Below are 72,089 nucleotides of genomic sequence, written 5' to 3' on the forward strand. Positions count from 1 at the left end.
CCTGAGACCAAAGATGAAAACCTCCTAGAATGCATATGGATCAACATAAAAGAAAAAAAGAATGACATTGCCATAGGTGTATATTATAGTCCAGTGGTGGCGAACCTATGACACGGGTGCCAGAGGTGGCACTCAGAGCCCTCTCTGTGGGCACGCACACCCTTGCCCCAGTCCTAGGCCTTCAGCTGGGTTTTATCAAACCTTTTCATTTTAGGCCTCCGCCGCTGTGTGCAAAAAAAAAAAAAGGTTCAATCAGTCAATTTCAACTTCTTGCGGGAAAAAAAAAGATCTTGCAAAGTTGGAATTGATTGATTGAATTTTTTAGGCCCACCCAGTCTGCTGTTACCACCACTGCCACACCCACCCAATGGGCCACACCCACCCGGCACTTGACGATGCATAAGTGGGTTATGGGTTGCAGTTTGGGCACTCGGTCTCTAAAAGGTTCGCCATCACTGTTATAGGCCATTCAACCAGGCAGAAAAAAATAGATGTACTTTTTGCTAACCAATTAACAAATATATGTAGGAAACACACTACAATAGTAATGGGGGACTTCAATTACCCTGACATCAGCTGGAAGACTAACTCTGCACCAAGGGAGAAATCGAACAGATTCCTGATCAACCTAGCTGACAACTCTGTTGTCCAAAAGGTAGAAGAGGGAATTAGAGGAAAAGCCATACTGTGATGGAGTTGAAACTGCAGGAACCTGTGGAGAAACGTAAGGTCTTAGACTTAGACAAGAAAAACCAAAAGTACACATATAGATTGGGTGAAACCAGGCCAACAGTGTGCAGCGGCAGCTAAAAAAGCCAATGCAATCCTAAGTTGCATCAACAGAAGGATTCAATCAAGATCACCTGAGGTACTAATACCACTCAATAAAGCCTTAGTAAAATTACACCTAGAATGCAGCAACCAGTTTTGGTGTCAACACTATAAAAAGATGTTGAAACTCTGGAAAAGTGCAGAGGAGAGCAACAAAAATGATTAGGGGACTGGAGGCTAAAGCATATGAAGAACGGTTATAGGAACTGGGCATGGCCAGTCTAGTGAAGAGAAGGATCAGGGAGTCATGATAGCAGTCTTCCAATATTTGAGGGGCTGTCACAGAGAGAAGGGGAGACAACCTATTTTCCAAAGCACCTGAAGGCCAGACAAGGAATAATGGATGGAAACTGATGAAGGAGGGATTCAATCTAGAAATAAGGAGAAATTTTCTGACAGTGAGAAATCAGCCAGTGGAACAGACTGCCTTCAGAAGTTGTGGGAGCTTCATCGCTGGAAGCTTTCAAGAAGACACTGGCCTGCCATCTCTCAGAAGTGATATAGGGTATCCTGCTTGGGCGGGGGATTGGACTAGATGACCTACAAGGTACCTTCCAACTCTGTAATTCTAATTCTAATACCACCAATTTCCTTTGACCATTAGTAGTTCAGATTCTTCTAGAGAGTGATACCATGCAATAAGCCTGCATTCATTTGAACCGCCTTGATTCCTGATTCCCTGCGCTTCATAGTTTTGATGCCATGTCTCATCACATCACTGGAGTCTGTTGGTCACCGATCTCTGATGCCCAATCTCCTTTGGCTTTTTTTTTAGCAGCCTTTGAAAAAAATAAATGGTTGGCCAAGACCAAGGGGGGGGAGAGAAGAAGAAGAACCATAAGAAGAACCAGAACCAGAAGAATAACCAGAACCAGAAGAAGAAGAACCAGAAGAACCAGAAGAAGAAGAAGAACCCCAACAACAGTCTTTGTGATCAGTTTAGTTTGACTTCAGCTATGCTCTCAGAGAGCAAATGGATTGTCATTAACTAACAATCGCTCATTAGCTTTGGAGCCAGCTGCTGCTTTGCTCTCATTGCAGCATATGCAAATCATAGGACTACGTTTGGGTGTTTCATTGGCTCCTTGTAGGGTAGCAATATCCCCATTGGTCAGTTTTACCCCTTTGGGTAAAAGTTCCCACTTACAAGTAAAGTGGATTCAGCTGACTGCTGATCAAGAGGAATACAGGAAGTCCTTGACTTGCAAGAGTTCCTTTAGTGACAGTTCGAAGTTACAACAGTGCTGAAAATAATGACTTACGACCATTTTTCACACTTATGACCATTTCAGTATCCCCAGGGTGTCACATGATCAAGATAAGAGATTCTTGGCAACTGACTCATATTTACAATACTTGCAGCATCCCAGAGTCAAGTGATCCCCTTTTTCGAACTTCTGACAAGCAAAGTCAACTTGGGAAGCCAGAGTCACTTAACCACCCCTGCTACAAACTTAACAGCTGCAGCAATTCACTTAACAGCTATGGCAAGTAAGATTGTACAGCGGGACACAGCTCACTTAAGAACTGTCTCGCTCAGCAATGGAAATTTTGGGCTCACTTGTGGTCATAAGTCAAGGACTACCTATATAGCTACCTACAGATAGTCCTCGACGTACAACCATTTGTTTAGCAACCCTTTGAAGTTACAGTGACACTGCAAAAAGTTACTTAGCACTGGTCCTTTCACTTATGACCCTTCCCATGGTCATCTGATCAAAATTTGGGTTTGGGGGGCAGCTGCCATGTATTTATAATGGTTGCAGCATCCTGGTGTGTGTGTGTGTATGTGCGCACGCTCAATGCAATTGCCATTTGCAACCTCCCCAGCCACTTGTAACAAGCAAAGTCAACAGAGGAAGCCATTTGTTTTAACGGCCATGTGATTCACCTAACAGCTTCAGTGTTTCGTTTAACAACTGTGACACAAAAGGTTGCAAAACTGGGTTTAAACTCACTGACAACAGTGGAAATTCTCGTCCCAGTTGGGATCATCCTGCATAGAGTTCTGTTGCACGGAGAATTGTGTTCTTTAGCAAACTAAGTATTGGGTGTAATGACATTTATGGAGCCCTGATGAAATCTATTATAAAAATAATTTAGGATGTCCATAAACTTTTTTTTCATATTTGATTTAATGTCCTTTAAGAGGCTTTTATGACTCGTGGACTTCAATTCCCAGAATTTCTGAGTCAGCTGGCTCAGGAATTCTGGGAGTTGAAGTCCATGAGTCATAAAAGAGCCAAGATTGCCTACCCCTGGGCTAGGAGACACCTGGTTACTTCTGCTGCAACATATGAAGAAACTTTTCACGGCAGCAACCTTGGGGGAATCCAGCCATTGCTGTAGCACCATTAAAGTACTGTTGGCATCATTATGCATTGCCCTGACTCCTTTCATTCTGTGTTTTGCAGTGTGGAAAACAGCAGGATAAGGCCATGTAATTCAGGGCCTGGAACGAGACAAGGATAGCTTCATGGTGATAGGGTATGAAATCTAGGTTGTTAGGCTGTTCTGGTAAATCAGTGAGGAAGAAAGGCTTTAATTGGTTTCTCTTACTGTTTGATACATTTTATGGTAACTTAGAAATCCTCCATACATAAAAAAGATAATTATGAGTTGGAAAGAGACTCTGTAATCAGCCATATCATATAGTAGTGATGGCGAACCTTTTAGAGACCTAGTGCCCCAAAAACTGCCTCCCACCCCCATCCCTGCTCTGCCCTGCCCACTGGGCCACCCATCACCTCCATGGCCCGCCACAGATCACCCAGGCAGCCCAGCAGTGCCATGGCAGCCACGCCCTCCGCCCATGCCTTGCAGCATCATCTGCGCATGACAGGGCGCAAGGGCAGAGTTTGTCCCTGTTGCTCAGCTACCATGTCCTTGGTTGTGCTGCTTTGCATGGGCTGTGACTGGGGGTGACTCTCCTCTGGGGGGGCTGCTGGTAAAGAGGGAGCCATGGGAGAAGGTGGGGCTGGGGCAATGGTGTATGTGCCCATAGAGAGGGCTCCGAGTGCCACCTCTGGCACGCGTGCCACAGGTTCGCCACCACTGAGTCAACCTTGAGCTCATCAAGATTGAATTCCTGGCAGTGGGCAGAGTTAGCCTGCAATGCTGCATTCTAACCACTGTACCACCAGTGGACTCCTGAGAATGTTTGCAGGGCACACAACACAAAGTGGCTTCAGAGAAACCAGGACTAGGTCAAGAAACCAGTGAAATCAGATTTCACTGATTAAGGCTAAAGCCTTGTGTCTTGCTCTCATGTATTGCCTGACATCCTGTCTCACTGGAGCAAAGCTGAAGAGAATTTGTTTTAGAATGTGCCTCACAGGGAGAAGAAACTAGAATTGGAGGAGAGGAAGAAAAAGGCAAGGGACATTTGCAAGGTGGGTGAGTTGATAGATGGATAGGTTTAAGCCAGGGGTCTTCAAACTTGGCCCTTTTATGACTTTTGCCTGGCTGAGGAATTCTGGGAGTTGAAGTCATAAAAGGGTCAAGTTGGAAGACCCCTGGTTTAAAACAAGTCCAAATGGCAGCCATGATTCCATGATTAAAATGTCACTCCTTTACACACGATGTAAAGAGTGGAGCTTCAATTAGACAATTGTGGTCATCTTCATTTTTTTTAACACTCCTTCCCCCAGCAAAGCCCCTAAAAGGACATAGTTATGTGACCACTGTCCTCAAAAAGTGGCAAAGGATGGATAGGAGGAATTGACAGCAAAATTCCTTTCAGAACAGTGTTTTTAAAAGAGCTGTGTTTTTAAATATCATATTTTAATTTTTGTAATTCTTTTGCTTTAAGGAAGTTATCTTCAAGTTTTGTCTGTTTGTTTTGTTTCAAGCCCCACATATGTTTCCTTCAGGAGGTAGGATGCTAATAAACAATCATGTAAGATTTATAATAAAGGAATAAAAGAAAATCTAAAATTAATAAATAACAAATAAGCAGAGTGAGAAAGGTCTGGATTGTCAGATCAGAACCTAAAGAGATAACAAAATCATGCTTTAAAATAAGAAATACTTGATACCTTCCTCCATACCATGCCACCACTACACAACGTTTACCCGCAACCACAACATCCTCTCTGAAAAAGCGGAATGTAGCCCAACCCTGCGTTTCCTGCCTGCTCATCTGAACAAAAGTCTGTTTGTTCAAGAAGCGTTCGTTGGAGAGTGTGCCTGAAGGAAGACAGACAATAATTTCCTACTCTCCCATTTGTGGAAAGCCAGTCTACATGGGTAAGTCTTGTGATCTTACGACTGTTTTAAAATTTAGATCACATCTGTTCAGAAATACTGAACAGAAATACTGGATGTTGTGAATGAGCCATAATGGTGCAGTGGTTAGAATGTAGTAATGAAGACTGACTCTGCATTCCCACAGCCAGGAGTTCGATCCTGACCTGCTCAAAGTTGACTCAGCCAGCCATCCTTCCGAGGTCGGCAAAATGAGGGCCCAGATTCCTGGGGGCCATACGCTGACTCTAATAAGCTGCTTAAAGAGGCCTGTAAAACACTATGAAGCATTATATAAGTCTAGGTGCTGTTGCTATGCTCTAGCCATGATGAATAGCCTGATGATCCCATTTTTAAAACTTTACTCACAGAAGAAACTGTCAATAAAGAAGGACATCTTTAAGTCTGGGCTGAAATGTGGGCTCTTGGGTGCTCTCTGAGCTTGTTTTTTTCTTTCTTTCTTGCAGACATTTCATAATCCAAACTAGGTAACATCATCACTGAAGCTAAGAAGTGGAGTTTTCTCTCACTTTATGTAGAAAAAAACTATTTTATTTGAACAGCCAAGAAAGTATAAATGGATTTCACATGTGTTGGTTTGGGAAGTCAACTGCATAGGCCTGAAATGTACTATGAAAGGATCATTAGTTCTACCACAATGTTCTTATAAAGAGAGGGATTCAGGAATATTTAAGATGCCTTCTTCTAATTCAGGAAATACGTTCATCTTTTTAATTCTGAGCCCTGCCTCTCCACGGCCAAAGCCACACTGCCAGTTCTGTTTCTAGAGCTTGAAATTAGACATGTTGCATGAGGGAGGTCCAAATTAGGAAATAGCTCCATGTGACTGTCCCTCAAGTTAATTATACACAGTTTCATCCTAATTATTTGCCTCTTATGTTCCTTTGACATATGGTCTTTTATTCAGCTTTATCATCATTGGGTCTTCCCATTTTACCGTATGTTTGAAAACAGTTTCTTTAAAACTGTTCCCTAGAATTGTCCCTGTAGGCCAAAAGGAACTTGAACCTTTTTTATACCTTTTATACCTTCAAATAATTAAATGCAAGTTAGCTATTATTTAAAGTAATATTATTAGTATTATTAGTATTATTTAAAGTCTTCCCCAACCTAGTATCTTTCAGATGAACTGTGGCTCCCATTATTCACCCATTATAGCAAACAAAATGAAGGTGTCTTCTCTTGGACTCTCCATGCCCAAAGAGAAACCTCCAGCAATTTCTTTGTAATGGAACCAACTAAAGAATTTGTGCTGCACTATACTTTCCTATAGCAACATTTGCAGATGTTTCAGCAAGGCTGGAAGAGAGCTCAGGGGAGACAGAGAAGAAACATGGACAAAAAAATTTTCTCTCTTTCAACGGAAAGGCTTTTGAGAAGCTGCTTGAGAGCAGAAATTTGAGCCAATCCCTCCCTTCCATTTTTTCATACTGTGTCCTATGTTAAACTGATTTTTCCATTTTTTTGTGGGGTTTTTTTGATCTATCGAAGCATCCTAGCACTGAAACCTAAAATAATGAAATAACCCTTGGAAATACGTTTAAGTGGTTTTATTTTTCTGCCTGATATGAAAAATCCTGAGCCATTTGAAGGTTTGAAATCCTGAAACGTACCTTGGGTAGATTTTATTCCATGTTTGGGGTTTGGATCAATTGTCTCTTTCACTCTCATTTTAAACAGGTCCTGTTTTATACAAATACTCTTCTTCCTTTTCCAATGTATAGATTTCCTCAACTTCAGTGCTTGTAGCAAACTACTGCTATAGGGTTTCCTGCCTGCAGGGGGTTGGACTAGATGACCTCCAAGGTCACTTCCAACTCTATTATTATTATTGATCATCGCACAGTCAGCCAGATGTTCACACTGGATTTGGCATTTTTGTTTACCTATCGAGTCCTTACCAAGGACCTGGGAGAGGCAGATGTGGATGTTTGATGGTATTACAAATATCGTCGCAGGATGGAAGCAGTTCCTAGTAAGGCTGCCTTTTGCAATTGACTAATGGCGAATTTGTCAATACCAATGGTGTTCATAGGGGACTGGAGGCTAAAACATATAAGGAACAGTTGCTAGAATTGGGTCTGTCTAGTTTAACGAAGAGAAGGACAAGGGGGGACATGATAGCTGTATTCCAATATCTCAGGGGCTGCCATAAAGAAGAGGGAATTAAGCTATTTTCCAAAGCACCTGAAGGCAGGACAAGAAGCAACGGATGAAAACTGATCAAGGAGAGAAGCAACCTAGAACTAAGGAGAAACTTCCTGACAGTGAAAACAATTAATCAGTGCAACAGCCTGCCTCCAGAAGCAGTAAATGCTCCAACACTGGAAGTTTTTAAGAAGAGACTGGACAGCCATTTGTCCGAAATGGTGTAGGGTTTCCTGCCAGAACAGAGGGTTGGACTAGATGACCTCCAAGGTCCCTTCCAACTTTACTACTATTACTATTACTAAGTGGTGTTCCACTTGTTTTTTATTATCATTATTATTATTGTTCTTGTTATTATTACTATTATTATTACTATTACTATCATCTCTAATCTTTCTAAGGAAAGAACTACAGGTAGTTCTTGAATTACAGCACTTCATTTAGTGACCATTCAAAGTTACAATGGCTCTGGAAAAAAGTGAGTTATGACAGTTTTTTCACACTTATGGCCATGCAGCATCACGGTCACATGATCAGAATTCAGATGCTTGGCAACTGACTCATATTTGTGACCGTTGCTACGTCTTGGGATCATGTGATTCCCTTTTGCCGCCTTCTGAAGAGCAAAGTCAATGGGGAAGCCAGATTCACTAAACAACCGTGTTACTAACTTAACAACTACAGTGATTCACTTAGCAACTGTGGCAAGAAAGGTTGTAAAATGGAGCAAACTTCACGTAACAAATGTTTCACTTAGCAACAGAAACGTCAGGCTCAACTGTGGTTGTAAGTCAAGGACTACCTGTACTCATTAGGGTAGGTGGACCTTCCAAATCTGACTTTGTATGTCTTAAGACAGTGGTCCCCGACCTTTGTGGCTTGGCAACCCAGCTGGGGGGTGCCCAGCTCAATTTCTGCAAGTTGAGCTGCATGCCTGGGTGCACACCAGCCTGCCGCTCGCATGGCCCCCCTGTTCCAAATGGGTGACGCAACTTGGAGTTGGGGACCCCTGTTTTAAGGCACATATTTGAGAGACTTGATCTAATCTCTCAAAGCTAGGCAGCTTGAGGTTAATCTAAACGAGAGATCGGACATTCTGTGCTCCATTGTAGAACCTGTGGTAGTTCTATTTCATGCTGTATTCTTTACCATAGGGGTCTCCAACCCCTGGGGCCATGGCATGCCAGCAACCAGGCCATATAAACAAGCAAAGCCCCATTCGTGAGATGCAGACAGCACACAACCCCGCTCCCCAGTCCACGGGAAAACCTCTCTCTATAGAACCGGTCCCCGGTGCTCAAAAGGTTGGGGACCTCTGCTTTACCATATTCTTCCATTCCCCCCCTACCTGAATGGTGTATATTCATTTTGACAGAGAAAATAGTCACCACCTCTCATTTTTCTCCTGTTTATGGTAGCAGAAGAGATATCCCCACATCAATCTGGATCTATTTCCAATAAATCTGGGAAAAGTCCGTCCGTGTGCTTCACAGACTCCAGATAATCACTTTTGGCTTCGTGGACGCCCAGCTGCCATTGTTGCAGAGGTTCCAAATTTATAGGGAAACTAAACACATTTCCTCCCCAAAAAAGGGCAACTGTGTCTTTTCTGTATTGGGAAGAGATGTGCATCCCCTCCGTTCTTCTCCCTGTCTCGTGATACTCTTTTTTTTTCATTATTATCATCTATTTATGAGCATGACAGCTGCAAAAGCCACGAAGACAGTGCAGTCCTTCCCTGAAAGCAAAACAATAAAGCCACAACAGCAGAAAACAGGGTTGAAATATTAACGTCATGAAAAAAGCACCCTAAAAGTAACTTTAAAGGTCATTGTAAAGCCAGTCTACCCCTCCCCCCCCCCTTAAAAATTGCACGGATGTTTCTTTCAAAAGAAAGCCTTTACAATACCTTGAATTTTTTGCTTCAAGCCGGGTTTTGAAGGTATCACATTTATTCTATTTGAAGCTGCAGTTATTTTGTCGCTGGGGAAATCATTGTGTTAGTATTGGACAGCCACTACAGAACAGCCTTCTCTTATCTAGTGCCTTCCATAAGTGTTGGTCTTCGTGTCCCATTTCTCCAAACAGCACAGCAGAAAGTGGGCACATTGTCCACTAGTTGCCTAGAGTTGTTTGCTTAGAATAGGCAGCCATACACGTAGTCCCTGACTTACAACCATTTGTTTAGTGACAGCACTGAAAAAAGTGACTTACAACCAGTTTTCACACTTACGACCATTGCAGCATCCCCATGGTCACGTGATCAAAATTTGGATGGATGGCAAAAAGGCATGTATTGATGACAGCTGCACTGTCCTGGGGTCATGTGATCACTCTTTGCAACCTTCCCAGCTGGCTTTCGACAAGTAAAGTCAATGGAAGAAGCCCGATTTGCTTAATGTCCAAATAAATCACTTAACAATGGCAGTGATTCGCTTTACAATGGTGGCAAGAAAGGTCGTAAAAAGGGGCCAAAACCCACTTAACAACTGTTTTACTTAGCAACAGAAATTTGGGGTTCAATTGTGGTCATAAGTCAAGGACTACCTGTCTAAATTGGCAAGTAAATAAATAAATGAAACGGCATAAAAGGAAAGGTGTTGCGGAGGGAAGATGAGAAGAAGCATTGGGACCATCGTACCCTATCTTGCCAGGGAGTGGGATGGGCTAGTCTCCCTGTTGCCATGATACAATTTTTGAAAGTCTGGCATGCAGTTTCTCAGGAGCAATTGGATTTCTGGTTGATGGATGGAGCAAGAGATGGCTGTCCTTCAACTCACCACTCTCAAAATAACAATTGCCTGAAGTTCTCTCTGGCATGCGAGGGCAAAGGGAATTCTGCATTACAATTTTCCACCTGCTGGTTGCCTAGAGTAAGAAGCCATGCATTCCTTAACAACCACTCTACAACCATGATCCCACTGAATCAACATTGTTCTCCTAGAACAGGGGTCTTCAAACATGGCCCTTTTATGACTTGTGGACTTCAACTCCCAGAATTCCTCAGCCAGCGTGCCTCACTAGTTCTAGAAACTAGGATTCTGAGCTGCTTCTTTTTCTGAGGTGCTTAACCCCACCCTCCAAAAAACAATGAACATTCATCTCAGAGTTTTTAAACCACACGGAGAAACTTTTCCGCTCTCATCTTCATTTCCCTCAAATGTAGTGGTTGGGGCCTCAGATAGAACCATCATCATTCTCCTTCCTGATCATGCGTGCTTTTGTTTTTTCCCCCCAATACTTCTCAAACATCTGGTCTTCTTTCGAGAAGGTGATCACTCTTCAGTTCTTAGCTTTTTTTCTTGCACAGGACTTCTGAGATTGGTTCAAGGGCTATGGGGAAGTGAGTTGTGTGGAATCATTTTTCTCTGTTCAGATGATTGTCCTAAAACTTGCTGGATTCTGTGAGGCTCTTGACAAGGAACGTGACTAGGCGATGTGGTTTGCAAATTACATGTGCAAGGAAGGTGGAACCAGTTTGTGTCATAGAGAAGGGAGTGTGATAATAAACGTATGCACGAGCTTTGCTGAATCTTGCAAAAACTTTAAAGGGCCCCATAGAATTATTGCACTGAATTGGTGAAGCGTTGGGGACTTTGCCATGATTCAGTCTCTTGCTACGGTATATGAGATTAGTTTAGACCAGTAATGGTGAACCTTTTAGAGACCGAGTGCCCAAACTGCAACCCCAAACCCACTTATGCATCGTTGGGTGTCGGGTGGGTGTGGCCCATTGGGTGGGTGTGGCCCATTGGGTGGGTGTGGCTGCGGTGGTAACAGAAGACTGGGTGGGACTAAAAAGTTCAGTCAATGAATTCCAACTTTGCAACATCTTTTTTTTCCCCGTGAGAAGTTGAAATTGACTGATTGAACCTTTTTTTTTTTTTTTGCACACAGCGGCAGAGGCCTAAAGCAAAAAGGTTTTATAAAACCCAGCTGAAGGCCTAGGACTGGGGCGACAGCACACGTGCCCACAGAGAGGGGTCTGAGTGCCGCCTCTGGCACCTGTGCCATAGGTTCGCCACCACTGGTTTAGACATTAAAATTTAGTTATTTGCAATTATCTTGTAAGAAAGAAAACAGCTATTTCTATTTGACCTGTTTGATATCTACAATCCTTTACCTTCATGTTGACCTAGCTTGATCTGACTCTAAGGTTAAGATGACGTCGCTGGAGAAACCATAGAGGCTCAGTTTCTTTGGAACTGCTGCTTCCCAGAAAAAAATGCCAATATTATATGGGTCAGTCTGCTAGGTTCTGATTTAGTTTCAGCCAGCAAGTAAAGATATTTATCTAGAGATTAGATTTAAGTTTACTGAGTCGTAAGTACTGAATTTGGAACACAGTGGGTAACCTGGTAGATACTTCTTAGAAATTTTGTTTGAATCCTTTCTAAGTGATCATACTGGTGTTTTTTTTTCTTTTTCTTTTCTTTTTATGATCTTGTTGAAGGAAAAATCTTCATCAGGGTCCAGTCCAAGTCAGGAAAAAACAACATGGAGACTCCTTTAGAAAGAAGGTTGTAGTCTATTGAAAAGGAGAGCCAGACAGAAAGATGGCTCTGAAAAAAAAAGTGATCACATGTAGTAGGGAGTGGGTTTTTATACCTTCTTGGGCTTTTGTTTGGAATTGTTCCTGTGGCATGAACTTTCACCTGAGTCTGAGTGTGCCTTTCTGGTATTCTGATGGTGGTGGGTTAATCCTATTATGTCCCAAAGGTCATATCCTGCTACCCTGGGGCTGTGGCTGATGACTGTTGGATTTTTGGTGTGAGGGATTGTTGATTCTAGGGATCTTTCTTCCTAATCCCAGTTTCCTGACTCCAATATTTCTGACAAGATTATCACATCTGCATTTCTGCAGACCTGGTTTCTGTTTGGGACAGAGAAACTTGGGGGAGGGGGGTGGTTTCAGCCTTTAAAATCCTTTGGAGAGATATATTCTACCTTTTTAATATTCTCAAAAATATTTCTTTCTCTGTGAGGGGGGCTTACTTCCCACAATCTGTAATCCCTTAAGGTGATCATACTGCTATATGGTCTTAATTGAGCCTCATATAGCAATTGTGCTTGGGCTTTAACTGCAAACAACTTTCAGCAGGGGAGGGGGGGGTGTTAAAGGCAATCAAACCATTGGGATTTAAGCAGTGAAGAAGCCACAGTGGTTTAAAAGATAAAAAAAAATGCAACATAAACAGGAAGTAAAGGTCCAAAAAGAAAATTACCAGCCTACAAACTTGAGTAGTTCAAGAAGCAAACATGCTAGAAAATGTGAGCAACAAGACACCAGACTAAAAGATAAAGGAGAAATGGATTTGTAGATGACAAGCTTGCCATTGCTTTTTCATTATGTTATCATTTGGGGCAGATTTTCCTAACAGAGAATCATTCAGAGCCTTACCCTTCCCTATTTATCTACCTGCAAGAAGATTAATGAAGTCAGTAGCACATATCCCCGTTCCTAAAAAAACTGGTTTGCATCCATGTTAACCAGCTTTAATTTTTAATGCGTAGTTAGTTTAATGAAAAGAAGGACTGGGGTGACATGATAGCAGTATTCCAATAAGAGGTTGTCACAAAGAAGAGGGAGTCAACCTATTCTCCAAAGCACCTGTAGGCATGACAAGAAGCAATGGATGGAAACTAACCAAAGAGAGAAGCAACTTAGAACTAACAAGAAATTTCCAATTTATCAGTGGAATGGCTTGCCTCCAGAAGTTGTGGGTGCTCCAACCCTGGACACTTTTAAGAAGAGATTAGACAACCAGTATCTGAAATGGTATAGGGTTTCCTGCCTGAGCAGGAGGTTGGACTAGAAGACCTCCAAGTTTCCTTCCAACTCTGTTATTCCATTATTCTGTTATTAGACCTGTCTCAGATTCAGGGCAAGCACATCTGAACTGTTGAACTTTCCATTCAGAGTAATGTGATGCCATAAAGATATTCTGTTTAGAGCAGTTTAAAAAACAAACAAACCTGGCATTTTGTGTATTCTAATTCTGTTTCAAATTCTTTCCAGAGTATGGATATGTAATAAGCTTTCCAATGCTTGCTTGTATTCTTCCTTTTCTCCCCCTTCCCTTCTTCCTTCTGCTGTGCTTGGTGAAATCAATTGCAATTATTGCACAAGCTGGAATTTTCACAGGCAACACCTATATTGTTTAGTATAATATCTGTGTAGAGTGAAGAATATCTTCTCAGGCAGTAAAACAGAAAATGGTTAAGGAGAATTATGAGACTGATCTCCAGTTAAAAATTCTGAATGGCCCTTCATCTTCTAATTATTCCCAGGTTTCATGTTCATTTAAAGAAAGTGGTTAAAAAAAATAGAACTTGGACAGATACATCAATATTTATGGGACCATCTCTTGCTGCTGATATGTAATCTGAAGAGGAGATATGTTGAGTGCGGTCCAGAGAAGAGCAGTAGAGAAAAAAAAGTAGAGAAAAGCAAACCCTCAACATGTGGCGCATAACAGTCAAAAGAAACGGGGAAACAATTTGAAATGCTGCAAGCTTAAAATAGCTGGTTCAAGCGATTTGTGCTAGGTGTGTGTGTGTGTGTGCACGTGTGAAAAAAAGACTTGATTCAAACAGAACACAAAACAGGTTGATCTGTTTGAAAGAAATCATGGTTGTTTCAATAGAAGGGTTTTGAAAGGTCCGCTAGAAGTTTTATTTTTTCTTGCAATTGGAGTGTTACACTGAGTTGAGTTTTCCTGCCTAAGGAACTGGGCTTGTACGGCAGAATGGCTATGTCTGAATTTCTATTGACTTAAGCCTGAAAGGGGCAGAGCTTTAGAGCAAATCAGGCAGGCTGGAACAATAAGGAACCAATCAATTCATACAGGTCAGGTTTTTTGTTCTTATTAAGGTACCAGGCTAGAAACCGAGTCGCTGTGAGTTCTAGTCCCTCTTAGTCACAAAGCCAGCTGGGTGACCTTGGGCCAGTCATTCCTTCTCAGTCCTGGGTAAGACTCAAGGACAAATAGCTACTGAAAATCTTGTCCAGAAAACTGCAAGGATTAATCCAGGCAGTCACCAGGAGTCAAAAATGATCTCAAATGAGCTTAAAAAGAAGAAGAAGAAGTATATGGGCAGGCTTTGAGTTATGACTTCAAATGGGACCAGAATTTCTATTGCTTAATCAAGGTGGTTGTTAAATGAGTTACCCCCAATTTTACAACTTTTTTGCCACTGTTGCTGGGTGAATCACTGCTATTTTTAAGTGAATCACACGGTCATTAACAACATCCAGCTTCCCTCCCTGATTTTACTTATTGGAAGCCAGCTAGGAAGTTTCCAAATGGTGATCACATGACCCCGGGACCATGCAATCATCTAGATACATGTCTGCTATCAAGTGCCCAAACTTTAATCACGTGACTGTTGGGATGCTGTGATGGTCCTAGGTGCAAGGACCAGTGGTAAGTCACTTTTTTTTCGGTGCGGTTGTAACTGTAAACAGGTGCTAAGTGGATGGTTGTAAATTGAGGACTATCTGTACACATAGCCTTCGGAACTGAAATAGATGGTGTGTGAATGTAAAATTGGCTTTCACATAAAATTGGATGCATGCCCCAGAGCTCCTGATGTGTTTGAGATTCGAGATGGCTTCGCAAATGCAACGAATCTACATTTTCAAAGATACTTTGAAATCACCACAATCAGGAGAACAAGAGATGTGCACACGAATACTATAGCAAGCCAGCAATGTAACATTTCTGTTTGTTTGCTTGCTTGATGAGTCAGCTGCTTTTAAACATTGATTCTTTTGGAGTTCTACATTTTGGGTGTGTTTGGAAAAACAGACAGAGCAACTCTGTTTGGTTGGGTAAGAGTTGCTGGGTTTTGTTCATCGTTGCACTGTGCATTCCCTTGTGCTTTTTTTTTTTAATTGGGGAACCTTCAGAGTGCAAAAGAGTCTGTGCTAGATGGCCTGCTAAGTAAAAAGATTATACACTCTTGCATATTATTGATATGGGGCCTTTTGCTGCAAGGGAACGTTCAGATTTTGTTGATTTGCCCTGTTTGCATCTCAACCATTAAACCTTTTTTTTTAAAGAGTTGTTTTGCTGAGTGAGAGTTTGTGTGTGGCCCATGATTACTTTTGTGTTTCGCCTGCTGATGAGGAGGAAAATGTAATTTACATTTAAGATATAAGAACTGATAGGGAGTGTTGAGTCCGTCGCGAAATGGTAAGACATGAGAAGCAGTTGTAGTTCTCAGGAAACCTTTATTCTTCAGTTCAGCTTACATTGGAATATGGCGGCAAATGCCCAAAACCCGCGGCCTCCTTTTATAGGACTTTCCCGGGTCAATGTGTTACTTTTCGCGCGCCAGTACTTGCGCATGCGCACAAACACTGGCGACAGCCTGTCTGGTCCCGGGCAGCTTGCACCTGCCCGGGACCACCTGCAATGCCCCGAGCCTGCTTGCAAGGCTCAGGACATAACACCCCTTTCCCCTGGGCTAAAACTACGACCAATGCCATAATAATAAACAACCCATTTTCTTAATGCAGTGCTCTACTCCCCATTGTTCCTACTCTTCTACTGACTCTGTTTAGCCAGTTATGTAGTCCTCTAAGTACTTAGGAGATTTCCTTGCTCTCTGTGACCTCCTAAGCTCTGGGTGTCTGGCAGGTGCCCCCTGACTGAGGGGTGGCATGTGCCTGTTTCCCTTATCATGCCTTGGTGCCTCCCAAGGACTTTGCCCCAATGCCTGGCCTGCTTGCTTGCCCACCGGGCTCGTCAGGCCAGGGCTTTTTCCAGTGTATGACCTGGTTGTCCCGCCTAGCTGTAGGCTCTCTGGCCCTTCTAAGTGACTGTCACTGTTGGGCATTTCTGTAGAACCTCCTAGGTCCGTCCAAGACCTGTCAGGAGGCTGTCTATCCCCTGAATCCCGTTCTGTGTCCGGGCTTGTGTGGGTTTCAGTACTTTCCCAAAACTCAGTTGTCCCCTGAGTGTGGTCAGAGGTGTTGTAGTCGGGATTTGGTTCCTCGACCACCTCCCTGTATGTTTGCCCCCGTGTGGGACTAGGGGTAAGGTCAGGCCAACTCTGGGAATTATGTGCCAGCTCTCTTGCGGGGTATGGTTTATTGGGATGCTCCCGGGTATTCTCCCTGACTGGAGTACTGAGTGGTGCGGGTGAATAGTGATTGTGCCCCCGGGGTGACTCCCTGGCTGGAGTAGGCGTGAATGCCTGATGATTGGATGAGCTCCTAGAATTCCTGTTTGGAGCACTCGCGGAATCTTGGCATGGGCCGTTTGAGGCTCCTTCACTGTTGATGGGCAGCAGCCCGTGCCCTTCCCTTTGCCCAAAGGGATCCCCCTCTCCCCCTGGAAAAGACCCAGGAGTCTCAGCGGGAAGGTCCCGTCTAGGGCGAAGTTGGTCAATGTGCCGACGCAGAACATGACCATTGTCCAGGGATACTTCGTAGGATAGAGGACCTGTGACCCTGGATATAGATGCGGGGACCCATGTATGACCAGGCCCGTAATTACGAGTCCAAACCGGGGCACCCACAAGTAGTTGCCTAGGTGCCCTGGGGTGTGAGACAGAAGGAGGCAGTCTGTCCGGATGCAACCGGTCAAGCTTTGTAGTCAGTTTGCGCCCCCAACGAAGTTCAGCTGGGCTTCTCCCTGTAGAAGTAGACGGTGTGGTGCGATAAGAAAGGAGGAAGTCAGCCAACCTGTGATGCCAGTCCCCGTAGGTGAGTTTCTTCAAGGCGTCCTTGGTGATGCGAACCATGTGTTCAGCCATACCATTGGTGGATGGGTGGAAAGGTGCAGAAGTGGCATGGCGAATCATGTTAGCCTGCAAGAAAGCTTGGAATTCGGAGGAAGTGAATTGAGGGCCGTTGTCAGACACAATGACATCTGGGAGCCCGTGTGCAGCAAAAATCCCCCTCAGTACCTGAATAGTCTTTGCAGTGGTGGTGGAAGAGACAGGTACAACCTCAAGCCATTTTGAATGGCTGTCAACGAGGACCAAGAAGAATTGACCCTGAAAGGGCCCAGCGTAGTCAATGTGCACCCTAGACCATGGAGACTGTGTTTCCTCCCATCTATGCACAGGAGCTTGGGGCATTTCAGGGCGTGAGCGTTGACAAAGGTGGCAAGCATGCACCTTAGCTTCTATGTCTTTGTCTACACCTGGCCACCACAAGTGGCTGCGTGCAAGAGCCTTCATTCGTACAATGCCAGGATGACCCTCGTGGAGGGAATCTAAGACCCTAGTCCTCATTGAGGTGGGGATGACAACTCTGCTTCCCCAAAGCAGACAACCCTGAGAGGTGGACAACTCGTTCCTTTTAGACCAGAAACTCTGAAACTCAGGACTAGGACAGTGCTCAGGCCATCCAGACAAAACCCAAGAAAGGACACGTGAAAGTGTGTGATTTGTGCCTGATTCAGCGGCTACATCCCTGGCATTCAGAGGGGACTCGGGCAAGGCTTGAATAAAGAGAATATTGATGGCTGGCATGGGGTCAGCCTCTATTACCGGCAGGGGTAATCTACTGAGGCCATCAGCATGGCCCATTTCCTTCCCAGGCTTGTGAAGTAGGGAAAAATCATATGCAGACAAAAAGATAGATCACCTGAGCATCCTGGGGGAGATGATTTGGGGAGTTTGTTTACGTGTGGTAAACAGTCCCAGCAAAGGCTTATGGTCAGTGAAGACCGTGAAATGCCTACCATATAAAAAATCAGGGAATTTTTTAGTTCCTGCAACAACAGCTAAGGCCTCCCTGTCTATTTGAGCATAGTTGCGCTCAGCTGAAGACAATGTTCTGGAGTAATATGCAACAGGAACCTGAGTTCCATCAGACCTGAGGTGGCTCAGAACAGCACCTACCCCATAAGGGGAAGCATCACAAGCGATGCACACAGGAAGGGACTCATTAAAGTGAGCAAGTACACTGTTAGAAGTGAGCAAGGCCTTGACCTCATTGAAACTTGCCTCATGTGTCTGTGACCACTGCCACGCTGTCTGTTTATCTAATAGCCTGTGAAGAGGCTCAGCTACACTAGCCTTATGTGGAAGAAAGGAATTGTAGAAATTCAGAAGGCCCAGAAAAGCCTGTAGTTCGGCCTTAGACTTTGGCCTAGGGGCTTGCATAATGGCTTTTAGTTTGGATTCAGCAGGATGAATCCCAGCAGCATCAATTTTGAACCCCAGAAACTCAGTAGAAGGCACCCCAATTTTACACTTGTCCTTCTTGAGTTTGAGTCCTGTTTTCCTGAACCGTAATAGGACAGCCCTTAGCCTTTCAGCTAGAATGTGTGTGGAGTCTCCTGCAATTAAGACATCATCAAAATAGGGGCAAACCCCTGGTATACCCCGTACTGTGTTTTCCATTACGCTTTGGAAAATCCCAGGAGCGACATTTACTCCAAATTGAAGTCTCTTTACCTTGAAAGCCCCTCTGTGGGTCACAATAGTCTGAGCTATAGCAGCATCATCATCAACAGGCAGCTGTTGATATGCTTGAGCTAGGTCAAGCTCTGCAAAAACGCGCCCCCCCTTGAGGGAGGCCAGGATATGACTGACCACAGGAACAGGGTAGGCATGTTGCTGCAATGCCTTATTTAGAGTGCATTTGTAATCAGCACAGATGCGAATGTCCCCATTTGCCTTAAGAGGCATGACAATGGGGGTCTCCCATGGACTGGAGTCAACTGGTTCTAGAATTCCTTGTTGGATCAGTTTATCCAATTCAGTGTCAATTTTACTCTTTAAAGCAAAAGGGACCTTTCTTGCTTTAATTCTAATGGGAGTGATAGTGAGGTCTAGCTTTAAGGACACAGGAGGTCCTTTGAACGTGCCCAGCTGGGGGCTGAAAACATCTGCAAATTCCTTGCAGACTTCCTGTAGGTCGAGTGTTTGTAGGCTGTTGAGCCCTGTGACGTGTATTCCCAAGGCCTCAAACCAATCGAGTCCTATGAGACTCGTTCGTTCACCCCCTACTACTAATATGTCTAGTGGACCTTCAAAATCCTTATACTGTACGTTAAGGGTGGCCTCCCCCTTAACACACACTCTGGAGTTTTGAAAGTCTGTTAACACAATATCAGAAGGCCTCAGCTTGGCCTGAGTTCCACTACCAGAACAAATCTTCCTAAATGTGTGCATAGAAATGATCGAAAGTGCAGACCCCGTGTCCAGTTCCATAGTTAATGGAACCCCTTGTAGCTTCACCTTAAGTGACAGCTTTTTCTTAATGGGCTTGTGTGTGCCTGTCCTGTAGATGCTTCTTCGCGAAGCGCAAAACCCCACCCTATTCTGGCTGGGGACCCTGGTACCTTTCAGGCGCAATTCTTCCTGAGGTTGTACCTTCTGGCGGCCCAGGCACACAGCTGCAATGTGTCCTTGTTTTCCGCATGCCCGGCAGATAGCGGAGCGGAACTTGCAGTCGGCTCTCTTGTGGCGACCTCCACAACCGATGCACTTGGGGAGAGCTGAAGAGCTTCCTCTTGGTTTTCCTTCCTTTGTGGGGTGGAGACGGTCCACTTCCTCTTCCGGATCCTCCTCGGAGTTCCTTTGGACTTCTTCCTGGTGCACGGATGCAGCATCTGGGCTGTTTCTGATCGGCCGCATGTTCTTGATGGCGCCACCCGCTGCTTCTTCTGCGGTGACCTCTCTCAAGGCATCTTGGAAGGACAAGTCCTTGGCGAAAAGTCTCTGTTGCAACTCTCGATGCCTTAGCCTGCATACGAACCGGTCCCTCAATCATTCTTCGAGGTCTTTGAACTCGCAATGTTTGGCGGCTTTCCTCAGTGCGGCGATGTACTCCTTGGCCGATTCTCCAGGTCGTTGATCCCTCTGCTCGAAGGTGTGGCGCCATGTGATGACGGACATCTTAGGTTGGAAGTGCTCCTTCAGTAACTTCTTTAGATCTGCGTAGCTGACAGACTCTAAAGGAACAGGTGCTGCGAGGTTCTCCACGATTTTGAATGCGTCTTGACCGCAAACGCACAGCAGGGTGGCAGCCTTCAAGCTCTCTTCCCTCACCTGGTTCACTTTGAGGTAGTTTTCCACCCTGGCTGGGTAGGACTCCCACCTCTCTGGATGTGAGACGTCGAATTCCGAAAGCCTTCCAATTTTCGCCATTTCGTATCAGGAAGGGTCTATCAGCCAGCCTATCCCCGAATGCACGCTGGATTGGCGGGTAGCTGCCGAGTCAACGCCGTCCCTGCCGCTCCGGACTCACTCGGGTAAGCTTACACCTTCTCTTTTCCGATGTAAGGCAATCCCATCCTCATCGCCAGTGTTGAGTCCATCGCAAAATGGTAAGACACGAGAAGCAGTTGTAGTTCTCAGGAAACCTTTATTCTTCAGTTCAGCTTACATTGGAATATGGCGGCAAATGCCCAAAACTCGCGGCCTCCTTTTATAGGACTTTCCCGGGTCAATGTGTTACTTTTCGCGCGCCAGTACTTGCACATGCGCACAAACACTGGCGACAGCCTGTCTGGTCCCGGGCAGCTTGCACCTGCCCGGGACCGCCTGCAATGCCCCGAGCCTGCTTGCAAGGCTCAGGACATAACAGGGAGGGTTATTTTAATTTATTTCTGTTTCCTGGAAGGGAGCCTCTTTCCTGGGTAGACACTTTCTTTTTCTACCAGGCAGAAATTGCATTAATTTTTGCCAACCAGCATGTACCAAATTGCCCAAAAGGGGAGAACTAAATTTGCAGGTGCATTTTTAAATATATCATGATCCTGCTATGTGTAAAAATAGAAGTGGGCTCATCCATTTTATGTTAAGAAGAGGCTTACTCTGTTTCCATTATGGCTTGGCACCTGGGTATTTACAGGATCACCTGTGTTGTGTCCTGGGCCTGATGAGAAAACTCAGCAGGCCCAGAAATGTTGCAAATGGTCCCAGGCAACCAAAAAGCTGCCCGGGACCAGAGTGGCTGGCGCCGGACTACTGCGCATGTGCAAGGCGCGAAGAAAGAAGGATTCCTATTGGCTGGACTGCCGGGGGGTTGGAAAACTATAAAAGGCCTGCGTGCCTGTTTGCAGATTCCTTGGTGTGGAGTTAAGGAGAAATAAAGAAGTTTGCTTTACAATGTGTCGTGCTTCAATGCCTCAAATCCCGAAACACAAAAACCTGCTCTAATCTGAATTGGCCTAATCTATTGCATGGTATTGAAAAAAGCTACTCCTAGTGCTCCACCATCAATAACTAGAGGAAGCTGAAGTAAGGAAGTGCTACATTTGCGGATCACTGGCAGTCTTCAGGAATGGCCCCTCTTAAGTGCATTCAGAAAAATGTTTTTAAAAAAAGCTATTCCAGAAAGCATTTTAGAGCCATGGTGGAGCAGTGGTTAGAATGCAGTATTGCAGGCTAACTCTACTGACTGCCAGCAGTTCGATTCTCATTGGCTCAAGGTTGACTCAGCCTTCCATCTTTTTGAGGTCGGTAAAAGGAGGACCCAGATTGTTGGGGACTGTATGGTGACTCTGTAAACTTTTTAGAGAGGGCTATAAAGCACTGTGAAGCAGTATATACCGTAAATGCTGGCGTATAAGACGACTTCTGCGAGCACTAAAATCGGCGCCAAAGACGGGGGTCATCTTATACGCCGAGTCGTCTTATACACCGGAAATACTGGTAGTTTCTGGCGTATAAGACGACGTTCTAGGAATGCGGCCCGGCTATAAAGACGGGGGTCGTCTTATACGCCGGGTCGCCTAATACGCCGGCATATACGGTAAGTCTAAGTACTATTGCTAGTGCTATTTTATTTGGGTTGTTTAATTTTTGTTTTGTTCTTCTTCATACAGACACATATATACACATACACATACATATACAGATTGTTTGTTTGTTTGTTTGTTTGTTTGTTTGATTAATGGACTGACTGGAATTCATTTTCTTCCAGGATGTCTTCCTACCCTGGAGGAGGAAATTGATTTGAAAGGTGCGTAAGAGAAATTACAGCCTCTGTGTGTTCTTTTTCTTTCTTTCTTTTTAAGATGCACCAGTTTAGTAATCTCTCAGCATGTTTCTTTCAATTATTATATCAGTGGACAAAGGAAGAAAGATAGCCTCATATTTGGATTAAAGGAAAGCAAGATAGGAGATTGAAATACATGCTTTTGTGATGGTGTTTTCAAAAATATTTTATTTCTTTTTCTCTACCAATTCTTCTGCAATCTGGCTTGGTGGCTGCACTCCGGCTGAACTGCTACCATATCTATTCTTGTAATACTGGAGAGAAAAGAAGGGAGCAAGATACATCTTCTGTGTTTCCATGGTTTCTTATGGCCAAAATACTCAAAATGTTTTGAGCCTTGTTTCAACGAAACATATAGCACACAAACTGATCAGAGTTTCTTTCTGTCAAAAGATAACCAGTTTGAAATGTTTGACTGGACTGCTCTAGATGAGATGTTTTATTTTGTGCTTGAAACAAAACACATTTTTGTTTTCTTTTCAAGCATTTTTTTTCCTGATAGGGTTAACAACAGGCAACTACAGATTCTTGAATCACTTGTTATGACCCCTTGGAACATAATCACCATGAACTAAAATTGCTTAAAATCAATTGCATGGTTTCTTGCTATTCTGAGAAAGGAAAGACAGATAAATTAAGATTGGCTTAACATAGTTAGCTAAGCAAAGACCCCCATTCAGGTCTCCAGAAACATAAGGAATTGTAAACTGCTCATATTGCTTGATTGAGTTGTGTGGGTTATAGAATTTTGGATAGATGGATAGAGACAGACAGACAGACAGACAGACAGATAGATACAGACAGACAGACAGACAGATAGATAGATCCTTTGTCCATTATTGCTTGACCCACTTTGATTCTTGCTTTCCCCAAAATTAACTGCAGCTCTTGGCCACCAAAAGATTGACAATCCTGGACTTTAACCCTTACATAAATTCAGATGGAAGCCTATATCAATCAACTTACTTTGGCTGTTATACTATTCCCATAATTACTGACTAGTGGCCCCATTAACAAGGGGAGTTGTACTCCAATAACATCTGTTTTTTCACTCCAGGGAATATCTTAAGACATTTGCTGCCTAAACTAAAGCAGGCAATAGAATATCTTCTACTCAAAATAAGATTCATTTTGGTACTTGCAGTAGAAAATCCTTCATCCTCCTCTCCTTGCCATAAATCTGGAGGAATAACACATTAAATCATGAACAATTTCCTGCTCTTTCAGGACAGGCAAAGATCAGCCTTTCTCTGCTGTATGATACATCTGACCCTAGACCCTGTTGCTGCAGAGAAATAGCTTCTTAATAGTCAGCAATAAACAGGGGAGTGCTCTCTCCTTGAGCCTGATAAAGGTAGTCCTCAGCTTACAACCACAAGTAGAATTTCTTTGCTACGCAAGGTGGTTGTTAAGTGAATCATGCCAGAGTTTGCGACCATTTTTGCCATGGTTGTTAGGCAATGCAATGAATCATGTGGTTGTTAAGTGAATTTGGCTTCCCCTATTGTCTTTGCTTTTTGGAAGCAAGTTGGGAAGATCACAAATGCCAGTCATGTGACACTGGGACACTGCAACCATTGTCAACGCACGCCAATTGCCAAGCACCTGACTTTTGATCTTGTGACCATGGCTATCCTACAAAAGTGCTTAAGTGTGTGGACCAGTCACAAGTCACCTTTTTTCAAGTGCCCTGTAACTTCAAACTTCAACATTCAAGATGGAGAATCCATTGTGATGTAGTGGAAACTGTATAGTACATCAGTTTTCCTATACTGGTGTCCTTCAGATATATTGAATTCTTATCAAAAACGATGGAGGACATGGAACTGGAAAAGACTATAGGGGGCCATGGGGAAAAACTCATCAGATATAGAATTGCCCATAGGCTATATGATGATGATATTTGTTTAAATTAGATATCACTAAACTTCTGGTAGATGAACCATTTCCCAGTTGTGATATCATGTTTCTCTTGATGAACTCTTCAGGAAGATTCTTTCTAGCATCTGCATTTCAAGTTTTCAAATCCTTCAGGGGCTGGAGGCTAAAACATGGAGGTAAAACATATGAAGAACAGTTGCAGAAATTTAGTAAGTCTAGTACAGGGGTAGGCAACTTCAGCTCTTTTATGACTCATGGACTTCAACTCCCAGAATTGACTGACTCAGGAATTCTGGGAACTGAAGTCCATGAGTCATAAGAGAGCCGAGGTTGCCTACCCCAGGACTAGTCCATTGAAAATAAGGACTAGGGGTGACATGAAAGCAGTGTTCCAATATTTGAGGGGCTGCCACAAAGAAGAGGGGTCCAATCTATTCTCCAGAGAAGCAGAAAATAAGACAAGAAGCAATGGATGGAAACTCAACAAGAAGAGAAACAACCTAGAACTAAGGAGAAATTTCCTGACAGTGAGAACAATAAATCAGTGGAAAGACTTGCCTTCAGAAGTTGTAGGAGCTTCATCACTGGAGGCTTTTAATAAGAGATTGGACAGTCATTTGTCTTAAGTGGTATAGGGTCTCCTGCTTAAGTAGGGAGTTGGACTAGACCTTCAAGGTCCCTCGCAACTCTGTTACTCTGTTTAGAACAAAGGTATTGAGAACAACCTCACAAAGTTATGAAAGCGCAGCATACTAAGAACTATAGCTAGGATAACAACTAATAGAATTAACCTGTTTGCAAATATTGAAATTAATGACCCAGCTCCTAAATCACTGGCAATAATTCTGTCTTGATGGTTACAGAAATGGCTACGATCGGCAGTATTTTCATATCACTAACCCCACACATGGGTTCTCTACCATTGCAGTAATTATTACCCCTGTTAATAACTGCTATGTTGTTTGGTCAAGTAAACACTCTGAGCAGGAGTAATTAATACTGATGGCCTACTAATGATATTCTAAATGCTGTCACAAATGATTGTGTGTACATGAGCACCGGCTGTGAAATCCCTTCCATTAATAAGTGCTTATGGGCACAACATGACCTCAGAAGTTTGTTGGCTTGCCAATATTTTGATTTTACTAGGAGGAAAGTGACAGGAGAATATTTAGGGTGGTGAGGAAGGAAAAGAAGACGAAATTAACTAAACTGATCATTGATATCAGCCATTTGAATGCAGGAAAATGCATTCAGGGAACACTTTTTTTCATCATTTGGAAATGTCAAACTTGTTTCCTTTATTATTTTGTCTCTTTCATACTTCAATATTTTATGACCATGGGCACTTTTTTCATAGGACACCTTAAAAGAAAAGCGATTAGCAAGTGAAAACCTGAGCGGTGAATTATTCTACATATAGTGGCTTCTTTGTTACAATGTTCAGTCAAGCTTTTCTCAGCCTATATTGCAAAGACCATGCCAAATTTGAAATTTAAAAATAAACGTTGTCAATTAACATGATTTAGAACAGTATATATTATTAAAAACCCATGTGATGTCTGAAAGGATCTGGAACAGCAAGTACATAAATAATCTCAAGTTTAGTGATGTGTGCATTGAACTTAAGTAGGATGGCATGGGTGGTGTACGTTGAGGAATAACATTTGGTTATAATGGTATAAGAAGCTCTTTCTTACAAGAGGTTCCTGTCTCTTGTCTATAGAGATTCTCAGTCATCCAGATTCCAGGCCATGGTTGTCCCAATGGTGTTTTTTTTTCAAAAAGCAACTGGACTTTGTTTTTCCTTGAAGAGGTTCCAAGAAGCTTCTTCAGTTCTGACACAATTAAAAAAGACCATTCTTGTCTCATGTAATCCTGACAGGATTCAGTCCATTATAATTCCTGAATGGTCACTGTGGTAGTATTCCTAAGAAATAATCCTGATTTAAACAAACAAACAAACAAACAAACAAACATAGTATTATTAAGAAGACCTCCAGTGCAATCCTGTAAAGATATCCCTCAAATTACGACTGCAGTTGAGCCTTACAGTTACAGTCCTAGGTCATGATAGTTATAATAAAGCAGATCACTCCACATTTGCTTAATGACTGCTTCACAAAAGTCATAAAATTGGGTGATGACCTATTTTACTACCCGTCACAACTTATGATTGTAATTGCCAGGCTCAATTATGGTTGTAACTCAAGGACTGCCTGTGTGTCACAACAGCATCTCTCCAGAGATCACTCTGTCTGGCTCCTTCCCTGATGACATTCAGAAAGTGACTGAAAATCTGGTTGTTCTCCCAGACCTTGGGGCAGGGTGGTGGCTGAGTTCCCGTAGCAGGTCTTGTTTGCTAAAGACAAGTTGTGTTCTTAGATCAGAATGGCTGGTATATTTTTATCATTCTTGTTTTTTAAATGTAAATCACCCAGAATCATTTGGGGTCAGTCAACCTCTAAAATGTATGTATGTATGTATGTATGTATGTATGTATGTATGTATGTATGTATGTATGTATATAAATTACCTGTGGTAAGATGGGTGGCCAATAAATTTTATAAACAAACAAACAAACAAACAAATGCTCAAGAATACATTTAATGGGACCAATTGTCAGAACAGTTTGTGGAGAACTGCAGCTTTCAAATATTCTTAACTGTGTTAAAAAGCATCTAAGGGTAATATGTAAATTTTGCTGTCTGAATTTACTTACTGCTGTGGACGATAAGTTATCACACATCATAACTTACCAACTATGTCAAGCATTCAAAAATTTCTCGAGTAATCTCAATAATTCTTACAACGTGATGTTCCACATTGTCAAGGGAGAGAAAGAGAGAGAACATGATGAAGGCTGATAGAATACTGATGTTAGGGAACATTGTGCAAGCCTATGCTCACATACTCAATACTGGGACATATCTCTAATTACTGTATTTAGTAGGCCAATGCAAATTGGGTCTAACTCAATTGGAATCATAAAATTACAAGGGTTCTGTTGAATCAAGCCAAAAGCCCATCCAATACAGAATTTAATGTCATATAATGGACAACTAGGCATATTTGGGAAGTTCAGATGCCTGTACTAGAGAATGATTGCTCTATTCCAGTGTTGGAATAACCCAGCTTGTTGTTCAGAAGATAATAAACAGCCATCAATATTCATAGCCACTGATAGCTTGATTCTCCATGAATTTGTCCTCTGCCCTTTCAAAACCTTTTAAACTAGCTGCCAGTGCCACAACTGTTGGCAGCCAATTGCACTGTTTAAGAATGCACTATGTAAAAAAAAATATATTTCTTTTGTTGGTCTCACATCTCCCTGCATTTCTTTTCAATAGATGAACCTTGGGAGAGAGAGAGAGAGCGAAACTCACTATTCACATTATCTGTGTCATGTATAATTGTATATACATCAAGCAGGTCTTTCTTTATCTTTTATCTATAAGTAAAGAGTTCCAGTTGTGGTATTCTTACCTTCTATGCGAACTGCTTCAGCCCTCTAATTATTTTGGTTGCCCACATTTTCTACCCTTTCTATGCAGAATCCTTCTTAAGGTGAAATGACCAAAATTATACACAGAATTCCAAGTCTGATCTTATCGCAGAGCTGTATAAGGGATTATTATAGTGTTAGATTTATTTTCAATCCTTTCTAAGGATTCCAGCATGGAATCTCTCTTTTTATAGCAATTGCATTCTGGACTGATATTGTCACTGAATTGTCCACCATGACTTAGTTTCCTTTCTTGGTCAAAATCAGAATCCACTAATATATTTGAACTTTACACCCTTTCAGTTAAACTGCATTTGCCATCACTGAATTTGAAGGGATCCTTCTGGAACTCTTTAAAATTTCTTTTAAGATTACTATCCTGAAGTGTTTGGTATCATCAAGAAACATCGCCTCTTATTGCTTAGCTTTAACTCCAGATCATTTATGCTGTATATAAAATTTAAAAAAACATTGGTTTGAATGAATGATCCCTCAGGGACCTCGGCTTGCATGTCTTTCCAGTGTGAAGATTGTCCATTTGTTTCTATTTTGTGCTTCTTGTTTTTTAATCAGCTGCCAAATCCATCGGAACACAGGTCCTTGTATTCCATGAAAACTGAGTTTCCTCAGAAGTCTTTGGTGAAGGGCTTTGCAACAACAGGCCTTTAGAAAGTCCAGGTGTACAATATCTGTGGGTACAATATCTCGACATTCTCAGTAAGATTCTAGAAGATCAGTAAGACAAGACTTATCTTTGCTGAAGTTATGTTGGTACTTTCTAATGAGACATATTCTTTTGCCCTTGCTTATTTTTTTTTCCTTAATACTGTAATACTTTCAACCATGCTTCTCCAGAAGAGAATTGACCTACAGTTTGCTTTATTATTTATCTCTTGATTGTGTAATAATAATAATAAAGATCAGAATTGCCATGGCTCTTTTCCAGCCTTTGGGAACAGATTCCAAGGTTCAAAAGAGACTGCATATTTTTATGAAAAGATCAGCAATTTCACATCCAAGTTGTTCAAAAGTTCTTGGGTGGAAACTGCCTGGATCCAAGGTTTTATTTATTTTTAGTTTGTCATTTGGCTTAGAACTTCAGCTCTCATTACCTTTATTTGCCTCAGTTCATCTGACTTCTTCCTGAAAAGCCAACTCAGGCACACCCATCCATCCTACAACCTCAGCAGGAAGCCTGAGGCAAAGAATTCACTTTCTCAATTATTTCCTTATTCGTGTGTGTGTGTGTGTGTGTGTGTGTGTGTGTGTGTGTGTGTGTATAAATTGTTTTTCTTAATAGGCTCTGTTATGGTCTCCTCATAGATTTTGTTTGTTTTGCATCTTTTAGCATTGCTTGCATATCTTTCTTGCCAGAACATATGGTCATTTCTCTTCTTGTTTGAGCAGAGTTCTCTGATCTTGTTCATTAATCATTCTAGTATTTTCTTGGACTTTGCTGTATATTTATTGTTTTGACACACAGTAATTTCTAACTGAGATTCTGTTCTTGTGTTTTTGAATCACCTTCAACCATTATGGAACAAATGGACCTTCTTGAATCTCCCTTTCAATTTTACCTTTCTGAAGTAAAGTGTGGCTACTGGGATTTGTTAAGGGATACAGAATACTGGTTATCCACTGTGAAGAATAAAATTTTAGAAAATAAGTGAAGTTAAGTGACATGTAGGCTGTAAAATTTCCACACGTAGACTGTAAGATTTCTACACGTAAGCTATAGGATTTCCTCACATGAGCTATAGGATTTCTACACTAAGCTGTAGGATTTCCTGGTTTGTGCTGAAGTACATGTAAGGGAATAGGTGAAGCAAAATAGCAGGGGCAGGGATAATGTATTTTGTTTAGGCCAGTGGTTCTCAACCTTCCTAATGCTGCGACCCTTTAATACAGTTCCTCATGTTGTGGTGACCCCCAACCCCCCATCCAGCTGGCCGGGGGTATCAAAAACTTGACCAAAAAAAAGGAAAAAATGGGAAAGTATAGGTAGTCCTCGACTTACAGCAATTCGCTTAGTGACTGTTTGAAGTTACAACAGCACTGAAAAAGCGAATTATGATCATTTTTCACACTTATGATTGTTGCAGCATCCCCAGGGTCACGTGATTTACATTTGGATGCTTGACAACTGATTCATACTTATGATGTCCACAGTGTCCCAGGGTCACATCATCAATGGCCAGGGGGTGTGGCCAGCTGATCACTCAGGTTGCAGAATGCCTGTGGGGGAGGAATCTGTGGGTCTCTGGGATGGGACTGGGGTGGGTGCCTGCCTTTCTTCCCTCCCTTCTCTCCCCTTGTCCCTTCCTTCCTTCTTTTCTTCCTTTCCTTCACCTCCCTCTTAGTCTCTTTCTCCTTCCCTCCCTCTCCCATTGTCCCTTCCTTCCTTCTTTTCTTCCTTTCCTTCACCTCCTTCTTAGTCTCTTCCTCCTTCCCTCCCTCTCTCCCATTGTCCCTTCCTTCCTTCTTTCCTTCCTTTCCTTCACTTCCCTTAGTCTCTTCCTCCTTCCCTCCCTCTTTCCCATTGTCCCTTCCTTCTTTCCTTCCTTTCCTTCACCTCCTTCTTAGTCTCTCCCTCTTTCCCTCCCTCTTTCCCATAGTCCATTCCTTCCTTCTTTCCTTCCTTTCCTTCACCTCCCTCTTAGTCCCTTCCTTCCTTCCTTCCTTCCTTCCTTCCTTCCTTCCTTCCTTCCTTCCTTCCTTCCTTCCTTCTCTCTTTGTCCCTTCCTTCCTTCCTTCCTTCCCTCCCTTCCATTGTTCCTTCCTTCCTTCCCTCTTTCATTGTCCCTTACTTCCCTTCCTCTTCATCCCTTCCTTCCTCCCCCCCCCCTCTGTGCCCAGGAAGGGACAAGGGGAGGGGGACAGGCTGCCAGAGGCAGAGGAGAGCTCCGCCCAGCTCACATGCTCAGCTTCACCAGAAAACATGCCGCTTGCTAAGTTAGCAGAAGCCCCAGGATCAGCGCCGGGCTACAGCTGATTTACGCTTCTGCTAAATTAGCAAACGGCATGTTTTCTAGCAAAGCTCGAGCAAGTTTGCTGGGCAGGAGCCAAGGAGAGCTGCTACAGCTGACCTGCTTCTTGGCTGCTCTGCAGAAGTGCGGATCAGCTGTAGAGGTTCGCCCCGATCCTGGACAAGAGGGAAGGAAGGAAGGAAGGACGGAAGGGACAAGGGGAAAGAGGAAGGGAAGGAGGGACAAAGAGGGAGGTGAAGGAAAGGAAGGAAGGAAGGAAGGAAGGAAGGAAGGAAGGAAGGAAGGAAGGAAGGAAGGAAAGAAAGAAAGAAGGAAGGGACAAGGGGAGAGAGGGAGGGAAGAAGGGACAAAGAGGGAGGCAAAGGGAAGGAAGGAAGGAAGGAAGGAAGGAAGGAAGGAAGGAAGGAAGGAAGGAAGGAAGGGACAATGGGAGAGGGAGGGAAGGAGGAAGAGACCAAGAGGGAGGGAAGGAAAGGAAGTTCTAGCCAGCAGAGGCTTGGCAGCCCGGCTGCCGAGGAACAGAAGAGCGCAAAGCCAAGGAGAAGAAGGTGGCAGTTTCCTCCCAAAGGGGGCTCCTTTTCTCCACCCCTTCCCTGGGTTTGTGGGGAATTTCTCGTCACCAACACTGGCAGGTGCTCCTTTGAGCCTGCCACAAGCTTTCTTGCCCCCTTTGCTTCTCGCCCCCCGCTTTCATGAGGATTGTGGCGCCCTTGGGAAGCCGATCATACTTTGAAGCTTAGGAGAGGAGGAGGAGTCCCTTCCCTCCCTCTCTCCCTCTCTCCCTGTCAAGCCCCGATGGGCTCGACATGAATGGGTGGAGGAGGAGTCGAGGATGGGTGGGGTGGCAAAGGAGACAGGTGACCGTTGCCAGACCTCCCGGCTGACAAGCGCAAGTTTAGGGGTCGCCAGCTGACGGGTGCAGGAGTTGGGTGCTCCAGAGACCTCCCCTTCGCTGACCTGCGTGCATGAGAAAAAGTCAATCCGGTTGCTGCACAATGAGTCTCTGGGAAGGGCAGGGCTTTGCTCTGTGCCTGCACTCTTCATGCGCCCCTGCAGGGCACATTTGGTAGAATTCATGCAGACTGCTGCCAATTTTCCACAAACAAGTGAGGTGGAGTGGAGGGGGGGTGGGAGAGAAGGTGGTTGACAAGCCCTGCCTAAGACCATCGGAAATATGTGTTTTCCGATGGTCTTAGGTGACCCCTGTGAAAGGCTCGTGCAACCCCCAAAAGGGTCACGACCCACAGGTTGAGAACCGCTGGTTTAGGCGATCCTGATAAGATTGTAACCTCTAAAGCCCAGCCAATGAAGCCATAGGGGAGGGACCAAGGCATCGGGATAGAATATATAAAATGTGTGCTTTTACTGTGAAAAGGTGTGGCTCAAATATTTATTTGGAGTCCACCACGCTTTGCAAACTGTTGTATATAATAATAATATTAATAATATTATTAATAATATTAATAATAATATTAATAATAATAATAATAATGTTGGAAGGGACCTTGGAGGTCATCTAGTCCAACCCCCTGCTCAGGCAGGAAACCCTATACCATTTCGGACAAATGGCTGTCCAGTCTCTTCTTAAAAACTTCCAGTGTTGGAGCATTCACCGCTTCTGGAGGCAGGTTGTTCCACTGGTTAATAGTTCTCACTGTCAGGAAGTTTCTCAGTTCTAGGTTGCTTCTCTCTATGGTTAGTTTCCATCCATTGCTTCTTGTCCTGCCTTCAGGTGCTTTGGAAAATAGCTTGACTCCCTCTTCTTTGTGGCAGCCCCTGAGATATTGGAACACTGCTATCATATCCCCCCTTATCCTTCTCTTCCTTAAACTAGACATACCCAATTCCAGCAACTTTTCCTTATATGTTTTAGCCTCCAGTCCCCTAATCATCTTTGTTGCTCTTCTCTGTACTCTTTCTAGAGTCTCAACATCTTTTTTACATCATGGTGACCAAAACTGGATGCAGTATTCCAAGTGTGGCCTTACCAAGGCATTGTAAAGTGGTATTAACAATTTATGTGATCTTGATTCTGTCCCTCTGTTAATGCAGCCTAGCACTGTGTTGGCTTTGGCAGCTGCAGCACACTGCTGGCTCATATTTAAATGATTGTCCACTAGGACTCCAAGATCCCTTGCACAGTTACTACTATTGAGCAAGGTACCCCCTATACTATACCTGTACATTTGGTTTTTCTTGCCTAAATGTAGAACCTTACTTTTTTCACCATTGAATTTCATTTTGTTAAATAGCACCCAGATCCTCCTGTATCCTAAGCCTGTCTTCTGGAGTGTTGGCTATTCCTGCCAGCTTGGTATCATCTGCAAATTTGATGAGTTCCCCATCTATCCCCTTGTCTAGTTCGTTGATGAAGATGTTGAAGAGCACTGGGCCCAGAACAGAGTCATGGGACACCCCACTAAACACTTCCCTCCTTGTAGATGTGTTTCCATTGAGGACCACACACTGAGTACGGCCGGTCAGCCGGCTACGGATCCATCTGGTGGTGATGTTTTCTAACCCACATTTTTCTATCTTCTCAAGTAGTAGTTTGTGGTCTACTTTGTCAAATGCCTTACTGAAGTCCAAGTAAATTATATCCACAGCATTCCTCTGGTCCACTAATTTTGTCACTTGGTCAAAGAATGCAATAAGATTTGTCAGGCATGATCTGTTTTTGACAAACCCGTGTTGGCTTTTAGTAATGACTTTGTTTGCCTCTAGGTGTTTGGTGATTCGTTGTTTGATTATCTTTTCCAGAATCTTCCCAGGTATTGAGGTCAGGCTGATAGGTCTGTAATTTCCTCTGTCCATTTTTTTTCTTTTTTGAAGATGGGAACTACATCAGTTCTTTTCCAGTCCTCCAGTAATTCCCCAGTGCTCCAGGATCTTTGAAAAATATAGTTCAGTGGTTCTGAGATCACATCAGTTCCTTGAGAACCTTGGTGTGTAATCCATCTGGTCCTGGTGATTTGAACTTGTCTAGGCTGGACAGGTGCTCATTTACCATTTTCTTGCCTATCTTAACTTGCATTTCTTTTCTGTTTTTTATGGCGCTATTTTAGTAAGTTGGTCTGTTTTTCCCTTTGTGTAAAGACAGATGCAAAAAATGAGTTAAATAGTTCTGCTTTCTCCCTGTTGCTTGTCACCTTCTTGCCACTTTCCCCCACTAATGGACCAATCATTTCCTTCACTTTTTTCTTGTTTTTTACATGTTGAAAGAAGCTTTTTTGTTGTTATTTTTGACTTTGGTCGCAAACCTTAGTTCATTTTGAGCCTTAGCTTTCCTCACTTCATCTTTGCAGGCTCGAGCTATTTGTTTATATTCTGACTTAGTTATGTGCCCCTCTTTCCACTTTCTATACTTGTCCTTTTTATCTTTCAATTTATCAGAGAGTTTTTTGTGCAGCCATGCTGGTTTCTTTTGAGAGCTGTTATTTTTTCTCTTTGTTGGTATTGTGCTGGACTGGGCTTTTATTGTCTCACTTTTCAGCATTTCCCAAGCTTCTTGAGTTGTTTTCCCCTTGAGGATTCTCATCCATAGAATCCTTCCCAAGCCCTCTCTAAGTTTATTGAAATTAGCTCTCTTGAAGTCCAAAATTCTAGTTTGACTGTGTTCTATTGCTTGTGCTTCCATAATGTTGAATTCCAATATTGCATGATCACTTCCTCCCAAGGTTCCTGTGGCTTCAACACCTTCTATAATTTCCTCACTGTTAGTGAGAATTAGATCCAAAATGGCTAATCCCCTAGTTTCCTTCTTTACTTTTTGGGAGAAAAAATTGTCTGCTAGGTTTGCAAGGAATCTGTTTGATCTTCCACTTGGTGCAGAGTTTGTCTCCCAGTTGATGTCAGGGTAGTTAAAGTCCCCAATTACTATTGTGATGTGCTTCCTACATACCTTAATTAGCTGACTAGCAAAAATTCATCTAATTAGTAAACTAGATATAACCAAGGAAGATATGGTTAATTTGTATTGTTTTGTCTGGTGGGAAGATGAAAAAGTAGAGTGGCCTAAATTAGGAACAAATGACTATTTTGCTTGTCAGAATTTATATGAGTATGTGTCAAGGAAAACATGTAGATCATTAGTCAATGAGTTAGACTATGCTTTAATTTGGAACCCAGATAAATGGCTCACCTTGACTATGAGTGGCCCTAACCCTCATAAAACAATCTCAATATATTTACAAGAGGAAAAGAAAAATGAAATAGAGGAAGAGCAGGATGATGAAAAATCCATGAAATATTTACCCCCACCCTATAATCCTAATCCACCCCAACCAACAAATGTACAGATACCTATTCCACCACCCCTACCAGCTCCTGTAACACAACCCCAGGGAGCTGTGGGAAGTGGACCATATAAGGGATTAATGAAAGAATTAGAACAATTGAAGAAAGATATAAAGAATTTTCCCTTTAAGGATAAAGCACTACAGGCTTTTCCTTTAAGGGAGGTACCCAATGGAGTAGATGGCCAAGGACAGCCCATATCAGTTTTGTACATGTGCCTTTAAGAAAGAAATGAAAAGCATGACAGAAGATGCAATAGGGGTAGCAGAGCAATTAGATCTGTTGTTAGGAGCAAACATATACACATGGGATGAATTAGGAGTGATACAGAGCACGTTATTTACAGCAGAGGAGAGACAGTTAATTCAAAGAGCAGCTCATTTGGTCTGGACTAGGGTATATAATCCCCAAACACAGGGGGCAATTTTGGCAGATGTAAAGTTTCCTTTAGTAAGACCAAACTGAGATAATAATAATGCTGCAGATAGACGAAACATAGAAGATATGAGAGTATTATTGATAAGAGGAATAAGAGAAGCTGTTCCAAAAGCACAGAACATGAGTAAAGCTTTAATGATAAAACAAGAAAAAGGAGAATCTCCAGCCACATACCTCCAGAGACTGAAGGACGGAATGAGGAAGTATTCTGGAACAGATCCAGATGACCCAGCAAATACTCCTCTGGTTAAAATACAATTTGTAATAAAATCCTGGCTGGATATAAGCAAAAAACTACAAAAATTGGACAGGGAAAAGTATAGATGACTTGTTGAAGGAGGCACAAAAGGTATATGTGCAAAGGGATGTAGAGAAATTTAGGCAACAGAAAAAAATGATGGTTGCCCAATAAACCAAGTAATAAAACAAAAAGGAGAAAAGGAGAAGGCAAGTTGGAACCCATATAAGACCGAGTCAAGAGAAAATAGGTGGACCCCAGAAGCTAGAGGAATATATAGAGGACACGTGAAAAGAGAAAGTTATGGAAGAGGACGTGGAAACTTTAGAAGAGGAAGTGGACAAAGATATGACTATAACCAAGAAAGTAACTGACTTGTTACTAAACTTCTTAAGGCAACAAGGATTGAGAGTATCAAAGAAGAAATTACAATATGTGGAAAGAGAAGTGAAATACTTAGGACATTTGATTAGTAAAGGAAGTAGAAAAATTACTGAAGATAGAATAAGTGGTATAGTTCAACAAACACTACCAAAACCAAAAAAAGATTTAAGAAAATTTTGGGGGCTAGTGAGATATTGCAGACTATGGATAGATAACTATGCTGGGATGACAAAAAAATTGTATGCTAAACTATCAGAAGATGAACCATTGATGTTAGCATGGGAACCTAAAGAGCAAAGGAAATTGGGGAGGGGGGGAGGAGCTCATTGGCTTTTGAACAGTTCCTTGAAATTATAATAATAGTTATTTGTTTGTCAGGAGAAAGTATGAAATGAAATATCTGTATGTGAAAGTGTTTATACAAGCAGTTTGAATGGCAGTGAATGTGTGGATATGCTGATCCTGTGTGTGTGTGTGTGTGTGTGTGTGTGTTTCTCCCCCATCCCAGACTGTGAAAGAAACAGTAAACTGCAGATTTTTGTTGTTGTTGCTGTACAAGTGAAATGGAAAATGCGTGTGAAGAAGAGAAAACTATTTTGTTAGTGGTGAGATTATTGTGTAATTTCTTCTTCTTTTCCTGTCTCTTTTCCCCCACCCCCCACCACCCCCAGCTGGCTGTGTTGCTTTAAGAGCGAGAGAGACAGAAAAAAAGGGGAGGGGTCTGATCTTTTTAACTTTTTTTCTGCTTAGAATTCTGGTTTGAGGAAGGTGGGGTGGATATGAAATTTAATACCCATTCTTGCAGTAAGAAATAAGGTTTTTTAAAAAATAAATATGAGAAGAACTTGAATACACCTATATAACCATTAACCAATAGAAATGACTTTGAATTGTTTAGTTTAGATTTATAAATGATTTAACCTATTTAATGGAAATTTGTTTCCATCTGAATGGAATCTGATTAAATTGGACTTTGGCTAAATTTATATTAAAACCAAAGAGTTGATACTAGAGTTTGATACAAAACTATTTCAGTAACTCAGAATATCTTATTAAGCTTATTTATTTATTTATTTTGTGGAGTTGCTTTTTGTTGTTGTTGTTTTATTTTTTATGTTTTTATGTCTCTGTGCAGAACACACTGATAAAAAAATAATAATACCTAAGAAAATTGAAGGAATTGTAATTCAACCCTTGTTTAAAATGAAGGAGTTGAGAAAAAAATTTGGGATTATAAATGAGCTATGTTGTTTTGAATAAAGATTTGTATGCAAACAAACTCAAGCAGAGTTTGGTGAGCGCTCCTTTGTTGGCTCTTTACTAAGCAATTTGTTTGTAAATACATACGGACAAAGGAATGGCTAGGGGAGGGATAATTGATACTTTTCTATGGTTAATATATGGTTGGTTATATGATAAGTATGATATGTAGACAAATACATAAAATGCTCTATAACAGTGGTTCTCAACCTGTGGGTCGGGACCCCATTTGGGGTCGAACGACCATTTCACGGGGGTCGCCAAACAACGCAGTCCGCCATTTTTTCCCTCTTTTCCTTAGCTGTGCTACTCCCTTTTATTCTATTGGCTTTTGAAAGCCAATAGAATAGACTCTCTTGAATACAGTCTAATTCTATTGGCTTTCAAAAGCCAATAGGAATTGTCCAGGCTGTCTCTGCCCTGCTGAGCCCGCCAAAAGTCCCATTCTGCAAATGGTGCTGCACCAGCTGAGTAGTCCTCGACTTACGACCAGTTGAGTAGTCCTCAACTTACGACTGGTTGGGGGTCGCGGCATTAAAAAGGTTGAGAACCACTGCTCTATAACATCTAATGGTGAGGCTATTTCAATGCATTCAAGTTGATTTTAAATTACCTCAAGTGGGAAATTCCACAATATGACACTCAAATGACTTGGATAAAATGTTTACCTTTAGTATTGTTGCGAATAAGAACACAACCACAGAAAGATTTAGGATTGTCTTGTTATGAATTATTGTATGGTGTATCATTTATGTCTGGAAACATTTGTATGGACTTTTTAATAACAAGGGATAAAGTAATAAGACATTATGTGCATAAACTGTTGCAGTATCTTGATCATTGCAGGAAACAAGGCTTGCTGATCCAAACACCCCCTTTGGAATTTCCTGTCCATACGTTTGAGGTGGGACAGTGGATCCTGATCTGAACGTGGAAGGAGGAGAAACTGCAACCTAAGTGGGAAGGACCATTCCAAGTATTGCTGACCTCTGAAACTGCAGTTCAGACGAAAGAAAAAGGGTGGACTCATTATACGCGAGTGAAGGGACCAGTAGCTAAACCAAAAGGACAGTGGACCTGTGTTCCGGGTGACAGCTGGCTTAAATTGATATTTTGTAAAATTCCTGTTTAAATGTGTTGGTACTGTGACTGTAAATGGCATGTTGATTGTTGTTGTTTCCATTGTATTGACTGTGTATGATGTACTGGATGTGAAAAACATTTTGGACCATGCGATATAGTACTCATTGAAAAGAAATTGAAACCTTTTGAGGAATATACTGAGATATTGACTGGAGGGGTAAGATATACTTTAAAAGATACTCCTTCAATTCAACTAGTACTGGATGTGAAGAACAACAAGAAGCCTTTAGAAAATATCACAATTTAGATATAAAGGAAGAGTGGAAGAGTAATTAAAATGCAAATCCTTAATGTTGTATATTTGTCCATGGTTATCTATCTCTCCCTCTCCTAAGAACAATATAGGAGAGCAACAAAAACAGAAGGATGTAAAGCCTGCATTACCAATGCCACCAAAGGGAACGCAGTAATCAAAACCTTGGTATATCATACCCAAGCACCAAAGGGATGTATATTTCAATCTACGTGTCAATTAAATAAAACACAATATTCAGTTTGTGAGGGAAAAGACAAGAAGATACAATGCTACGATCCATCAATACCAACATATTTGAATTTCAGTATATATGTGGGTTTAGCTAAAGTAGGAGTGAGACAGAGTCCTGAAGGTGAAGGAAGATTAATATATGTTAATTCTACGAAAATATTAGAAAAGGGGACAGAAAAGGCTTTAATACAATTTGATGCATGTACAGTATTAAGTTTATCTCACCTAGCCACTAAGTGTGGGGACTCTAGTTGGATCACAGCATATAAACAAAATCATAAATATATATGTTCCACTAATTTAAACTTTGCATATGGGAACCCCAATCAATGGTTACCTTGTGCGGGATCTATTAAATGTTCAGGGTGGAGTTGTGTGTGTGATAACACTAGAGGAGGTTTTCCAGGATGTAATGGTATTACCCAATTTAAAAGAATATATGGAACTAATACGATGGAGTTGGAAATCTCTAAGAACCATTCTGATGTAGTAAGTTATGGATTTGGAATAGATGGTACAGGATCCGATCCATTAACTTATATCACTATAAAGAAAGAAAAGATATATTAGCTAAGGAAGGAGGGGTATGTGGGAAGTTTAATTTAACTAATTGTTGCTTACAAATAGATGAAACTGGAACAGTGGTGAAGCAATTAACCACTGAAATGAGACAACTTGTACATGTTCCAGTCCAGACTTGGACTGATCTTTTAGATGAAGGGGGATTCTTGGGGGGGAATTTTTCGCAATTGGAAACAAGCATTATTTATGGTAGGTGTAATACTATTGGGACTAATGTGTATGCCCTGTTTAATTCCCATGATTAAAAATTTAGTCCATACGACTGTAACCAGTATAATGGATGGCATCAAGCAGGAAGAAAAGATACAGACACTATTAGCTTTCCAGGAAATTACAGAAAAAGTTAACATAATAGAGAATGAACACAAAAAAGAAATGTATAAAATGTGTGCTTTTACTGTGAAAAGGTGTGGCTCAAATATTTATTAGGAGTCCACCACGCTTTGCAAATTGTTGTATCCAATAAATCTCTGTTTAATTTCAACTTGCTGTTTGGTGTTATTCAGTGGGCTAGAATTTCTGCCAACACCACCCCACCTTTTAAATTTTGAAGTCTTGAACAAGCTTCTGAGCATTACTTAGCACTAAATCTCATTTTACATCTCCCCTTGTTGACTCATTGGCAACGCAGAAATTTACTTCATTTGCCCCATTCAGAACATTCATTTTTTTCCAGCTTATATGAAGTTGATTAACATCACCCAGTACTACTACTGGACTGATTCTTTGTCAGATAAATTCATTTTCCCCTCGGGGTCAGCTTTACCTTTTCAGACTGAGTAGTAAAAAGTACTGTCGATAATACTGGCTTGCTTTTGAAGGATGAATATGGATACATGCAATGATTCAGCAGAAGAGTTCCTTCCATTTGTAATTTTTTACTTCAGGAGATTCTGTGTACTCGTTGACAATAGTCCTTTTCCAGTCATTCCTCTACAGCTTATTTCCAGAGATAACCCTAGCCCAGTTGGTGATTTCTATTCATCCATTTTCTGCAGTGGTTGCTAGGTCTGTGCAGTGCACTTTTACCCTTGCGACTTGGTGGGTTTTGAAGTAAGCTACACTTACTTCTTAGATCTACATTGTCTCACGTGGAACACTTAAAAAAAGCACATGCTTTAACCCCCTCTTTTCTGCACCAGTTTAAATCAGGTGCTTACATCCTGATTTAAATGGATTCCTGCCCTTCCTACCCTCAGGAATCTGTTTAAAAGCTGCTGTGCCACCCTTTAAATGTACACCTGCAGTCTAGTATCTTCCTGATCCAAGAGCAACCCATTCATTTTTTACAAACCTAATTTGCCCCAAAAGTCCCCCTGTGATGCGTTATAGCTCTAACCTGTTTCCCCAGGTTATACAGGTGTTTTTTTTCCCTAAGAAAACCAGCCTGGTAGGCCTGGATTTCAGCACCCTAATGAACAACCTAACATTTACTTTCAGAGTGATCCATTTTCTTTACATAACTGATGCTAACATCCATTGGCTTATTCCCAGCATCTCCTACCAGGCTGTCTAGACACTCTGTAATGTCTGAACCTTTGCATCATACAAGCAAGTCATGGGGCGATCAGTATACCCCTCACACACCCATCTGTATATGCTTGGAATAATCAAATTTCCCAATGTTTATTTGTTTGTTTGTTTGTTTCCTGCCTTTATTATTTTCACAAATAATTCAAAGCAATAAACCCAGCCAACATACCTTCCTCCTCCTATTTTCCTTGCAACAACAGCCCTGTAATGTGGGTTGGTCCGAGAGAGAGCGACTGGCCCAAAGTCACCTGGCTGGCATTCATGGCTAAGACAGGACTTGAACACAGTAATTTTGAACACCTTTGGAACTTTAAACACCTCCTTATTCAGGGAGCATCTTTAATATAAGAGGATATTTGTTTATCCCTCAAAGACATAAGGCCGCCTACAGGTCCCTAATCCTCTTCTCTGACATTCTCCTCTCCCGAAAGTTTTATTTATATATACACTTTATAGGCTGCCCATTTCCCAAAGACCCTGGACTGAAAAAAATTACAAGTTAAAAAAGCAAACAAATCTATGAACGCCCCCCACAAAACAACAACAACAACGCCTAACCAAAGAAAACCAATCCAGTGGGAACTCAGCTTCCACTCCAATCCTGAGTTTGGGAGAATAGCTTCCTGGACATCATCAGTTTTATTTTCAAAGTCTGTCCAAGTATTACAACTGAGTGGGATGTTATTCGTTGAATTCCAAAGGCCCCTCTCTCTGCCTCTCCCAGCTTTCTCCAAACTAGCTATCTTGAACGTAAAGAAAGGACTTTATTTCTTGAGACCCAGAAATTCATTGCATTGATTGCATACCTACGGCTTTAGTATAATATATTGAATAGTCTTTACACCCCTACTGGTTCTCTGACAGTATAGTCAAGCTATTCTCCAAGTCGCCTGAAGGCAGGACAAGAAGCAATGGATGAAAACTGATCAAGGAGAGAAGCAACTTAGAACTAAGGAGAAACTTCCTGACAGTTAGAACAATTAACCAATGGAACAACCTGCCTCCAGAAGTGGTGAATGCTCCAACACTGGAAGTTTTTAAGAAGAGACTGGACAGCCATTTGTCCGAAATGCTGTAGGGTTCCTGCCTGAGCAGGGGGTTGGACTCGATGACCTCCAAGGTCCCTTCCAACTCTATTACTATTATTATTATTATTATTATTATTATTATTATTATTATTATTATTATTATTATTATTTGTTTGAATCTGTTTAGATGGACAGTCAAGTTCCTTAAAGTATCAGGGAAAAAAAAGAATATTGAATGTCTCAACCTCCTTTCAGTGATGTCAGATTCACAAGTCAAATTTCACTGCCGTTTATAAAGGAACATTGACACTGTTGTTCCTGGGGCCATGTTGCTTTGTCAGCTGGGGAGTCTCCTGTGCTCAGCTCGGATCAATTTACTTGGGATCATTGAGTTGATTGGAAGCACTGAATCAATTTAATTTGACACTTGGAATTGATCTGCATTGGGTTAATTGGATTCAAACAAATTCAGTTGTGAAAGACATTCAAATAAAATCAATTTGAAGGTATCTGATTTGATTGGACAGCTCTAAATATTGCTTCAGAAGGTGCTTTGAAAATTTTATCATTTGCCTTTGTACTACATCTTCAGATTGAAACCATATTGCCCTACTAGTTAGGTTTCAGGACTGTGGCCCTAACTAGGTGGTGGGAAAGTAGTACAGGTAGGTGCTCAAGTAGCAGGATCAAAAAAGGAAACTGCTGCCTAAGACCTTGGAAAGTTGGATGGACCATTACGAATTGGAGGAATCAGTGATCTGAGATAGTTTGACTTCCTGGCAATGACTATGTTGTGCTAACTCTCTTGTGTCTTAAGCACTTCTAGTCTTAATACATCAAATGGGACAGCAGCTTGGTATAGTGCTAATAGAACAATCTCTGCCTATTTTAGTCACAAGATTTTATTTTTTTGTAGACAAATTTATCCTGGGAAAAACTGATTGAAAAAGCAATTCTTAGGGACAATATTTGTAGATATAGCAAGAATGTGAAGTACGGTATGGTCCAGATTACACCCTTGTGTTTCTGGGTATCCCTATGCTGTTTCTGTCTTCTCTATATGTTATGTTTGCCCAATATACTGAAACATTAATAAGTATGTAATATATATACCCATCATAGTCCCTTAACTAAATGTTTTGAATTAGTGTATCACAGAAACTTAAAATGGCCTCCATTTTTTATTCAATTTAACAGGCATTTAATTATAAATTTAAATTCTGATTCCCACATAATCAAAATGTCAGCTTGTTCAGGTTCTGGTTGACAGCAACACCAAAGTAAAGGAGCCATTGTGTGCACTTGTTAATTGGGCTTTTTGTAAAGCCATTCACACATTTCATCATTGTTGCCATTTGGCATCATTCCTCTATTGAGAAGCAAACCTCATCTTGCCTCTGTAGCTGTTTCTTTGGTTTCTTTGGTTCTTTCTTCGCCACCATTATTAGGAGATACTAGCAATAGCACTTAAACTTATGTACTGCTTCACAGTGCTTTACAGCCCACTCTAAGCAGTTTACAGAGTCAGCATATTTCCCCCAATAATCTGGATCCTCATTTTACCGACCTCGGAAGGATGGAAGGCTGAGTCAACCTTGAGCAGGTGAGAACTGAACTGCTAGCAGTTGGCAGAGTGAGCCTGCAATACTGCATTCTAACCACTGCTCCACCACAGCTCTTATATACTAATAGATTGCCTTATGATTTATGATTAGGTAAATCTATGCCATGAACAGTTTTTCTGCATTTCCAGGCTTCATTATAGTACCGTGTTACGCCACACCAAGAGATCCTTTATGGAGTTCATTGCCTGGCATGATATATATTGCAATAATCCTGTACAATTCCTGTTTGACAAGCCAGATGTAGCACAGCACTATTGATTGCAATGCTACATTAAACAATCTCAAGGGCCTTTGCTATGGTGCAGTGCTGCTTCCTTAGGACACAAGTAGCTGGAGTTCTTTCTCTCATTATATACATGGATGCATATATATTTTATATCTGTCTATCTATCTATCTATATCTATCTATCTATCTATCTATCTATCTATCTATCTATCTATCTATCTATCTATCATCTATCTAACATTTGCTTTTGAAAAGGAAGGAGAGAATTCTGTGTGCTAAAATCCAACATCTCTGGAGAGTGCCATTTTCTGAAGGGTTGTGCTAAAATTTATGGCATTTAACCAAATTCAGTAAGGCCAGTAGTTGCTCTAAAATAAACAAGCTGATGTGAGCTGGTAAAGCAAGGTGAAAGTATAACCATCAGGGATTCAGGTACAGAAATAGTGTACCTGTTTTCCCTCATCTATTAAACAGGCTGACGGGAGCAATTTCAGATTCTCTCACAGGATTATTTTCCTATTTGGCAGCAATAGAATCTAGGAATTCCATAATTCCATGATTAGGTAAACAATAAACGATGCAGCATTTGATATGCTTTCGCTTTCACACACAACTTCCTGGTTCTCCGCCCTCACACATGTGCTCTTCCCCAAAATGTTGCTCTTTCCAACTGCACTATAACTTCATTTAAAACAAAAAATCACACTCAGACTTCAAAAGAGTTCAACAATCCCAGATCAGTCTTGCAGGAAGAGATAGTTTGGGATCAAGACATGGGTGTTTGAGAGTACCGTGAAAGCAAAGCTGCTGCACTGCTATCTGAATTAGATTTCATTTGATAGGAAGTGGAGCCCTTTGCAGACTCTCGATGTGAAAGAGCTTTTCTCCAGGGCATATGCTCACATGCTTACTAATGCTTCACCTCGACAAGGGCAGTGCAACATTTAGCTGGTGCAGAACAGCCTTTTCCCAAAGGCGAGAATGCATGGTGCTGAATATAGAGAACTGCAGTGTTCCTTGCATTTGAACAAACTGGGGGGAGGGGGGGAGGGAGGAGAGGTGGTTTTAAAGTGTGACTGATGCATCATGCATTTAATAAGTCCCAGTGCATCCTGCAGGGAGGTGATGGGACAAAACGCTGACAGATTTATTTCTAGTATCAGATGGCTCCATTATTAATCAGAGACAGTACCTACCAAGGAGAAAGGCACATAAGATGAAAGCTAAAAATAACCTGGAAGGAAACAGATGGAATTTCTTTCACCTTTTTCTTTAAGGTTTTAAAACTCTATGAAAAATAATTGTCAATAACAGCTTGCCTATGTTTTGAATGTATGTTTTAATACATGGGCTAAAAGGCAGCTAATGTGTGCTGCAGGTCTTGATGCTGGGGATGATAAACAGACCAGTAAGACACAACCTTCTCAACCTCTGGTGCAGTCCTGCTTTTTGCTCAAGCCCATTTACAGTACCCTATACAGGTAGTCCTCGACTTACGGCCACAATTGAGCCCAAAATGTCTGCTGTTAAGTGAGACATTTGTTAAGTGAGTTTTGCCCCATTTTATGACCTTTCTTTCTATAACTGTTAAGTGAATCACTGCAGTTGATGAGTTAGTAACTCGGTTGTTAAGTGAATCTGGCTTCCACATTGATTTTGCTTTGTCAGAAGGTCAGAAAAGTTGATCATATGACCCCGGGACACCGCAACCTTCATAAATATGAACCAGTTGCCCAGCATCTGAATTTTGATTAGATGATCATGGGGACGCTGCAAAAATCCTAAGTCACTTTTTTCAGCACCGTTGCAACTTTGAACGGTTACTAAATGAACTGTTGTAAGTCAAGGACTACCTGTAACTTACCCCACAGAACATATACATTACTACTACTACTACTACTACTACTAATAATAATAATAATAATAATAGTAGTAGTAGTAGTAATAGTAATAATGATAAAGTTGGAAGGGACCTTGGAGGTCATCTAGTCCAACCCCCTGCTCAGGCAGGAAAGAGTTAGGATAAACTGCCAGGGTATAATAGTCCCGACTATGCAGCTTTGCAAAAAATTGTAGAACAGCTGGCTTGAGTTGATTCCCAACGCAGCCCAAAGGGGCCCAGAAGATGATCCTAAGGATCCCCTAGAGATCTGTAATAGATTTTATGAAGAACACAAATTGCTTGAATTGTTAAAGATGTAGCATGGTTGCCCCATAAACTTCTCAATGCTTGCAGGCTGGTTGTCAGACCCTCAATGTATTTCTTTCCTATGCCTTTCATTTTTGGGTTCTGCCATTCTATAAGAGGGGGAAGGTTTGTCTTAGAAGGGAGGCTTGTCTTAGAAGACCTATGTGTCTCCTACAACAGGGGTCTCCAACTTTGGCAACTTTAAGACATGTTGACTTCAATTCCCAAAATTCCCCAGCCAGCCTTGCTGGCTAGCGAATTCTGGGAGTTGAAGTCTACAAGTCTTAAAGTTGCCAAGGTTGGAGACGCCTGTTCTATAATGTATTTCCTCTGCTTTGTTCTATCCTCTTTGAAGTATTTTACTTGGAGTGTGAAAGGAATGTACCTCCGGCCATCTGCTTTATCTCCAGTTGGATGGGAAGAAGCTGCGGAGAAACGTGACAGCCTTGAGAATGATGCCTTATCACTGGTTTCCCACAACTTAACACCTATGGATTGGTTCAATTCAAACCGCCAGGTTGGACATTTGGGGTGCGGTTTGAAAGGGTTCTTTAATGTAACGTTTTGTGCAGGAAATCCTCAGATCCTGCCTTACTCTCCTGCTATCAATAACTTCCAATAAAAGTTCCTTTTGAGACAATGCAAGTTTCAAGACTTTTGTTTGCTTGGGAGAATTAATTCAGGCAGGTCATTACACTGGCTGAACATTCATAATACAGCCATTTTCAACAAAGGGAACAGCCTAGTCCAGAGGTAGGGAACCTTGGCTCTTTTATGACTTGTGGACTTCAACTCCCAGAATTCCTGAGTCAGCATGCTGGTTCAGGAATTCTGGGCATTGAAGTCCACAAGTCATAAAAGAGGCAAGGTTCCCTACCCCTGGCCTAGTGGGTTGTGGTTGGGACTGAGTCTTTTGCAGCCACAGTTTACTCTTAGCTCTTGCAGTGGCTCCCGATTTTGCTGTGCTTTTTATGCTTTTAATATCAGCAGTTAAGACGCTGGGCTTGTCGGCTGGAAAGCTGACAGCCCAGGTTCAAGACCCAAGTGCCACATGAAGGGGTGAGCTCCTGTCCTCGTCCTCCCTGCTGCCAACCTATCAGTTTAAAAGCATGCAAATGTGAGTAAATAAATAGGTACTACTACAGTAGGAAGGTAACAGCCCTCTGTGATGTCATGCTGGCCATGTGACAGCAGAAATGTCTTCAGACAGCACTGGCTCAAAGGCCTTGAAAGGGAGATGAGCCAGGCACGCTGGCTGAGGAATTCTGGGAGTTGAAGTCCACAAGTCATAAAAGGGCCAAGTTTGAAGACCCCTGCTTTATACTTTACTTCAGTTTCTCTCATTCACTCCTTGCACTTTGATCTATTGAGCATTCTAATGAACATTGCACAGAATTAGAATTAGAAATGGCTGCCATGATGGCCTTTTTGCAAGTATGAATCAGGGTTTCCTTTAAAATTACATCAGTGGTCTTTAGCTAGAATTAACCCTGGACACAGTAATCCATCGCAGAGTTTCAGAGATCAGTTGGGTGGAGTCTAAGCATAGCAGTGCCCAAGTGGCTTGACCAGTTCAAAGACTTCAAAGTGTGGTCATTCATAGGTATTGGATATAAGACTAGTCTCCTTGCCATTAAAAAAGGATTCTGATGCATACCTAAAGTTAATCAAAATCTACATTCAAAAGTATAATGTATATGTTCAAAATACATTTTGGTGAACTTCAGAAATGATGTAATGCATGAATGCTCTTGTCAGAATCTGTTCCTAAATTGAAAATAATGTATTTACATAAACCAAAATAATTTCTGTGGTTACTCATGACCTTCCAGCAAAGCTGTAATTTGAACCTATGTTTCCTACAGTCAGCTTACATCTACATTAAGAGTGTTATTGCAAATTCTTATGGTAGTGATTGAAAGAAGCTTCAAATAGACAGGCTTTATTTTGAAATTCATCCCCCCCACCACTAAAATTGCAAGAAAGATGAATAGAAAGCTGGATATTAGTAGCTGAATGCTCCTACATGGCACCAGAATGGAGAAACTGAATGTGAGTAATTATTAAGTAGAATTGATTAAATACAAGAGCCAGTTTGGTTAGTAGTAAAGGCATTGGGCTAGAAGCCAGGAGATTGTGAATTCTAGTCTCACCTTAGGCATGAAAGCCAGCTGGATTAGTTTGGGTTAGTCACACTCTCTCAGCTCATGATATTAGACTCAGATGACAAGCTTGTCAGTCAATTCCTATTGCAAGCAAACTTGAAAAAAGTGGATCCTGCCCTTGTAGGAAAAACACTAGGAAGGAAAAAAAAGAAGAAGCTGTTATGCATTCACTAGCAGCATCAGAGGTTCAAAGCTATTAGTGATTGCAACAAAGATCAGTAAAATATAGTTGCTTGATGATTGTTTTATTGTTTTTAGTTTTTATTGCCCTGGAACTAAATATAAAGATAATAAATACAGTGATTGCTTCAACAACAATGGTGTTAATTTTTAAGGTATTTTGTCTTATTTTCCAGCTAACAAAAGTCTTGAGATTGGCTTTTGATGTCCTGGAATTTAAAGTCCCCACTTTATCACCTGAAAACCAATAATTACATATAAATATGTCAAGCATTTTGCTGGAACTGTATGATATAGCCAATCCACATCTTTCTACAAAGAGGGAGGCAGAATAGCAGCAGTGACTTTTGATCAGCTGGGTCCTGATGGTTTCCAAATCCTATCCAGTCTGTCTGCCTGGTTGCCTTTAATTTTCTGGCTATATCATCCAAGCACCATAGGCTCTTTGTGAGGCTTTCTAGCCTGCTATGAGAGAAAGTTATTCTCTCCTGCCTGCACTCATCCTGCACGTATAAACTTGGCAACCTTGTGACACAGAATGGTGAACAGAACTAGCAGGGACCTTCCCATATTCTTATGACTTCTCGGAATGAGGCATTGGCTCAGGATCTGCTGCAAACAGACCCTTTCCTGCTCCTGCAGGCTGGCATTTTGCATGTTGTGCAATGTCAGTTGCTGGCAGACTATCACATTTAAAGGTGTAAAATACAGCAATTGCCTACAAATTTTCTTTTCTTCTGTAGAGAAAGCTATTTTTCTCTCCTACAACAGGTGGGGAAATGTCCTTGAAAGTCTCAAAAGTTTACGTGACCTTAAATTGGACAGCAGAGGCACTTGGGTGTAGTGGTTAAAGCATCAGACTAGAAACTGGGAGACTGTGAGTTCTAGTCCTGCCATAGGCACAAAGCCAACCGGGGTAACCTTGAGCCAATCACTTTCTCTCAGCCCTAGGAAGGAGGTAATGGCAAACCACTTCTGAAAAACCTTGCCAAGAAAAGTTCAGTGACTTCTCCAGACAATCTCCAAGAATCTGATATAACTGAATGGAAGGGGAAAAAAAGGGACAACATAAATGAAATGCATTAAACAGATAGGATTTTAATATGTCTGTGAGTTAAAGATAAGAATAATATCTTTATATGTTATTGGCTAAAGATAAGAATTGTAAAAGAGAAATGGGTAGGGTTCAACAGAGGGAAAAAAATGCCAATTGCCTCTGTATTAAAAGATTCTACAACTCCTTTTTATTCTGAAATTCCAGGAAGAGATTTTGTAGATCAAAGCTGCATTCCGCATACCTTCTCCTATTAATGAGGGGCTTGGAGCTGTACAATTATTCAATGCCTTTTCCCTTCTCTTAACAGCTGAGCGGAGGCGTTCTCTGGGCAAGGACTATCATCCCCTCTGCCTGAAGTGCCACCACTGCAAACGGCAACTCACTCCTGGCCAGCATGCGGAGGTACAGAGCAAACACTTCCATCTGTCTCCTTCTATAACTTGTGATACCCTGATGGCAATCTCTCCAGAGAGAGGGCTCCATTTTCAAAGGCCTGGAATGCGTTCGCCAGCAAAGATTGCTTTAATCTTTTGGCTGGGGAGAAGGAAAGGGACACTGGCAGGAAAATACGTGAGGGCTAGAATTAACTTGAATCCAGCAGAATGGAATGTGGGTGAGCAAGAGGGAGGGAGGAAAGAGATACCCATTTGCAAAGGGAACCTCAGTTTGTTTGTATCTCTACATACATCGCATCTTCGTGTGTGTCACCCAGCGACTCTGTCAGTTTTGGCCAGGATGCCAGATTTGCTGGAGAGATTTTGCTCTTCGTCATCATTTGTGCATATGAGAAAGTAAGGTGGCTTACCTTAGGTAGCTCTCAGTTTGTTTCTTTTGCTTTTTGGACCGCAGCTGGATGCTCCTGAGCAACGTGCTTTGCCTAACTCATTCCTTCATGGAGACCCCTCCCTAGGTTCACATGGCTTAGTTAATGGTTCATTGGGCAGGTGGGCTGCGATGGAATGTGAAGCACTTGGTTTCATGGAGGAAGAGACTTAATTACAGCAAAGGCCTACCCAGTTTGACAGCAGAGGGAGGAACACAGAATAGCTTCAGTTCTGCTCAATCACTCTGCAATGCCAAATAACTGAATGCCATAAAAATCTGATAAAGATGCCCTCACGTTAGTCAACTCCATGCAGTTTCTTGATAGCAATAGGCCCATGGTTTGCCTTTTTCCTGATGTTGTTTTTAACTTTCCCATCTGACCTGCAAGTCGGGGATTTTCCAATGGTCTCTATCCAAGTATTAATGAAAGTCAATCCTGCTTGCCTGCTTACTAGCACTGACAATGTTTTTCCTAGTTTGGATAATGAAACGTCTGCAAGAAAACAACCAAGCTCAGAGAGCACCAAGGACTCTTCAATCCTGTTTACTTTCCAAACCCAGATCACTGATCCAGTTTGCAGAATTAAATCAAGTTTTCTGCCTGGGATGCATGAACGATTCATAGTATATAAAATGGCCATGACACAGCAAGGGGAGAAATAGTGTCATTTCAGCCACATTTAAAATACTTTGGGGAGAGAAGCAAAAATATGCATACTGAGCATTATGTTGCAAGACCCACTTCCTAAAATTTACTTTTCACGGTCTTTCCTTAAGTCTTTTCCCTTCATTAGAAAAGTTCTAAATCCATGTTTCTCAAATGTGGTGACTTTAAGTTAAGACATGAGGACTTCAACTCCCAGAATTCCTCAGCCAGCATGAAGTCCACATCATAGCACATCTATTTGGAAGGCCTGAAGATGCATAAGGTGCACCCTTTGATCCCTTTATTGTTTTCTTACTGTAGACTATTTAAGTCTGTTGATACTGTTAGTTCAAGTTTGTGTAAACAGTTCCTTGGTGCTCTCTGAGCTTGGTTGTTATCTTATGCAAACTAGGTAACATCATGAGTGCTAGGTAGTGACCAAACCCCAAGCAATCCATAAATGTCGCCTATTTAGCTTATTTTAATAGGCTTATTAGCTTATTATAAACAATTTAGTAATGGAGTGGTGGGAGGAATGATCGGGAAGAACGATAGAAGGAAGCGCAAGGAGAGTAATAAAGAAACATTTGGAACACAAATTAACCAGCTGGGACCGGTGACGCGGTCCAGGAGCCGGGTGCAAATGTCAGCCAAACCCATTTAAGTCATCATTGTTTACTGGCTTCTTAGCCCTGATGATGTTTGGAGTTCCCAAACGAAAGCTCGGCAGCTTTTAGTAAAGTATATTTTTATATTTATATTCTCCTGGTGTTCGTATTTTATTCGTAACATAAACAATTTAGCTTATTTTGGGATGCTGATGGATAGCCCCTTTACCATCTTGGTTAGTTCAATAGTCATACCCTGGACTGTTTGATTTGCTGAAGGGAATGGCTCCTTTGAAGTTGTTAATTCAGGGGTGCCAAACTGGCGGCCTGCAGGCTGGATGCGTCACATGCAGGCCACGCCCACCACGGATCTACAAAGGCAAAAAAACCTCACGATATGTCACGAGACCCGATCGAGTTTGACACCCCTGGTTTATATGGATGAAATCTTTTCTACCTTTGATTGGGATCCCCCTAATCATGCAAGTATCAGTTTCAGTGGAGGGATTTTCACTAAGGTTGCAGCAAGGGAGGAAAGGGTTAAATTCACATGATATGACCCTTTTAATTAGGAACAGCCTTAAGCTATGGATGTGATTTGCATATTTTAGCAGGGCACACTGAATATACAGAAGTTAACACTGAAGACAGAAGTAAAATGTCCAAGCAAGTTTTCAGAAATCCGCTGCAGAAATTCTCTGGAGAGACGCCGTTTGTCATCAGAGTTAATAATGGAGGAGGGAGAACAATGTACTGAGTTGGTCTAGTGTAACTTCTTAGGCTCATCTGGAATAACAGAGATATGATCAAGGTACAAAGCACAAGCATTGCTCAAAAGGACCTGAAGTCAAAGAGGTCTCTTCAGAAAGGAAACTGTTTATGAAAGTTGATTAACTGTCTTCCTTCTTACTGTTCTGTTGAAGCCTCCATCAACTTATCCACTTCCAAATGCTTAGGTTGCCACTCTTAAGAATTCCCAGCTATCTGACTCCTCAACTTATAACCCCCAAACAACCCCAACATTTCCACTGCTAAGCAAGACGATGGTTAAGTGAGTTTTTGCCCCATTTTATGACCTTTCTTGCCACAGTTGTTAAGGGAATCATTAGAACCTTCCACATAAATTTCTATACACAGGGAAACTGGACCAAGAGCATTAATCTTTGCAAGACTTGCACCCATGACACTGGCCAGGTAGTTAAACTCAATGCCATCTATTGACTAAAAAAAACAAATCAACAAACCAAACAGATGAGGGATTTGTATTAGTTATTGTCAGCTTCATTTTTATGATGGGGTTTGTATATAAGGCTTTATGGACTATGTATGGCTATACTGTTAAGTAGCATCTCTTAACAACTTTCTAGTAATGTCTTATTTTTTTTTTAAAAAAGGCAAAGTTGAGTCCTATAGACCCCTGTGGTTTATTTTCTTTAGTGTGAATTAGGAAATACAGTCCAGAGCGCACATACATTTTTGAACTGTTTGAGTTAAACCCAGACTGTTTATTAATTATCTATTAATGTCAACAATGATTTGGACATTGAGGAGTAATTCATTAAGTTTTCTATCCAAAAACATGACTTCCCAATGATGCAACTGGGATATTGCTGCAAAGCATGATTTCCCTGTAGGGAACTCTCAGTCCCAAGGAGACTTCGGTTTCAACTCCCACAATTCCTCTGCAGCAGTTTAAACATGATCTGCTTGTATTCGCTTCTGTTGATTCAAAACAGTGAGCGTGTGAGAGAAGTTCACCACCTGGTCTGAGTTGCTGCATAATTTAAAGCAAGAAAGATCTCTTTGCCTTCATTCCATATAAAGGCAGGAAGAGTAGGAGGGAAGAAATGAAAAACAACAACAACAACAACAACAAAAACGAAGCAATCTGGCACTTTGCAAAGGAAGTCCATCCGTTCAGAGAAAATGGAAACTGGCATTTCATCCCTGCTTGCTTTGCCGAGGCTGCTGAGGAGAAGAAGCATTTGTTTCCCTTTACAACATCTTTTAAGGCTCCTAAACTCAGGAATCAGGAAGAGGGAAGCCCTCTCCCAATGTGGAAATTATTGTATTTATTTATTCATTCATTTATTTATTAATTTTATACAGCCACCCTTCTCAAATATATACCTCTGGGTGGCTGACAATGACTTCACCCACATTATCAATAGCAAAATCAAATCTTTAAGGCCTGGTGAAAAACCAGCAGGGGTGGGTAGAGTCTAATCTCCATGGGGATCTAAAGCCAGCCAGATGTTCCAGAGAATGGATGCCATAACAGAAAAGGCTCTTCCGGAGTCTTGCCAGTGGCACTTCCTTGCAGATGGGCCCCAGAGCATGCTTCTCCTGTCAGATCAAATAGGCTGGGTAGAGACTACTAGGGAGAGATTATGTGGTAAGTAAATCTTTCCCAAGGCAATTTGGTCTCCAACTGAAACATAGGTTCGGAACAGTTCCTCTTCCATTGCAGTGACATGGAACTAAATTGGCTTAGTTGCCAGACAGAAATGATGCGAAGGCAGGGAAGAAGCACATTCAAACCGGTAAGATTTGTTACCTGAATCCTATAATAAAAGTAGTATTAGCATTCATAACATTGATTTCCTTCAATCTATGGTCTACCTTGAAGGGCTGATATCAGTCTGAAAGTACCTCTCCCCTCCCTGCCTTTATCCTAAAGCAGGGGTCTTCAAATATGGTCCTTTTATGACATGGATTTCAACACTGGCTGAGGAATTCTGGGAGTTGAAGTCCACAAGTCATAAAAGGGCCAAGTTTCAAGACCCCTATCCTAAAGAGAAATAGGGATGGTCAAGTCTCAGATGTTTTATCAAATTATATTTTTCTTATCTGACCAATATCTTGGCTTGGCTATTTCCTCCTGTCCCTCAAGATTATTCTCACAACCCCTTACAGTCATGAGCCCCAGTACTACTGAGATTATGAACAGTACTTTTCCCTCATCAGTAAGAAATTTCAGCATATCCAAGTAGTGTAAATGATGGTAAGACTTTAATTCAGGGGTCTTCAAACTCGGCCCTTTTATGACTCATGCCTGGCTGAGGAATTCTGGGAGTTGAAGTCCATGAGTCATAAAAGGGCCGAGTTTGAAGACCCCTGCTTTAACTCAAGATTCAGACTTGGTTAGCATTTTACAAATTAACAACTAGATTCTACCAGCAGCAGCACAATTTCTCTGGGCAAAACATACCCGGGTCAGGTTGCTCCAGTGCATTTCAGCCTTGAAGAATGGGCTATCCTGAATGGGCAAAAGGGTGGGACTGAACTGGCAATGACTTAAGATTGTGCTAAGCTTTTGAAAAGGAGTTAAAGTATGTTATGGTTTGATTGATAGTACAGGCGGGTAATGTTAGTTAGATTATGATTGTTTATTTGTTACCCTGTAATCAGCTCTGGGAAGTGGGGGAGGGGGGAAGGGGTGGGAAGGGTTTGGGTTATATTGTATTAAATTTGTAAAACTTTTAATTAAAAAAAAAAGATTGTGCTAAGCTTAGAGTAAACTCTCCTAATAAAGAGAAAATAAAATACAAAGCTAAAGTACAACTCCAATCTTTCAGTCATAACTGGTTGAACTCTCCACATGGAATTCCTTTCTAAGTTCTCACCTTTTATCCTGTTTCCCCATGTAACAACAGCCATGTGTTTTACTCTGCATGATCACACCCACATCTTTGCCAGAATTTAAATCCCTTAACAAGAACATTTGGGGCAGGGATAATGGCAGATCTCCTCTATCCCCCACATGGAAATGGTTTTAGATTCAAGGTACGTTGCAAGATTTTGAGAAAATGTTAATAATAAGAAATGGTAGAAGGGGGCGTGTTGCTAATTCATTGATTGGGGCTTTTCCCCCAAAAAAATACCCAAATATGTTAGACTGGCACATATGTTTAATTTTCCATTAGCACCCGATTTAAGGAAAATAGACTTCAAAGAGAAAATAAAAGCTGGGTGGACTTCAAAGTGCCTGGAGTAGGAGGGTTCAGTTTAAACTTTCAAGCTTCTTTTGGCAGGTATATGAGTAATTCAGAGGGAAAAAGTTCAAGTAGTATCTGCTAGAAAAATGTGGGTTATAATGTATGCAGGATTTTTGCAGATTTTTGTTGTTTAAAAAGAGAAACCTTCATACTGCTGCAGAAATAAAATGAAAAAGTGGAACAGTGAGAAACTGACTTGACAAATGTATCCATCCTACTCGGGTTGAGTAGATGGATAGCAAGTGTGTGCATGGATAGTACTAGAACCAGTCTCTCTTGCCAGAATTCCAGCAGAAGCATCCCTCACACCACAGACATGTTTGTTCCAGATTCAGACTGATTCAGACTCTCTTTTTGCCTTCAAATGATAATTTTGCTTTTAGCCCAGTGGGGCATGATATAAATTCCAATGATCTGGAACACTTATGATCAGGATCCTATTCTCTATCCTCAGATATTATGCAATACCAGCAGGTGGTACAACAGCCTCCATGAGATTAACAGTCCATGAACATCTTTAGTAAATATGCAACAACTGATCTTGTAAGAGGCGCAGTGGCTCAGTCAGTTAATGACCTTGGAAATTATTTCTGCTCCAGCAGTTTGAGTCCTAGCACTGCATGGTGGGGCGAGCTCCCATCACTCGCTTCAGCTTCTGCCCACCTAACAGTTCGAGAACATGTTCTATGTGAGTAGATAAAATAGATACCACTTTGGTGAGAGGACAAGCTGGTGCTCCATGCAGGCAGTCAGTTTCCTGTCCTCTGAACCTTCCTGGTTGGGGTGTCTGTTTGCAAGGCAACTCTGAGGAGAGAGGGGGCCTTGGATGATGCTATAGGAAAAGCCGCTTGTCTTTCTTTCTGGTGCAAAGCCAGCTCGCCCTCTTGTGGTACACCATGAGAAGAGCACGAACGTTTCCTTCAACAGAGCTGGTACCTTGGCAGCCAAACTACTTCTCTGCAATTGCTAATATAACAATGCCATACACTAATAATAATAATAACTGATCTTGTTTCTTGTCTTCTATCACAGTATGTTGACAAGCCTTATTGCACCCATTGCTATCTTCAGCGTTTTGGACCAAGAGGTAAATTTAAGTCCTGGAAACCAATTGTCTGTCATATAAGAGGAATACTGGAGAACAGGGGAAACAGAAACAGAGTACAAACAAATAGTAGGGGGTAAATAGAGATTTTAGGATTTCTTCTTTTTGTTATTTTGATTACTTTTTCTCTAAAGATTGCTAATCTTGGGTTACTTCCTTTCCTGGCATAAATGTAGACTCTTTTCTTCGCAGGATGGAGGTAGCTAGTAGTTAGAGCTTACCAGAAATGGTCACGGTTTCAACCTCTAGCAAGAAGGACATAGAAAATGTTGTGGTTGAATGTTAAAAGCTGATTGACCACTAGTTTCTAACAGCAGTTATTGCAAACAGGAGGCTTATATGTGCATCAAAGGGACTTTACTTAATCTTTGCAACTTTTACCTTCACAAACCAAAATGGCCACTGCACTTGCTTGGTTTTCTTCAGAACTGCTCTTTTAATTAAAATGACTGGGAAACTGTTTTGATCCCCAAGTAGTTGTCATCCCTACACAGTGGTGTGTTTCAGCCAGTTCGCACCATTTTGGCAGAACTGGTAGCTAATTTTTTGTTGCCCAGGCCCTGAATGGACTTCCAGAAGCGGCATCCGCACAGAGAACCGGTTGTTCACATATTTGAATCCCATCACTGTCCCTACAGCATTTAAACTTATCCTGGCAGCATCAATATGAAAGACCCATAGTAGCAAATCTTCTTTGGAATTCTAAGGATCCTGACTGTGAGGAAGAACCATACAAATGTACACACATTACTCCATCTTTCACCGATCTGAAATGTGCAAGCATGGGAGGCATGGAGACAGGGGTGATCGTGCCCCCCCTTAAGTAATCACTTATCATCCATGCCTATATTCTCCATATTTATATTCCACTAAATTGTAGCCTGCATCTTCTGAATCCTCTAGGACGGGTGGCCTTATGCCGTGTCTAGTTGCATGCAAATAAAAGTTGAATCAGGCCAAATATGAGTATTGTATGAAGGTAACTTAGTGTCAAGGGAGGCATCATTTGGATTGCCTTGCAGAATTTATTGGAGGGCATATTATGAATGATGTAACCTGATTCAAGTGACTGGATTACTTGTCCCCACGATTGAGTGAAAAGAAAAATAATCTGCAGTGTACTGGTCAGTATCACCAGTCCATCCAAACTATACTGATTTCATGGAACTTTACGTTAAAGGTCTCCATCATCTGGGTAGCTCTAATTCTTTCACTTCAGCAACAGTTCTGAGAGTAACAATGAAAACCAAAAAGTATTTTCAATCTACAGAAGATAAGATAAATCACTCCTATCTTTACTTCAGCATGGTCCAATACCATCCCCCCCTTTTTTTTTGTACATAGAAGTTGGGATGAAAAGGTGAGAACAAAGGAACTGCTCGTTCTCTGTTCTTCATACAGATTATGGAGCTGCTGCTTACTCAGCAAGCTCTTTCCAAACTCGAGATAGGTAAAACTCAATATGCTGGTTTCCAGTTGCGTATGTTGGGAAGCCCAGTACTCAATCTTTCCTTTCACTTCTTAGAATCCATTGTAGGAAGAAAAATAATCCAACAAATTAGTATCTGCAAAGAAACCTTATTTGAAACAATGACAGATCCTTTTCAGAGTGTGTTCTTAGCTTCTTCCAGAGTGTAGAATTTGGCACTTGATCGATCAAGTCAATTTCATTTTACTGTTCTGTAGTAAACTAAACTGAATTTCAGAAACCTTGTCCCAGTTTACAAGAATAAGAAAAAAGTTGAATATTCAACTTTCCTAGATTCATAAGAATCATTCCAGTTTATACCCTTAAGTATAAGATCAAAGTTTGATTATTATAATTTTTCAAATCTGCTTTGGAATGGAATGGAGTAGAGTGGAATTAGAACAGAACAGAACAGAACAGAATAGAATAGAATATTTGGCCAAGTGTGTTTAGATAGTTTTAGATTGTTTAGATTACACTGTTTTAGATTGTAAATCCATTAAAGAAGCAATCTCTCAACTTGTTCTTTATAAAACACAGCTAAAATATATTTTTATATAAATTTATCAGTAATACCCACAATTTGTTATTTATTATGCTAGTGGAAAGGCCTCTCAAGAGATTCTGAAGTTTGCCTAAAAATTCTATATATCTGGTTTGTTTCTTCCTTTGCTCTCACCCTCATTGCTATTTAACAATTGTTAATTATTTAAGGAAAGTGTGACTACCTTTGCTTTCAAATTTTTTTGTGTGCTCCTATTTTGTCTTTTCTTGTCATACTGGCTTCTAAAATCCTTAGTCTTGTTCCTCTTAACTTTATTTTTATACTGCAGCTATCAGCAACAATACATTTAAAATTAGCATTAGGATCAAGTCATGCTAACCAAGCTATCTTTGAGATATTGTCAGTGAACAGAAACAGTTTGATTACTGGGCCACAGGTTCCTGAGTGAGTCTTTTCTCTGTCATCACTCAAGGTCAGTTTAGCCTGCTGTGAATGTTTTCTTACAATGGCAGTTTAAGCAATCCATACATAAAGGGGGGAAGAGGGATCTCATAGGTATGGTAGTGAATGCAGTTTGCATGTGTATGGGGGGGTACCTTTTACACAATAGATTGGTCAGATTCTAGGCTGCAAAAATCCATCTTGAGGTCAAGAACATGCAATCTTTCAAGATCTCCAAATGTCTTCATCCAACGAATTGCGGCAAAAATCAGTTTGGCGGAGAGAAAAACCAACCTTAAGGAAATGTCCAAGTAGAATGCAAACATTTCAGTAATCCAGTGAATTCTATTCTGACTTCATATTTTCAGAATTTCAAGACATCTTCTTCTCCCCCCCCGTCCCCCAGCATATTTTTAGATTCAAACTGTGGGAATCCTAAATTCTATTACCATATAATTTTTCAATCTCTGGTCTCCTTGAATGATTTCTTTTAATGATTTACCTGATGAGATAAAAAATATGAAATGTTTGCATATTTTTCATGAGTCTTAAACTGGTTAAATTGAGAAAATATCGTCATGCACATTTTAAGCCTTACAGTAGTGTGTGATATTTCCCTCAGATGATATGAATAATAGTGGGTTGCTGAGTTTATTTAATCATGACTTTGTTTAATTGGACACAATGGCTTGGTCCATTCACTGTACTAATCCAAAACCTTCCTACATTTTGATTTAATATCATGTGTTGAATTAATTAATCACAGCTATTGAATGCTTTAAGTATCATAAATTGCATTTTATTCATGTGTGTTTGTGTGTGTGGGTTCCAATAAAGTTTACTTTTATGTATCCCTTGTGAGATTAAACTAGCTTTGAAAAATGGGAGCAAAGGAGAACTAATACCTTTAATCATATGCTTCTGCATTATAGGACCAGAAGGTTGTCATTATTTTTTCACTTTTACCTGTTAATTGTCAATATTAGATTTTGCAAACTTTGTGCAAAATTGATTCAGTGTAATTTCCTAGAAAGGGTAAATTGTGATAAAAAGATTAAAGAAAGTGATACAGATTAGGTTTCTGGTGCAGCATCTTTTCTGGCATGTTTCTATGTTTTAATTGCCTAACTTCTTTATTTATTTATCACATTTTGGAACCATCCATCTCCCTCATGGAGGGACTCTGGGCTATGTACCATAACATATTAAACCATAAAAAAATCATATAAAAGTTACAAATTTAAAAAAGAGGCAAGAATGATTAAAACACTGTTAGAAAATAGTTAAAAGGTTGAGGAGGCTTTCAGCGCTTAACCTATGAAGGTTAAATGCATTTTTTTCTTTATCAATCGATTCATCCATCCCTAACACTATTATTATTATTATTATTATTATTATTATTATTATTATTATTATTATTATTATTTTAAGGAGCAAGACCTTCAAGACTGCGTTCATCCTTTGGTGCTTCTTCTTCTTCCCCAGTTCCAGCAGAAATCTGAAAACCCAGCTACATGCCTGGCTTTTGTTATGCTGCAGAAGTAGCATTTTATAAAGCAATATTCCAAGTTCACATTTAAAGGACTTTATTGCTTGGTTATAAATATGTGTCCAAATAAGTTAAGACAGTTTCTCAAAGAGCGTTAATGCTACAGCTGCTTCAGATAGCAGCTGTGATAAAAACATTTTCAATAGGTTACAGTTAATATCTGCAAAAAATGTACTATCTTTTGGTGTGTGCAGTGTTTCAATGAACAGTTTAGTTTTGTGCACTTTAGTCAGTGTTACATCGCCTCCCCCCCTTTTTTTTTTCATTCAGAAATGAAGCATAAGAAGCTGAATGCACGACTTTAATTCAGACAAGAGAGAGCAGGACTGGCCCAATTTCACAATCAATCCAGACAGTCATGTGCATACTCATATATGTGCTGGCGTTGGAAAATATGAATTGAGTTTTCACATTTGATACATGTTTAATGTTTCATGCAATATTTTCCTAGAGCTTTGAAGTAAGAACATACTGTCGTCTTAAAGGTGTTCCTAATTCACATAATTGGCATTCTGTCTAGCAGCCACTTATGGGAACCATAGGTTTAATCCATGCAATCCTACAGTGTAAGCACTAAGCCCAGCATGATTTACTTTTGAGAAAATGTTCTGCATTATGCTGTAAGATAATCCATGGATTTATATATAATGAAACTATATCTCATTATAAAGAACTAATGGCAATAAAGCAACATTTCCAACTAATAATTCACTTTTTGCAGTTGTTTTCACATATTATGTCAAGAGGCTTCTCAATCAGCAAATCAAAAGTAATATTCCATTGACAGAGTGGTGTGCTATCTATGTGGAATATGCTTGATATGATTTGACAGCTTTTGAGTTTGAATTGAGTTTTGATTAATCAATCTATTGTTCGCTCCCTTGAGTGTTTAAATAAGCAGAAATCTGGGCCATAATTTTATAATAAATAAAGAAATATTTTGAACAGTTATGTAAGGAACGTCCTTGAGTGAATCAGGCAAACAATACACCAGGCACGCTCCAGGATCCAACAAAGTTTATTGCACGTTGCAGGAAACAAAGTTTACCCTGGGGGAGGCTCCAACTCCGCGCACTATATGCCGTCCCGGGCTACACCCATAGCACACACCCTCATCAAGCCTTATAAGGAAACCCCGCCTATAATCCACCCATCCACCCCACCCTGTGTTAACCTCCACCGTAGCAAGCCCCATGAAACAAATCCTCAGTCAGTCAGTCCCACAGCAGCAAGCCCCGTGAAACAAGTCCGGTTCCCACGCCCTAACTGATATTAGATCCTGTCAGACCCAGCGTCAATACATAGCTCCTGCCCGCAACCCCCATTCCGTTTTGGCTTTCACGTGATGTCGTCACATGCACATTCGGCTGGCTGCACGCGGATCACGCCGGCGGTGTGGGTGCCGTTCCGCCGGAACCGCTAGGACGCGTTCGCCGTCGGCGCAGGCTGGAGGCTGCAGCCGGCCAGGTTGGCAGCGGCCAGGGTGGTAGTGTGCTGGGTCTGACATTCGGCTTCCCCTCACCACAACTCCCCCTGAAACAAAGGTAATAGATGAGTCACCGCGTGTACCTTTTGGCCAGATACACCAATCAACCGTCCCCTTGCCCCCGCCGCGCTCCGTGTTGTACCCTTTTGTGATACCTTTTAACTAGCTCGGGGGCGGATACATCCCCACTCAATACCCAGGAGGCTTCAGACAAAGGATACCCCTTCCACACGACCAGGTAGTATAGTCTATTACCCCGTAGTCGCGAGTCAACTATGTCCTCTATTTCGTACCGTCCTGGGGTGACAGGGCCTGGGGGTTGTCCATGGGATGTCCTCCCCACCGGCTTCAATAAACTTACGTGAAATGTCGGATGCATTTTTCCTAGAAGCTTTGGTAATTCGAGCCTCACTGTTACCGGATTGATGATTTGTGCTATGCGAAAGGGCCCTATATATTTTGGTGCCAGTTTCTTGCAGGGGACCTGCAACTTAACATATTTGGTTGATAAGTATACTTTATCCCCCACACGGAATTGGACCGGTTGTCGACGTCTCTTGTCGGCGTGGTACTTAGCCACCTGTGTCGCCTGGTCTAATGCCTGCCTTACATTACGCCACACCCGGCCTGCTCGAGCAACTTTCTTGCTTAGCAGTAGAAATTGTGGACTCAGTTGTAGTTTCAATCTTGCATGATATGTTGGGAGTTACCTGCATGTCATGCAAGACTGAAAGCAGCTGTCGTAGGCACCAAAATGTTGCCTTCCCTTATTCTCTTCTTCCTAACTCTTGTTATAAATAATGAAATAGGCGCTTGAATTAATTCTGTGAACCAAAGGCACTGAGCATTTTGCTATAAAATCTAAACAACAGAAGGAGGAAATTCACTTCCTGTGTTTGCAACCTCTAACTAACCAAATCACTCACGGTTTGACCTTGAGTAAATCAAGGTCAAATCTTCACATTTTTGCTGAGAATATTGGCTGCCTTATTTTTTTTTTCAACTGCCCTGTGCTTGCTTCTTTAATAAACATACACAATGGACATGGGAAGAGATTTGGTTGCTTTGGGTAACTGAGCTTGTTATTGCTCACAAAAAGGGCATACGTGCTAATGTGATTGTACAGATATCAAAGGAAATTCTGGAAAAAAAACTATTAATACAAGATTGGTAACAGTCATATCACAAAATACAAATATTTATTCATTTATTTAAATGCTTGTTTGACTTTTATGCTGCCCATCTCACCTAGAGGCAATTCTAGGTGATTTACAAACATTAAAAGCTTTCATAGGGCTTTTGGGGGGATAAAAAGCTGGGAAGTCGACTTCCGGTGGATCTGCGTTGGGCGATGGCGGCTACTTTCTAGCCGTCCTCCTGGGTAAGTGTAATGAACCGCTATGAACAGCAGACATCAGCTGTTCAGCGGTTCAAAATCCCCCTCCCGGGCAAAGGGGGGGGGGCAGAGGGTAGTCTGAATAGTGGTAGAGCCTCTTATGTACCCCCAATTTTTCTTTTTTGGGGGTGACAGAGTGCTCCCACGGAGTTCAGACTGTCTCCGCTTCCCAGCTGCTTTTGTCCTTGGGACAAAACAAGCCCTCGCAACCACCTCCGCGTTTAAAGTGATTTAGTGAGTTTTTTTTTAAGAAGCGGACAGAGTTGTTTAGAGGATTTATTTTTTTGCTTTCCTTGACTTTACATGTATTTTAAATTTAAAGGTTTATTCTTTTGTTATAGTCTTTCTTTTTATTTTTTGCTTTTTGCTGAAAGGGAAAGTAAAATGGCGATCGGCAGACTTTCTAGTGTTTTTTTTTCGGGAAGCTAGAATGGCGATCGGCTTTTTTACCTTCTCTTTTTTTTCTTTCTTTTTTTTAAGGACTGGATGGATTTTAGAGTATTATTAATTTTTGTTGTTTAATTTTCTAAACATTATTGTTTTGGTTTGATTTTTTGTTTTGCTTTTTGTATTTTTAAAAGGCAGGTATTTTGTTTTTCCCCCCCCCCACCCCTTCTTTTTTTCACTTTAACGATTGGAGTGTATATTCTAATTTCTTTTATTGATTTATTTTTTGCCTTTTTCGATTTTATTTTAAATCCAAAGGTTTATTGTTTTGTTTACAGTCTTTTTTTTCTACTATTTGCTTTTTTGTTGAAAGAGAAAGTAAATGGCGATCGGGAGACCTTCTAGCGTTTTTCTCTTTTTTTTGGGGAAGCTAGAGTGGCGATCGGTTTTTTTTACTTTCTCCTTTTTTTTTTTCTTTTTAATGAATTGGATGGATTTTAGAAGTATTATTATTGTTTTGGTTTGATTTGTTGCTTTGTCTCTTGTATTTTTAAAGGGCAGGCATTCTGGTTTTGGTCTGATTTTTTGTTTTGCTTTTTGTATTTTTAAAAGGCAGGCATTTTGGTTTTTCTTCCCTTTTTTTTTCTCACTTTAACGATTGGAGTGTATATTTTAACTTTTTGTTTTGGTTTGATTTGTGGTTTTGTCTCTTGTATTTTTAAAGGGCAGGCATTCTGGTTTTTTCCCTCCTCTTTTCCTTCTTTTTTTTCATTTTAATGATTGGAGTGTATATCTTAATTTTTTTTATTTTTTTTTTTCTTCTTTTCTAACTCCCTTTTTTTATTTTTTTATTTTTCTCATTATTTTAAAGATTTTTCTTTGAGGGAGTTATGATTTTCTTTTGAAGGAATTTTTGTAATTTTTAAGAAGGAGTAAAGTTTTTTTTTTTTAAGATGGCTCCAAAGCGTCCACTGAATTTCACAGTTCCTAAATCTTCTGTGGCCCAGCCAACAACTGTGAAGGATATGCAACAAATGATGTGAAATTTTACAATTCAAATCAGGGCAGAAATGAAAAAGATTTTGGAAGAAAATAATAAGATTTTGAGGCAAGACATAGTTTTGGCTCTAAAAGGAGTTGCTTCTGTTCTTGAAAAGTTGAATTCCCATGTGGAAGAAGTATCTGAAAAAGTGGAATTAATGGAGGGGAAAATTGAAAGTATGGAAAAAGAAATGGAAAACGAGATTCTTATGCTTCAATATGGTCAAATGGAATACGCCTTAAGAATTAGGGTCTTGGAAGAGTCCTTGCAAGAAGATCTGAAAGAGATGGTTGCAAAGGACTTTGCTGTAATTTTGAATAAAGAAAAAGAAGGAATACTTATTGAAATTGAAAAACTATTTAGAGTTAATTCTGCGGTGGCAGTACAAAAGAATTTGCCAAGAGATGTGGTAATTTACTTTGGGAAGAAATCTTTACGCAATGAAATTATACAAGCTTTTTATAAGAAGAGATTTCAAAGTGCTTCACAAGATGTTATAATTTTAAAGGAGATCCCATCAAAAATTTTAAGAAGAAGAAAGGAGTTTGCCTTTTTAGCAAATGAACTTAAAATGAGACGAATTTCGTTTATATGGGATGTTCCGATTGGAATGGTGGTGAATTACCTGGGAATATGTTACAGACTTAATACTGTTTCTCAAGCAAAAGATTTTTATACTTCAGTATTGGGGGTATGTTCATCTCCATCTATTAAGTTCAAGACTTTGGAAGAAATGGATGTAGAATCACAGTTTGAAGACTCTAAAATTGGGCAACCCCTGTTTAAGAGATCTCAACATGTTCAGATTGAGGAGCAGGAGACAACTTGTGTAGCACAAAACTGTAAAGAAAAGCAGCAACTGAAGAAGAGTAATGAAATTTCACACCTAGTGATTGCTGAATCTGTGGGAGAAGCAAGACCCATAAATCCTTTGGAGCAATCTTCAAGGATGGAAGGGTCATCTGAGATGAAAAAGGGGAAATTTCAGCCTGAGGGGCGTCAACAAGTTGAGAGGAAGGGGCAGAGGAAAATTTGTGCAACGTATAATTGTAAAGAAAAAGACCAACAGAATAAGGAGCTTAAGGAATCCCCATATGTACTGGTTTCTGAGTCGTTGGGAGACTCAGAAAATTTGGAGCAACTTTTGAGGACAGATCCTAAAGCATTTGTTTTAAGTTTTATGACGAAAATGGACAATCGAGGTTGACAATAATAATATCAGTATGATAATGAATGGAGAATGAAAATGGATAATTGAGATTGATAAGGACTGGGGTTTTTGTGGTTGCAACTTGTTACTGATGAAGATTTGAATATTTATTGTGTTTATGGTGGATGGAATTTCTTATAGTGTTTTTTGAGGGTGGAATTTGCTATAAACTGTCTATTTAGGATGGAATCTGATAAGATTTAAATGAGTATAAAGGTGTCTTGTTTTTTTTTTTCCTTTTTTAAGTTTTAAGTAATGTATAAATTTGTGTTTTGGGGGAGTTTATGAAAATGATAATAATATTTATGATATTAGAAGGATTGGAGTATATTACAATGTGTTTAGTGTTTTGGGCGGGATTTTTAATGTTTAAAGTTTTAAGTAATGTTTAGATTTGTGTTTTTGATTGACTATAATTTTGTTCTAATGTTTCAAGTTTTGATTGTTTAAATTTGTGTTTTGGAGGGACTATAACTCGTTTAACTAAATGTATTTAGATTTGCTTATGATTTATGCTGACTTTATATTGTAGTTATAGATGTTTAAAGAAAGCAGTGCTTAAAATTGTGTCTTGGAAGAAACTTATCTAGAAGGATGGATAATATTATAAGTAAGATTAGAAGATTTTTAGAGTATATTATAATGTGTTTATTATTATTTTCTAGAAATAATTCATTTAATTTAAGGTTCTTAGGATTGTTTAGGTTTTATAGGTGTCTTAAGTTTTATATGTGTTTTAAGTTCTTTTTCTTTTTTTTCTTTTGAAACATTTTGGATAAGCCTGTAATCAACTCTGGGAGGTTCAGGGGAGGGTTAGGGAGGTTTGGGGAGTTGGGGGAGGGTATGGGTAGCTGGGCGGGTTTGGGGAGGGGATTTATTTTGTAAAATGTTAAAAATTCTCAATAAAAAAAAAAAATAAAAAATAAAAAAGAAAAAAGCTGGGAAGTCTCCCTCCACCCATATGTCACATTCAGCTCTCAAAGGAAAAGACAGGAATGCTATACATTTAACAAAGAGAAGGACGAGGGGGGACATGATAGCAATATTCCAATATTTCAGGGGCTGCCACAAAGAAGAGGGAATCAATCTATTTTCCAAAGCGCCTGAAGGCAGGACAAGAAGCAATGGGTGGAAACTAATCAAAGAGAGAAGCAACCTAGAACTAAGGAGAAACTTCCTGACAGTGAGAACAATTAATCAGAGGAACAACCTGCCTCCAGAAGCAGTAAATGCTACAACACTGGAAGTTTTTAGAAGACACTGGACAGCCATTTGTCCGAAATGGTATAGGATTTCCTGCCTCAGCAGGGGGTTGCACTAGATGACCTCCAAGGTCCCTTCCAACTTTTCTACTACTACTATTATTATTATTATTATTATTACATGCATGCATACATACATATATACATACATACATAGAAATATACATACATATATACATAGAAATATATTTGTTTTCTGAGGTTTTCGCGGGTATTTGTATGTAGGTCTTTGGTTGTTCGGGTTTTCTCCCGCGTAAAATTGGAAGTGTCTTGGCGACGTTTCGACGAAGTCCCATTCGTCATCTTCAGGCTGGTGTTTTCAGCTTCGTGCTTTGAGCAGCAATGTGTGGTCTTAGCTGTTTCTTCCTTTTAACTGCCAGTGGGGGTATGAACTGATTGGGTGGGAGCTTGGCTGTGTTCTGATTGGGTGGAGGTGTGTTCTGAATGGTTAGGGGCTTGGCTGTGCTCTGATTGGCTGGGGGAGTGTTCTGTTTGGTTGTACTCAGGTTAGTCTGAGTTGCAGAGGGGTTTGAGATTTTGGGCTGCCTTGCTATTTTTTGGCTTCGCGTTTGTGGTCGTGCTTCCTCTTCATGGAGGGTGTCAGTTTGCTTCATGTATGGATTGGAAAACCCCTCTGCAACTCAGACTAACCTGAGTACAACCAAAAGAACACTCCCCCAGCCAATCAGAGCACAGCCAAGCCCCTAACCATTCAGAACACACCTCCACCCAATCAGAACACAGCCAAGCTCCCACCCAATCAGTTCATACCCCCACTGGCAGTTAAAAGGAAGAAACAGCTAAGACCACACATTGCTGCTCAAAGCACGAAGCTGAAAACACCAGCCTGAAGATGACGAATGGGACTTCGTCGAAACGTCGCCAAGACACTTCCAATTTTATGCGGGAGAAAACCCGAACAACCAAAGACCTACATAGAAATATATATACATACATACATAAAGGATGCTCATTTGAGAGTTTTGGAGAAGCTTAATTTTGGAGGCTTAAAAATACTGACATGGCTGTGGAGTGAGGAAGATAAATACTAATAAAAATCTAGTCATAATTGGTTTTAAAATGGATCCTTCAAGGTATTGAAAAAACAGTATGAAATATTAAAGTGCTGCTGTTATCTATTCTGTGACCATATTAGTTAAATTATGGCACATCGCATAACTTGTAGGGGAGGAATTATTGGAAGAATTGTTCTACAGTGCGATTCTTCAAGGAGAGACTCTATTATGGGGGACACAATAATTTTCTGCAGATAATTTAGCGGAGTGATTAAAGGATGTTAATTTATTTTATTATGGAATAGGTTTGGGGGTTATTCAACCCACAGGACATTCTAACAAATCCATCAGGGAAGACTAATATAAACAACGTAGGACAAGCAATAAGGTTACAGTCATTGCATTTTGTACACTTGGATCTAGATGGAAAGCACAAGGAACAGGTTCTACTTTTTTAAGATGGAATGGGAATTTCTTCGGAATTTTACAGTGAGATAGATGCACACTCCATACTGGACTACAATCCCCATAACTTCAAGACAGGAGATTCCAGATCTTTATCTCCAAATGAGGAGATGCTTCTAAAGCAGTGGTTCTCAACCTTTTTAATGCTGCGACCCCCAACCGGTCGTAAGTCGAGGACTACTCAACCGGTCGTAAGTCGAGGACTACTCAACTGGTGCAGCACCATTTGCAGAATGGGACTTTTGGCGGCTCAGCAGGGCAGAGACAGCCTGGACAATTCCTATTGGCTTTTGAAAGCCAATAGAATTAGACTCTATTCAAGAGAGTCTATTCTATTGGCTTTCAAAAGCCAGTAGAATAAAAGGGAGTAGCACAGCTAAGGAAAAGGGGGAAAAAATGGTGGACTGCGTTGTTTGGCGACCCCCGTGAAATGGTCGTTCGACCCCAAATGGGGTCTCAACCCACAGGTTGAGAACCACTGTTCTAAAGCTAATGTATAATTCTGTCCTGGCAGCTTAATAATCACTGCATCACCAGGAGGTGAGGTTGGAAAAAAACAAGGTGACATGCATGGAGTATGACAAACAGAAATGTTCTTCATCCATTTATTGTAAAAATAGTCAGCTTGATTCCTGGAAACATCAGAGACACATCTAAGTAATTTTCTTAGCAATTATAGCCATTTGTTTTTGTGTGTGTTTTTTTTCTCCAGGATTTTTTTTATTAACTTAATAGTCTTGTTTACTGCCATCTCCTGTCCTCCTTTGCCCTCCATCCACAAATAAATTTTGTTCTGAAATACCAGCACTTCCCTGATATTCATTGACATAAACTAATGTAGCTGGAGCAGACTGACTAGGAGGAATCCAGAGAATTCCAGAACTATAGGCTAAGGAAGCTGAATAAGCATTGTGGAAGAAGGCAAAGGCTAACCTCTTTTGTGGGATTGTGAAGAAAGCAACACGGTCACATTCATACAGGCTCTCAGAATTGAGCCTTACTTAACTTTTTTTTTTTACAGGGTATGGATAAATGGATGAAGAATATTTCCACTTCCAAACACCCAGGCAGGCAGGCAGGCAGGGAGGGAGGGAGGACTCAAGTGAGGAATTAACTTTCAAACATTAAGCAATGGCTTGGCGGTTAAAGATACTGTGTCTGTCACCTGGAGAGCTGATGGCCTGAGTTTGCAACCTGAATTCCATGCAACGAGGTGAGCTCCTATTCCTTTCCCCAGCTCCTGCCAACCTAGCAGTTTGAAAGCATACAAATATGAGTAGATAAATAGGGACCACTTTGGTGAGAAGGAAATAGTGTTCCATGAGCCTTTGCCATATAGCCATGCTGACCACATGACCTCGGAAAATATCTTTGGACAACACTGGTTCCTTTGGCCAAGAAATGGAGATGAGCACCATGCCCTACAGCTGGACATGACTGACAGGGAAACATTTACCTTTTTACATTGCGCAACTGCAAGATGTCCAGGATTGACACCCCCCCCCCTCAACCCACCTAAGCTCCATAGAGCTTTATTTATATATCTATTCCCTATAGAAGGCAAGCAGTCTAGGGAGATTCCTGTACTATAGACAGAATACAATAAAGTAGTTAGCATGAACTCTACACATGTGGATTTAGTTGTCTGCATGACAACTTGTCTCATTCCAGGCATGCTATCATGTTCCCTTCTAACTTCAGTTCCCACAGTCTGTCAGAATATAATTGTACACTATCTTCAAAAGCATCTCCCACCTTTGCATATCCTGAAATGAAGAGGTGACATCTCCTATCTGTGCTACACAAGTCTTTTTATGTTGGCCTTCCCTAGCCATTCACTTATTTGTCTTATACTGGATTGTTTAAAGTTGTTTTTTCTCTTCTAGTTTTTATTTTGTTTTGAGAAATTATAAACTACTTCTGGGTTCTAAGTAATGTGGTATAGAACTATTTTTTTTTACAAACAAATGGATTTATTATACAGTCTTATTCTTCCTTGAAAATGCCTTCTACGCTAGAAGAAAAGGGAATAAAAGATGCAGAAATTAATGAAGTGTTTTATTAAAAATCAAAAGTTCATTCTTCTAAAGTAACATCAATTGTTCTCTAAGGCTTCTGTACTGGATCTACTATACGAAATACTGATAAGCTGCTTAAAGCAAAGATTTTTAAATCTGTTTCTGATGAGGCTGTGGATCTCATTGAGAAATAGAGAATCCATAATTAACTACTGTATGTCTGAGCCTTGCGGCTGGACTTCTCTCTTCAAAGTACAAGAAACTCAATAGCCAGTCTGCTTCTCTCTAGAAGACTATCCACCTCTCTTCTGTCATCTTTTTCTCTGCTATATCTTATATATATATATATATATATTAAAATCAATAAATAGTCGAACACCAAGAGAATAAAATTATAAAATGTTAAAATTTTATTTACTAGACCTAGCTTTCGTCAAGAGCTCTTGACATCATCAGGGTGTAAATGGCAGTTGTTGGGAGGGCTTATATGCAGCCTCCAATCATTTGCGCTCAGCTCTTGGATCGTGTCATGGGTCCCAGCTGTGATCTAAGTGTGTGTCCTGCATCGGGGTGTAGTTCTTTCTCACTCCTTCTACGTGTGCTGTTACGTGTGTCTTTCTCGCTAGTTCTAAAATTAGCTGGGGTATTTCCCCTTTCCTTGCAGTTAGTGGATGTTTCACTAGTTTCCCATTCGTAATTCTGTCTGTTACGGGCGGTACATGCTGTTTTCTGCTTTCTTCTGTTTCCTCCAACCATCCCCTCCGAGCCACGTTCTAGTCCTCCTATTCTCTCGGATCGTAGCCCCCACTGGAAAAGATCTAAGCATACCCAAGAGTCATATTTTTACTTGCATAGCTGAATATATATATACAATTGTATATATATATATATATATATATATATATATACAATTGTATATATATATATATATATATATAGGTCTTTGGTTGTTCGGGTTTTCTCCCGCGTAAAATTGGAAGTGTCTTGGCAACGTTTCGACGAAGTCACATTCGTCATCTTCAGGCTGGTGTTTTTAGCTTCTTGCTTTGAGCAGCAATGTGTGGTTTTAGCTGTTTCTTCCTTTTAACTGCCAGTGAGGGTATGAACTGATTGGATGGGAGCTTGGCTGTGTTCTGATTGGGTGGAGGTGTGTTCTGAATGGTTAGGGGCTTGGCTGTGCTCTGATTGGCTGGGGGAGTGTTCTGTTTGGTTGTGCTCAGGTTAGTCTGAGTTGCAGAGGGGT

The 72,089-nt window shown here is 41.0% G+C and overlaps 1 long non-coding RNA gene across 1 annotated transcript; it reads left to right on the forward strand.

Moving 5' to 3' along the window:
* The first annotated feature begins 5,007 nt into the window (after window positions 1–5,007).
* On the forward strand, window positions 5,008–39,890 carry LOC120308572. The gene is made up of 3 exons (XR_005556873.1): window positions 5,008–5,079; window positions 22,142–22,180; window positions 38,052–39,890. It is a non-coding gene; the product is annotated as an uncharacterized LOC120308572 (long non-coding RNA).
* The last annotated feature ends 32,199 nt before the right edge of the window (window positions 39,891–72,089 follow it).

This window comes from Crotalus tigris, unplaced genomic scaffold, assembly GCF_016545835.1.
Source record: "Crotalus tigris isolate CLP2741 ecotype Arizona unplaced genomic scaffold, ASM1654583v1 scf7180000017939.2460400, whole genome shotgun sequence".
NCBI classification, from domain to species: domain Eukaryota; kingdom Metazoa; phylum Chordata; class Lepidosauria; order Squamata; family Viperidae; genus Crotalus; species Crotalus tigris.